The sequence below is a fragment of the Hemicordylus capensis genome, chromosome 4, assembly GCF_027244095.1.
Source record: "Hemicordylus capensis ecotype Gifberg chromosome 4, rHemCap1.1.pri, whole genome shotgun sequence".
In the NCBI taxonomy this organism is placed as follows: domain Eukaryota; kingdom Metazoa; phylum Chordata; class Lepidosauria; order Squamata; family Cordylidae; genus Hemicordylus; species Hemicordylus capensis.
Window position 1 is genome coordinate 274421879 of NC_069660.1, and position 72089 is coordinate 274493967.

General features: G+C 45.3%; 1 protein-coding gene across 2 annotated transcripts; it reads left to right on the forward strand.

Annotated features, from left to right (window-relative positions):
• The first annotated feature begins 12894 nt into the window (after positions 1–12894).
• LOC128325433 (uncharacterized) lies at positions 12895–23429 on the forward strand. 2 transcript variants are annotated; one of them, XM_053251170.1, is made up of 2 exons: positions 12895–14021; positions 23111–23429. In XM_053251170.1, exons 1-2 carry the CDS (start codon positions 13628–13630, stop codon positions 23200–23202), a joined length of 486 nt encoding a protein of 161 aa, XP_053107145.1. In that variant the 5' UTR covers positions 12895–13627; the 3' UTR covers positions 23203–23429. The 2 variants fall into 2 exon arrangements, with proteins under 2 accessions (XP_053107145.1, XP_053107144.1); XM_053251169.1 differs by lacking the exon at positions 23111–23429 and adding an exon at positions 17070–20457.
• The last annotated feature ends 48660 nt before the right edge of the window (positions 23430–72089 follow it).

Consider the following 72089-nt stretch of genomic DNA (forward strand, 5'->3'; position numbering starts at 1 on the left):
CAGTTACTCTCCCCCTGCTAAATAAAGAGAATCACCACATTAAAAGGTGCCTCTTTGCCAAGTTAGCAGGGGTAGATAGATAGAGAATAAATTCCAAAGCATTCTTTTGAATAGGAACATATTCTTATTTTAGAGGGGGGAAATATCTCTCACAGTATATACAGGGGGAAAAACATGTTAACGCTTAGTTGTATTCAATCTAGTAATCTTTTATGTTGTATTATTGAGAAATTTGTCCCAGTGGGGATCCGGTGGGGGGCGGGGTGGAGTCAGGAAAAAAAGGGATAGAAAGGAGAAGGGAAAGGAGAAAATGGAATTGTTTTTGAATATAGGTTAAGTTAAATCTACATAAGATGTCTTGTGTGTATGAGGGAAGCAGCTATAAAACATTTGGCAACAAGATTTTGAAGCATGTAAGCCTGCAATGCTTGTGAATGTTCCTGCAACCTCATTTCATTGCATTACTGCACCTACATTCCTGAATTGCTTTTTACTGTTGCTGCGGCTGATTGTTTCTCTAGCTTTCTGACCTGCACAAGGGTACTTTTTCCTTATCAGTCTTGGACTCTGTTGTTCACTGCACGCCCACTGCAGCATGGCTCAGATCCCACCACCTTTTTTCCCCCTTGGAGGTCTTATTTCTGCAATTACCTCCCCACCATACAGACCCCTGATTTTACTTCAGCAAAGCAGAAAGCTATATTGTTTCACTGTCCGGCTGCTGAAGGCCAAAAAACATTTAATCATTTGCCCTTCACCTTAAGTGGCACAGTGGGGAAATGCTTGACTAACAATCAGAACATTGCCGGTTCAAATCCCCTCTGATACTATATCGGGCAGCAGCAATATAGGAAGATGCTGAAAAGCATTATCTCCCACTGTGCGGGAGGAGGCAATGGGAAACCCCTCCTGTATTCTACCAAAGAAAACCACAGGGCTCTGTGGGTGCCAGGAGTCGAAATCGACTTGATGGCACACCTTACCTTTACCGTTACCAACTTGGAAGGGGATGCCAATTCTTATGCAGGGGTGCACCCAGGTACTGTTGAAGGGCTTTGGAGCCCTCCCCACCACCACCATGAGTTTTTAAAACAGTCTCCCCAGGTGCATGCCGCTGCTGCCGCACAGTGCTAAAAACTTCAATAATTCTAGCTGCCATGTGCACAGCTGGGGTGTTTGTGGGCGGGAGGTGAGCAGGCCTCCCCCTGTCCCCTTGGTGGCGGCAGGCAGAGCAAGAGCTGCTGCTGGGCCTGACCGTTCGGCCCAGTGTCCCTTGAGATCTGCGATGCGCTCCAGCAGTTGGTATCGAGTGTCACAAGCCCTGACATCACGACATCGCAAGCCCCAACATCATAGCCTCCTTTATGTTTTCTACAGTTTTCTGGCATTTATGGCAGCAGAGCAGTTTATGCTTGAAAATGGAGGTTGAATGAACTCCACAACAGAAGCAACTTCCAAGGCATGAACCATTTGTGTAACTGGGTTCGTACTTGCTAATAGATCCCCCCTGGATTTCCCTGGATTTTAGATGTAAATCCTTTAATTTCTTTAAATTATTCATTTAGAAGTAAATCCTTTAATGTTGCTTCCATACAGAGTTGGCAATTGTATAATTTTAACACAGTCAAGTTTCTGTCTGCCAGCAACTGCCTCTGAATTTTCTAAAACAAACCTCTCTCTCAACATGTTCTGCCAAATGCATTGTGTTCCGTTAGCTTTTTGAGTCCAGTTACATATTCAGATATAGTTCCCTTTGATTCTTCATTCTCTTATGGAATTGAAAATGTCCCGGAATAATGTTAGACTTTGAGATATAATGTTCTATTAAGTTTGCTGCGTGTCTTTTGTCTCCCTAACTTCTGAGCTCACACAAATCTTTTAAGAGGAAGTATGTACTGAAGCCACAGAGATCAAGAAACTGTGTGTATACAGCCTTCTTTCCAGGGTGAACACCCAGAGATTAGGGTGTTGGCCAATTAGCAGGACAATGTAGGAGGACAAGTGGGCAGGGCCTGTTCCCCACTCACAGATTCAGTGAGAGAAGTTGCCTGAATATCCCTACAGCCTGTTTGTTTTGATCCATGATCTCATTTGCCAAAAAAGGTGGCCTAATCTATAAACATATTGCTGCCAACCCAACTTTCTGGATCAAAACGCCTCAGATTTCCCCCTAAGATGCAACTCTAGCCACTTTTGTAGAGGAGAACCTTAACAACAGAATTCTTATTAATGATAATCCTGTTCAGGTGTTATCAAAACTGTGTGCCTAGGCAGCATGCAAATGGGAACGTGATGGCTAGCCACACTGCCATGCACCCACTAGTCATGACCCCTGCTGTCACTAGTATGACATTTGTCTGGGTACAGCTGCAGAGACAAGTACCTGGGCAGATCCGGGAGCGTGAACAAAGAAGCACACAAGTGTGCTCATTCACCTTGCGCCTGGGCGCTTACCAGATTAGACCCTGCAATGGGGTCGTGGTGTATCTCTGAAGTGTGCTTCCACACTTCCTGTGTTGTGACACCGCAATCCTTACGCTGACAGCAGGGTGCTGTTCACATTTCCAATGCCTTGTTTTGGATTTAATTGCTCCGATTTATTGATAAAATGTTGTATGTCCAGCGTAAAAAGGTTGCTGTTTGGGGGTGGGGGTTGCTAGTTTTTGCGAGACTACTCCCCCTGCTAGGCACTTTTCTATTTATGTTTTGAATGTGATGATTTGCCTGAACAGAAGCATTTTGCCACTGTTAATCTGGAAAGTGCTCTGGAAATGGTATACCCAGTTTCAGCAATGCCTGAACAGGGCTTGCAGAGATATTTGCTATTAGAATAACACTGAGTAGAAATGGAAAGAAACTGGTATTTTGAAGTATTCTGCACAGGAGGCCTAGATGTGCAGAAATACAATAATAATTGAAGTTTTTAAGCCCCCTTCTGACTTATGTTTGTCTGGCAACATGGCGGGGGGGATTGGAGAAGATGGGAACAAAAGTTCCATCTGTATCTGGCTGTAACTTATTCAGTAGATACACCAGAAGAGTATAAGATTGCAGTTCTTCTGCATTGTATCAGTGATTAGGCATTGGAAATATATAACAACATGCAGAATGTTTATGCAGATTCTGCCAGGAAGACCTTGGAAGAAGACTTGAGAGCTTTTAGAACTTATTGTGGGCCAAAGAAAAACCCAGTGTTTGAACGTTATCAATTCTGGCAGATGTTGAAACAGAGGGAATTGATAGTTTTGTTACCCAGTTAAGAAGTAAAGCATAAGATTATGAGTTTGGAGCCTCAGAAGACCTGACGATAAGAGATAAAATTGGTTTCACTATTCCTGATTGCAAACTGAAGGAAAAATGGTTAGGGCATTCAGATCTTACACTCTCTCAAGCAATAGATATTGGCAGAGCTCAAGCCCTACTCATGCATAAGCACTTGTGATGGCCACTGAGACTTCAATGCCCATGCATGTAGTAAGCCAGAAGGAAATATAAGCCCCTTTGTTGCAGAAGGCAAAGAAGCCTTTAGTAAAGCAAACAGCTTTAAGAGACAAATTTTCAATGCTGAATTATTCTTGCAACAGGTGTAGAGGCATGCATAAGCCTAGGGTTTGTCCATCTTTTGGAGTTACATGCTACAACTATGATGGGCAAAATCATTTTGAAAAATGTATACATGGAGACCTCAGCAAGAAAAATGTTTAAATTCCCTGTTTGTGGGGAAGGTACCATCATCCCAAACAGGGGCATAGCAAGGTTGGAGTGGGCCCAGAGATTTTAAAATGCACCCCCTCACTGAAGCTCAGCTCATGAAGTAAAGAAATCTGAACTAAATAATTTTTTTAAGGTTTTGTAAATTGTGGACGATGAAAGTCATTTAATGGTACTAGAGAAAGACATGCTGTTCTGGTAGCTGCAGGTCTTAACACTCACATCAATTTCGGAGGATGAATACAACTGAAGGAAGCCCGGGCAGGTGCGTGGCTGGGGGAGTCAGTCATGTGACTTGCCTCTGGGGGGGCCCCAAGGCAGTGGGCCCCCAGACAACTGACTCCCCTTGCCCTATTATAGTTACGGCCCTAACCCCAAACTACAGATGATTCAAATAGTTTGTTGCCATGGTTCACTGATGTTGACATAGGTGTGACTGTGTCATGTAAACTTGATACTGGAGCTGAGATGAATAATATACCTGAAAATACAGTCTCCTCTTTATTTAATTTAACATATTTTTATACTTTGCAAAACTCATGTCTCTGGGCGGTTTACAACAAAGCAAACAAAACTTTACCATCAAGTGTGCAGAGAGAACCCGTGGATGTGATCCTGGTGGCCTTTGGGGGAGCCAGGATGAAGCCTAGAGGCACAATTACAGCATGTTGCAAGGCTGGCTCTCATGACACTACTTTAACATTTTATGTCACAGGAGATGAACCACCTTTACTTGGCAGGTAAGCCTGCATTGCGCTTGAACTTGTAAGAAAAGTGCATGAAATGACTCCTATAGTGGCCACTAAGAATGACCTGTTGAAGACATACATCATGTCTTGATCCTAGAGATTTGAACAAGGCTATTAAAAGGCAACATTTTTCTATCCCAGCTATAGAAGATGTGCAGAAGAATTTGGCAGGAAAGAGTCTTTTTACAATTTTAGATTAAAAGGGTGCTTATTGGCAGGTCCAGCTTGATAAAGAGTCTTCTAAACTGTGTACATTCAATACTCCATGGGGTAGTTACCATTTTAATAGGTTACCCTTTGGAATTAAATCAGCAAGTGAAGTTTTCCAGCAGAAAAGCTATTAAGTGTTCTAGTGATACATTGGGGGTACACATTATAGCAGATGACATGATAAGAGCAGCTTCAACAAAGGCAGAACATGATGCAATTCTTAAACAAGTTTTGACAAGAGCACGCCAAAGAGGTATAAAGTTCAATCTAATTAAAGTTCAGTATTTGGTTGATGAAGTACATGGGACATGTTTTATCAAAAGATGTATGCCGCCTGATAATGACAAAGTACAAGCAATAAGACAAATGCCCCCACCTACTGGATAAGAAGGGTGTTTGTAGACTTTTGGGGGTGATACAATATATTTCTTGGTCTATTCCTAACGAATCAGCTCTGGCAGCACCACTTCAAATTTTTGATACTAAGGAACAATGATATGTTCAAGCAGATGAATCCAGAGATGGCTTAAGTGCATGTCTGTTTCAGAAATTCATCGTGTATGCCTCGAGGGCCATGACCATGGCTGAAAAGAATTATGCACAAATGGAGAAGGCACTCTTGGCTATTGTCTTTGCTATGAGAAAGTTTCATCAATATGTGTTCAGTGCACCAGTTCTTGTTCAATCAGACCATAAACCCTTGGACACCATATTTGCTAAACCCATTGGACAAGCTTCAGCTAGACTACAACGGATGCTGTTGCAGCTTCAAAAATATGACATACGTATTGTTTATACTAAGGACAAGGATATGTTTGTAGCAGACACGTTGTCAGGAGCAACTCATTGGATGATGATGATGTAGATCTAGATGAGTTTATGGGCTTAAAGAGACTGATCCTATTGGTGACAAATTACTCCATCAGTTGCAAGAATGTACTAATGTTGATCTGATTCTTCCAAGTCTGAATCAGGTTCAGCATTTCAATGGCTGGTCACATAACTGGAAACAAGTTAAGCCCGAACTCAGTGTATTGGCCCTTGAAAGAGCAAATTAGGATTGAAAATGATTTATTAATGATTGGCTCAAAGATTATTATTCCATAAGGTGCACAAGAGAAGACGTTGAATTTAATGCACCTTTCACATCAAGGGGTTCAGCGAACAAAATCTAAAGCATGCTCCCTCATCGTATGAACACCCACATTGAACAGTGGATGAGGAATTGCCCACACTGTCAGGCACTGCAGTTCAATAATTATAGGGAGCCTATGATACCTCATGAAATTCCTGATCTTCCTTGGCTAAAGGTGGCAGCAGCTATATTTGAGCAAAAGGGCCATTCCTTCCTTCAAATAACAGATTACTATTCAAAATATCCTGAAGTTCTCCATCTCCTGATAAATCAGCCTTTACAGTTGTAGCGCAGATGAAAGTCATATTTGCCCATCATGGTATCCCAAAGATATTTCAGATCATGTGCCTTTTCCAAGTGCAGTGATGAAACAGTTTGTTGAGGAGTGGAGCATCATCCTGACTCATTCGAGCCCTAATTATCCTCAATCAAATGGGCTGGCGGAGTGTATGGTTCAGACTGACAAGCATATGCTTAGGAAGGCAATGCAGGATGGTACAGATCCACATTTGGCTTTTTTTCCCCCTTTTTTTTTAGGAGTACACCAATCACGGGCCTTCTTTTGCACCTGCTCAGCTGTTGATGGGTGCAACTTCTACACAGCACATTACCGGCTACATCAAAAGCATTGGCCCCTACACTGACTACTGGAGTATCAATACGTTTACATCAACTTCATCAGCGGCAAAAGTTGTACCATGATAAAGGGACCACTCCCTTGCCACTGTTTCGGGTCAGTGAAAAGGTTTACAGACAAAGACAGGCTGGATACTGGCCACTGTCACAGCAGGGAGGGATGAGCTGCGGGCAGAAGCTAAGGGGTATACTCGTGGGTCAAATGGGCCGTAACCCGAAATTTGGCTTAAAATAAGCCAAATCTGGCAACATAGGGAACCTCTAATGGAACAATATTGAGGAGAAATAGGAGACATTTAAGAAAAGATCATGCTTTATCTACTGATGGGTCATGTGATGACACATTTGGTGTTTAATGACAATGCTTGTGAATACAGTTCAGACTCCTCTATCCTGGGAATGAAGTTGTTTGTATAAGCTGAATAAAGAAGGATTCTAAACTGACTTCATCTCCTGCTCCTTCGGGCCTAAGGTCAGGCCAAGAAAGTGACTGGTTGTGAGTATGCCTAACAACCTTACCTAAAGGAAGATACTACACCGAGGACTGTTTTCAAGTCCTCTATTAGCACCAATCCATTCCTGATGCTATTGCTGCAACTTCTGCTCCCGATATGAAGAAACAGACTGTAAATTCTAGTCCCATGTTTTACCTTCTGTTGCAACATATAATATGATACAATTCCACACGCAGAACAAATACTTTGCTTGTGATCTTATGTCATATTCTAATCTGTGGTTATGTGACATTCCAATCAAAGGGAAAATATAACGGCTCTAGAGTTTAGCCACTTAGTAATACTCATACTACACAGGATTTGATTAACCAACTCCATTATATCGGGTTTCTACTACCCAGCATTAACTTTGAGAAGCGGCAAGGGAAAGCAGCCCAGCCATTTATCAAAAGATAAACCTCCAGTTTGCCTACAGCGCATAATAAGTGGGTGGGTGTATTTACAGCTGATAGAAAAGAACAGAAACCTTGAAAGCAATTCATTGTGATCATTTCAGCAAACTACAGAATTTAAGTGGTTTATTGATTTGTTTAACAAATGTTAGGGTGGAGGAGAAAAATTACAAAGTCAAAATGAAATAAATGCACATTTTTTATTAATGGAATTCAGTTTTGTATGCTACATGCATGCAGATTAAATATCAGCCAAAAAAAAACCCCTTTGTTACAGTTTGTTCAATTTCTGAGCAAAGCTCTAAATCTTGCTCTGTTATAGTTCACCTCTCCTCCTGCCTGTCAATTCAATAACTATAGGTTACAGTTGATGGCACCACTCCCCAAGGATGGGCAAGTTTCAATGTGGCATTTCTTGACTTGCTGCATAAACTATGTTGTGGGCAATATTTAAAAAAAAAAAAAGATAATTCAAGACCTTTCTTGAGCCTGGGTGGAAGAATGCTAATGGTCATTGTTGGACTACTTATTCTGTGTAATTTCTTTGACTTATAATATATACCATGCCTTTATATATATATACCATCCCTATGTTTTCTTTCAGCAATTTTTTAACCTGTTTTTATATGAATGTTTATCTTTGCCCATTGTAAACATGTCTGCTATAAAGGATTTGAAATTATAGGCAGTTCAGATTTACAAATTGTGTTTTTCTTGTTTCACTCGGTTACATCTAGTCTTTTTGCCAGCAGTTGACATAAGCTCGATGGCACACTTTACCTTTACCATCATTTCTAACTGCGTCGGTGTCTACATGCCCAATTGAACACAAAGTCAATCATTTACTGATTTTTTAAAAGTCTTTTTAGAGCAGGCTCAAATCCTCACTCTGCCATAAGCTGAATGGGTGACCTTGGGCCAGCTACTCTCTCAATCGAACCTACCTTACAGGTTGTTGTGAGGATAATGTAGCAGAGAGGTATTTTTGTTGTCCTGAGTTCCTAGGAGGAATATACACATACAGTGCCTGACATCCTGAGCAGTGTTAGAAATATGTAACAGGAACAACATTTGCAGATGTACATCTCTGCCACAGAGCCCAGCATGTTGCTGAGCAGGCAAATGTGTGTGAAAGGGTAGGAGGTAGCAATTTTCACGACTCTCTCCTTACTCCAAAAGTACTTTTTGACTTCAGAAATATGTCCCTAAGGCAAAGAGAGAGGGAAGCAAAAAATCACTATCCCCTCCATGCTGAACTCCGCTGCAGACTCTATTTCTGCTCAGAATGCTGGCCTATAAATAAATTTATTTATAAATAAATAGCATTATTTATATAGTGTCATAAACTAACATAGCACTTTACAGTGTAACCTGCATCTCTTGCTTAAAGTCCCTGCCATGATGGTTACAATTTCAACAGGAGGTGAACAAAGTTGAGGAGAGGGAAGGAAGGAAGCAAAAGATGTGAACACAAAGATAATGTGAGATTCACATGAGCAAATGTAGGTAAGTTGGGGATGAGAAATGTACAGTAGTTTTGGATATTTTATAGAGCTTTATGAAATATTCGTCTTTCCAATTGAAACACTACGAAGTTCAGATAAAACTGATCCTCTCTTCTGTGAAAAGATACATTCTGGTGAGTTTACCACAGTATAATGGCTCAACAGGATACAATTCTGTGTTATATGCAACACTCAAGAATATCTGCAAAGATCAGGCAGTTAAAAAAGTCATTAACATCAGTTGGTCATATTTCTTCCAAAGCAGTACAATAAATGTGGGCCTGAAAGAACACTTGGACCAAGGAATAATTTAATTTGTCTGCCTTTTATTTGGAATAATTTCTCAGGAACTTGTGAAATGACTGTCTAGATAACAAACTTAGTCAGTTCTGCCATATAGCAGAAATTTGGACTTGGTGGTTCTGCAAATACTCTCTAGTCATATGGAAGCACAGTAGTAATAACTGTGGTCAAAACCAATGAAAACTGTTCAAAGAATTATAATTTTGTATATTGGAGGTTCCCATCTATAGATAGGAGTACTAAACTAATTTTGAATTGTAACATAGAGTAGAATGCATACAAGGCCAACTTGCCAGGTGTGAAATGCTGCAATAAAACACTAACAAGCAAAAAACATTTATGAAAAAAACCTGTTTGGAAATGAAAGCTGACAGGTTAAAAAATTATCTTGGGCGTGGCAGGGGGCAGGGAAGCATATTATAAAGATTTGTAAGATTTCCACTAAAGTCCATGGACTATTTTCAGAACAACTCGAAGTATACATCCTAAAATATTAAATGATCAGTCGCTTTTTCACACTATTTTAATCATAGTCTGTGATCCTTTCATGTTTAAAGTGGTACTATGCCACTTGCTTATCCTGGAATTCTAACAATCCCAAACTCTTCCATCTATTTACAACGTACAGTGGCCATTCTTCATCTTATGGAATTTACCTTTTAAAAGCTTCCATCTTCTGTCTGCTTTTTAAAAAACCAGTGGTTTGATAGTAGGGTAAAAAAAAAAAAAATCACATTTTTCTCCTAGATAAAGTGCAAAGATTGAAGAATAGAAGTATTTTATAATCATACTAGGCACATTAAGCCCATTACATTAACGGGCGCTAGGAGAGTTGTGTCGATACCTTAATTACACAGAGCCAACGTTTTCTGCAAGTGTTTCACTTATGGGCGAGAGACAGAATGGAGAAGAGAAGGCATCAGTATCGGTGTCAAATGTGCTGTCCCTGCTTACATCATCCGCCGACAACTCCAAGGAGCCCTCATCCTCACCAGGCCACCATCCTCTCCTTCCCTCCCTTCTGCCCCACACTCTTGCCTCTCTTCCCCTCCCTCCCACCCCACTCTCTTCCCCTCCCTCCCCCTCCCACCCCTCTCTCTCACCCTCCCCTCCCTCTCAGCCTCCTGCCCCAGTCCCTCCTGCCCTCCCCCCGCCCCACTCCCTCTTGCCCTTCCATTCCCCCTCCCCCTGCCCCACTCTCTCCTGCCCTTCCCCCTCCCCCCTGCCCCACTCCCACTTGCCCCCCTGCCCCACTCCCTCTTGCCCCCTCCCCTGCCCTTCCCCCTCTCCCTTGCCCCACTCCCTCCTGCCCCTCCCCCCTGCCCTACTCCCTCTTGCCCTTCCCCACCTGCCCCACTCCTTCATGCCCTCCCCCCTCCCCCTGCCCCTCTTGCCCTCCCCCCTCCCCCTGCCCCTCTTGCCCTTCCCCCTCCCCCCTGCCCCACTCCCTCTTGCCCTTCCCCTTCCCCCTCCATTTTGAAAGTTCTACTTGCCAGGCCGCCGCCACTCCTCGTCCCGTGCAGCGATCAGGAAAGTCCCGCTGCCTGGTTCTCTCCCACATAGTCATTAGGCCCGTTGCCTTAACGGGCGCTAGAAGAGTGCCGCCGCTGCGGGCGGGCGGATGTCCGGACGGCCGGGCCGAGAGTGCCACCAGGGCCGCGGGCAGCTGGGTGGCCGGGCCGAGAGTGCCGCCGTCGCTGTGGGCAGCCGGGAGGAGAGTTCTGCTGCCGCCGCCAAGAGTGCTGCCCGCCGCCGCCGCCTCTGTCCTCCCCACGGCCAGGCCGGACCCACCACCGCTGGCTCTGGCCTCCCCGCGGCCGGGCCAGACCCGCTGCCACTGGCTCTGGCCTCCCCGTGGCCATGCCGGACCCGCCGCCGCCGGCTCTGGCCTCCCCGCAGCCGGGCCGGACCCCCCGCCACCTGCTCTGGCCTCCCCGCGGTCGGGCCGGACCCGCCGCCTCCTCTGTCCTCCCCGCGGCCGGGCCGGACCCGCCGCCGCCGGCTCTGGCCTCCCCGCGGCCGGGCCAGACCCGCTGACACTGGCTCTGGCCTCCCCGCGGCCAGGCCGGACCCGCCGCCGCCGGCTCTGGCCTCCCCGCAGCCGGGCCGGACCCCCCCCCACCGGCTCTGTCCTCCCCGCGGCCGGGCCGGACCCGCTGCCGCCGGCTCTGGCCTCCCCGCAGCCGGGCCGGACCCCCCCCCCCACCGGCTCTGTCCTCCCCGCGGCTGGGCCGGACCTGCTGCCGCTGGCTCTGGCCTCCCCGCGGCCGGGCCGGACCCGCCGCCACCTCTGGCCTCCCCGCGGCCGGCTGACCAACCGACCAACATGGCCGCCTGGTGTCTGCATCCCTGTCTCCCTCAGCTCTTCTGTGCACGCGCACCACGCATGCCCAGAACAGCCGAGGGAGACACGGACGCAGACACCAACCATCGGCAGAGACATGGACGCAGACACCAGGGATCTTATTATATAGGATTACTCTTAATTAGTTCCAGCACATAAAAGTAGTATTTGGTGTTGTCTTTAGCAAGCAACAGATTTTAAAACAAACATCTGAAAATAACATCCATAGTATGACTGTGATTAAATGTACAGCTTCAATTAAATTATGTGGCAAATTAGATTTTGTTGCATCAGGTACATTTTCCAATATTCTTTTCTCAGGATTCTTCATTCCTGTCACCTTTTAATCCAGTTCCTAAGATCGGGCCTTTCATGGGAACCTTGAGACTTAATCCATGACATGTTTGATGGAGGCAAATGCATATACCATCATTATAATCTCATTGTTGTAATACATTCTGTTCTATAAACTTATGCTTGCCTTGTTCTGATGTCTGATGTATTCAGTGCATCCCCTTCATCAAACCTGCACATATCAAGATAATTCAGATTTTTCTTCTCTACTTTTATAAATAACCAGTTTGTTATATATGCGGAAATGTCTGCTGAATAGGCAGCATTAACTTATCAATAAACTATCAATACTGATAGTTTACCAGTTTACTTCCTATTTTTAAAAAAGAATTAAGTAATGCTTCCTTTCCAAGGATCAATTCAGATGATGATGATGATGATGATGATGATGATGATGATGAATAACTAGATATTTCCCCTAGTATAAACCCTAATCCCACAGCACTGGCTTAATATCTTGTTCACACATAATGGATGTGAAGATCACTTTTCTTACAGTAGACTAGGCTGCTAACCACTTCTTTTACTTTCTATAAAAGGGAGGGCAGCCACACACCAATCTTCTGTCTGTCCCCCACCCATTGTTTCCTCACTGTATTTTCTGCATTATTTAATTTTACTTATATCTCATTTAATTCATCTTAATACATCAATAAAATTGTTATCTCCCCATCTCCAAACTGAAAAAAGTCCCCATTGCTCTTATAATCTAATCATCTCATCTAATCTAATCTAATCTAATCTATCATGAGTGTGGGGTACGGGGTAGCTAAGTCTGACAGGGCAGGACCTCAAGCATTCTGCATGCCAAGGATGCTAGAGGAATAGTGTTGTAACTGCCAGATTTCTGAGACTGCCCATAGTGTGCACATATTGCCCCTCCTCTGGCCCGTTGCCTGGGGAGGGCGATTTGTCCCAGCCCCGGCAACAGGCAAGGAAGACGCCTGATTGGTTCTCGGGCCGGAGGGGCGGGGCTTGACGGCCGTTATCGGCGTCTCCCCGCCCTTCCTTTTCAGTTCGGCCCGAGTTTTTGACGAAAGAGGAGCTCTGTGCCCGAGCTCCTCTCAGTGGTTTGCTGGGGCCCCGTTCGGCCCTAATAGGCGGTCCGGACTCAGACCGTAGGGGAGTGGGGACCCGGGCGGTTGGGTTGGTGGTCGGTGGCTGCGGCCGCGGTGGCATTTTTCGGCCAATTCGGCCTGTGGGTAGGCTGGGTCGGGGGTTGACGGCGGCAGCAGCGGCGGCATTGTGGGTGCTGGGCCGAGTCTGCGGCCACGTGGGGCAGCAGTGGTGATCTAGCCTTCGGTGGGGGGGCGGTCCGGCCGGTATTTGGGCTGATTGGCCTGGAGGGGCCCCCGGTGGGGGGATTGTTCTAGGCTGCTGGTTGCTTGGGCTGCGAGCCCACTATATGGTGCTAGGGACTCCCTGGGAGGCTGTTGCCGGGCTGAAAGGCCCGGGTGATTGACAGCTCTTACAGGCCCGGGTGATTGACAGCTCTTAGGGCTTTTTCCCTCTGTCTCTGTTGGGCCTTCTGGGTGTGGCTGCCTGGGAGGAGTGTGGCCTAGCACTGTGGGGTGTAATCAGTGGGAATGCTGCTTGTTTTGGATTAGTCGATATATCTAATTAAAAATAGATAGATATAAAATAATTAAGTAAATACATAAATATATAAATAAATTTATTAATTTAATTAAAAAAAAAAAACCAAGCCAGTAGAGACAGAAGGAGTATTGAACAATTTCGTACGTAATAAAATCAAATAAGGGTAGAGTGGTCATGCCTCCCAGGAAGGCAAAAGGGAAAGCCGGGGGGAAGCCGATCAAGCCTCCTAAGCGTCCTGCACCCCAGTCTTCATCGTCGGATGAGGATGATGGGGAAATGACCCTCATTAAGGGGATGATACAGCGGCTGGAGGCTTTGGAGCGGGCCAAGGCGCTGCCATCAGATATGGGGGCAGGGCCTTCTGGTAAGGGGGGCAGAACTCGGACGAGGGGGTCCGCAAGGACTCAGTTAATTGATTCTTTATCTGTCAGACTGAAGGCCATGGAGGAGAGGCTAAGCGGCCTGAGTGATGTGCCAGTGGTAGTTTTGGACGAGGCAGCAGTTCCGGGGGCGTTGCAGCAGGAGGAGTCTTCGGCGGCGGTGGAGATGTCAGCTGTTGCTCAGCCGGGTGAGCCTGGATCTGTTGCACCACACGGCGGTACCGGCCAGTGGCCGTGGTTTCCCTGGCCGATGCCAGCCACTGGGGGTTGGGGCCCTGCCCCCTGGGGGGTCACACATACATACCCAGGTGGGTTGGTGGGTCCTTTGCCAGGGGTGGGGCCGAGTACGCAAGGGGTGGCTGGGCAGGTGTGGCAAGGGGTCGTGCCTGCTTCCAGTGGACCTGGGTTGCCACCCAAGCAGGGTGCAGGTTGGTATCCTAGGGGGGTTATGCCTACACCTCAGCATTCTCCGTATGGGGCAGTGGGGTTGCCTTTGGGGGATCACCTTTTACTGGCCACTAAGGAGAAGATTTTGAAAGGGGAATACGTTGACATATTCTCCTTGTTATTTAGGGAACCCGAGGTAAAGCATAAGGAGGGTGAGTCGTGTAAAGACCACGCTGTGACGAAGCGTAAGCCAGTTGAGAAATCCTGGAATAACTGGCTTTCGGGTTTTACGATTTATATGGGAGTGGTCATTCTGGCACAGCTGGCCAGAGCCCTGGCGTTAGTTAAGTATATGGACATTATCCGTCGGGCTGTGTCGGACTTTGCTGGCAATGCTTGGGTCCGATATGATGAGAATTTTAGGATGTGAGCCGCTTTGGATCCATCCCTGCCATGGGATGCGCCTCATTTGGAGCTGTGGGTTCTCATCATGTCGCCGACGCGGCCAGTGGACGGTGAGAGATTGGACAGTGGGCATCTGTTATCCAAGGCAGCGGCACTGTCTTTTCCCGCTGTTGCGGGCCAGCCGTGGGTTCAACCCCAGTCGGTTTGCTGGGAGTATAATCGCAGTGGCCGCTGTGGAAGACAGGCCTGTAAGTTTAGACACGTGTGTAGCATCTGTGGTGCCAAGCACCCGAGCTCTTCGTGCCCCAGGGCTCGTGGCTTCGGGGCAGGATCTAAGCCAAGGTTCGATGGGGGCAAGAAGGGGGGCCCTCCCACACCCCCTTCGGGTAAAGGGGCCCAGCCCAGTTAGACTGGACGTTTTGGAGCAGCTGTTAATAGGCTAACCTAATCGGGAGGCCGCTGCCTTGTTGAGTTCAGGGTTTAAAGAAGGTTTTAGGATTCCGACGTTATCTCATAGGGTGGCCTTTATGGCCGATAACCTTAAATCGGTTAAAGGGATGGAGATGGTAGTGGCCAGGAAGATAGGTAAGGAGGTGGCTGCCGGGAGGGTGGCTGGGCCTTTCGATCTTCCCCCCTTTGACAATTTGAGGGTTTCCCCGTTGGGAGTTGTCCCGAAGAAGGCTCCAGGCGAGTACCGCCTCATACATCACCTGTCCTTTTTGGGTATCGAGTTGGATACGGTGGTTGGGTGTTTGCGTCTCCCGTTGGAGAAGTTGGCGACGCTGCGGGGTCTTATTGGGGCCATGCAGGTGGCGCGGAAGGTTTCCCTTAAGGAGCTGCAGGTGGTGGTAGGTCATTTGAATTTCGCCTGCAGGGTGGTGGTACCCGGGAGGGCATTTTTGAGGCGCCTTTGTGACCTGATGTCCGGTTTGCGGGCTCCTCGCCATAGGGTAAGGCTTACGGAGGGGGTTAAGGCAGACTTGGCAGTATGGGGCACGTTTTTGGAGCAATTTAATGGTGTTTCATTCTGGAGGGCAGAGCAGCTAGTTGAGGCAGAGCTGCAGGTCCATTCGGACGCGGCTGGGGGAGCAGGGTTTGGCGTTTATTTTCGTGGGCGCTGGTGTTATGGGTGTTGGCCGGTTGGTTGGGAGAGGGCCGGTATCACTAGGGACCTTACCTTTTTGGAACTGTTCCCTGTTGTGGTGGCAGTGCACCTTTGGGCTGGGGAGTTCTCTAACTCCACAGTTCAGTTTTGGTGCGACAATCAGGCAGTAGTGCAGGTTGTCAATTCACAGACGTCACGGTCCCCTCGGGTCATGGGCTTGGTTAGAGCTTTTGTTTTGCAGTGTTTACGTGCCAACATTTTATTTGTGGCGCGACATGTTCCAGGGCTTCAGAATGACATCGCTGATGCCCTGTCTCGGTTTCAGTTGGACAGGTTTCGGGAACTGGCGCCGGAGGCTATGCGGGACCCGGAGGTCATGCCGGAAGCCCTGTGGAGGCTTGGCGCGTAGCTGCGCGGCAGGCCATCGATGCCTCCTTGGCGCCCAGTACCAGGGTTAGTTATCGGGCGAAGATAGGGGCATTCTCTACGTTTAGGAGACAAGAGGGCCTTGTGGAAGCATGGCCTGTGCCTGTGGAACATGTTATGCAGTTCCTGGTGTCTCTTTTTAGGGCAGGTAAGGCGGTCTCGACCATGGGAGGCTACGTCTCCGCTTTGGCCTTCGAGGCTCGAGTGCAGGGGGTGCAGGACACTACAGGTGATCCTAGGGTTAAATGCATGCTGGAGGGGTGGGCGCGGCAGCAGCCCAGGGGCCCGGATAAAAGGAGGCCACTAACCTTGGACGTGGTGGCTGCACTGATTCGCCATTTACCTGTCTGTTGCTCTTCCCCTTGGGAAGCTACGTTAATGAAGGCTGCCTCCTTGGTTTACTTTTCTGAGGCTTTTAGACCCAGTGAAGTTTTGCCACGGGGTAGGCATTTGCCTGTGGGGCGTTGCCTGCAGTTTGGGGATTTGTCGTTTGAGGGTAGGGGAGTCACGTTGCTACTCCGTAGCTCCAAGACTGATCAGAAGGGGAAGGGGCAGGTGATTAGGCTCCATGCTGCCTCGGACCCGTGAATGTGTCCAGTGATGGCCTTACGGCAGTATGTAGCAGGTGGTCCCAAGGCATCTGGGTGTTTATTTGTCCATGAGAGGGGGGATCCTTTAACCCAGTATCAGCTATGGGCTGTTCTGAGGAAGGCTATGGCCTGTGCTGGTGTGTCAGACTTGGGGTTTAGCCTGCACTCCTTTAGAATTGGGGCGGCTACTACAGCCAGTGGCCTGGGTTTGGAGGTGAGGGATGTGCAGAGGATTGGACGGTGGAAATCTGATGCTTTTTTACGCTATGTGCGCTAAAGCGGCACAGTTGCGGCTGTTTGTTACCTGTTTGTTCTTTTAACAGGTGCTGGCGGGGCAGCGGCTCCGCTGAGAGGTGCTGGCGGGGCGGCGGCTCCTGTGAGAGTACTCCTGTGTGGCCATTCCTTGGTGTTTGGGGCATACAAGAGGGCCAGCGCCTCACGTTTTGGGACCCAACTCGGTCTGGGACAGCAGTCCAGAGTGTCTTGGTTGGGTATGCGGGGGATGCTTTGGGGACAGTTACTCCCAACTCTGTTAGATTATGTTGATAGGTGTTCCTGTCCGGATATTTTGGTCGTGCATTTGGGTGAGAACGACTTGGGCAAGCGATCAGGTCTCTCCATCATTCAACAAGCCTCTTCTGATTTTGGGTCCTTGCGGGATAGATTTCCAGGGATGAGGATTGTGTGGGTCGAGTGGCTCCAGCACAGAGTTTGGCGTGGGGTGCACTCTCTAAGGGGGGTTGAACGAGCTCGACGTAAGGCGTCTAAGGCTATTGGCCGGCTTGTTCTTGAGGATGGGGGCTGGGTGTTGGCACAGCCTGGCCTGTCGGCTTCATTGCCGCACTTGTTTAGGCCTGACGGGGTCCACCTGTCTGTTCAGGGCTGCGATTTGTACCTATCCAATATTCAGAGGGGGCTTGGGGAAGTTGTTGGGGAGTGGTGGGGCAGGAAGGCCAAGCTAGGCTGACCTCCCTGTGTGGCAGGGACAGTGCGGGTTTTGGTGGGAAATAGTTGGGTTTAACTTCGGTGAGCACCCTTGGGACGAGTTAATTGGTGATTGGTCAGTCGCTCCCTTGTGGCTTGTGCGGCCCAGGGAGGACGACTTGCCATGAACTGGCTTCAGGACTTTGCAGATCCTTGGGCTGCGCGGTCCGGGGTGTGCAAAGCCTAGAAGGTTCCAGACCCTCGATTGGGGGTTGGTTGAAAGGAGACGGATCAGGACAGTGCCTGATGGTCTCCTGAGCCAGGGTGTGTCGCCCAAGCATGGTCAGGGGAGGACTCGGGGTCCAAACCTGGCCAATGCTAGGCCCCGCACTGTCTGGGTGGTTGAACATCACTGTCAAGTTCGCTTGCTCACAGTTGATTCTTGTAATAAAGTTATGACCAATTCACCCAACAAATTGTGTCGGTGTCGTCTTTGCCTGGGGTCTGGGGACAATGCCCCTCCTCTGGCCCTGGGGAGGGCAATTTGTCCCAGCCCCGGCAACAGGCAAGGAAGACGCCTGATTGGTTCTCGGGCCGGAGGGGCGGGGCTTGACGGCCGTTATCGGCGTCTCCCCGCCCTTCCTTTTCAGTTCAGCCCGAGTTTTTTCCCACCCTCCCACCCTGGTAGCAGAGCAGGCCTAGTGGCTGGTCGCCCTGTTGGGGGCCGAGTAGGAATTTTTTGCTTCCAACAGATTGGCATTGGTTGGGTTTTATTCCACCCAGTAGTTGGGCTCAAAATTGCTAGTGTTGTGCTACTATACATGAATTCCTGCCTATCCACTGGATACCAATCACAGGAATGAACAGAGCATACAAAGTCATTCCTGTTTTCCCCATTGAAGCCAAAGGCCCCTGCCTAATATAAACAAACCATAAGACACGACCCTTAGATCAGTCTGGAGACAAGTGTCATGGCCCCATGGAATCACTACGAAGAGAAGGAAAAATCACATCCTAGTTCCTGGTCAAAGACAAGAGTGGTCCTATTTAGCAATTAGTATGAAAGGTATTTAAAGTTAGAAAAGTTCTCAACTTACAATGAAAGACAATCATATTTGTATAATTGTATACAATTTGTCATACAATGTCTTGATGAAAATGTTAGCTGTTTATTCTCAAACAGAGAATACATGTTCAGCTGGCTGCTGTAAATAAAGATTTCTATAGCACTAAAATGGCAAGTGTGGATAAAAATAAACAAATAAGCAAGTATGGATAAAAATAAACAAAGCAACATCTTCGCCAAGAACTTGTATAAGTAGTACTCATATGACATTCTCAAAGAACTAAAAAAAGAAGTGTCAAAAGAAGAGGCAATTATCTCAACAATGAAGTCCCAATATTGAATCTAGACAAAAATATTACTGGTATATAAAAGATTGAGAAAGAAAGCTACAGGCCTATGTTGAGCAATAGCTTAATAGCTTCTAAAGTAATTAAAAGTAAAGTTGTGCCATTGAGTTGGTGTCAACTCCTGATGACTACAGAACCCTGTGGTTTTCTTTGGTAGAATACAGGAGGGGTTTACCATTGCCATCTCCCACGCAGTGTGAGATGATACCTTTCAGCATCTTCCTATATCGCTGCTGCCTGATATTGGTGTTTCTCATGGTCTGTGAAACATACCAGCGGGGATTTGAACCAGCAACCTCTTGCTCCCTAGTTACTTCCCTGCTGCACCATTAGGTAGCTTACCACATACCAAAAGCCTATGTGTGCCTATAGCTACTATCAGTGCTCCTCACTGTCTGAAGGCAGCCACAAGTAGAGCACCCTTTCTGTTTCTTTCCTTGTCCCCTGGTCTCTCAAGGAAAGACCTGCTACTGCCACTCCAACTCCAAGCTGTTTCGCTGGCTGACATCCAGAGCAATGAACTGCATGCAGAATGTGCAATGTTGCACTAGCGCAAAACAGTAGATTAGGGATGCTAATTAACCAGGGATGCTCATTTTCAGCCCTCCTGCAGCTGTTGGCCTACAACTCCCATAATCACTGGCTATGGGCCACTGTGGCTGGGGATTGTGGGAGTTATAGTCCAAAAACAGCTGGAGGGCCAAAGATGAGCAGCCTTGCCCTAAACACAGATAGTGCTATAGTGCTCTTGTGCAAAAGCTCCCACTGAAGAAGTAACGCATGTCACAGTTACACAACTGCAAGCCAGCTTGCAGTTCATTTCATTAGTTTGAAATGCAAGCCCCAGAGTTCCCGTAATGCAACATCCTCTTGCATGCAACTTGTTGCTCTGGATGTCAGCCACTGGTGTTTGTTTTGTTTTTAATTGGACTTTCAAAAAAAGCATCTGAAGAAGGAAAGATCTGTCATAGTGAGATTAAGCAGAAGTGACTGCTATTTCCATTCCTGTAGTGCAACAGTTGTTACAGTCCAGGCCTGATTTATATACTAAATATGCTCATTAGCTAGCATACAAAATTAGGTCTGGCTCATAGTGTCACCAAGTGACCAAGTTCTTTTATATGGTGACCATGTATGATCTGGGCGCATGGAAGAAAGGAGATCAAACCAATCCTCAAAGATTCAATGGGCTTTATTGAGTATAAAAGACTAACAACATAATCTAGCAAAGCAGAAAGCAGAACACTCTATCAATATCAGCAACAGTATTTAAACAGAACATCCTAACCACAACCAATGTTCCTAACTACCATATGTGTGTGCAATTAAATCTTCCTAAAGCCTAATACAATTCAGATACAGGCAGAAAAGAGTGGGGGGAGGAAGGCTGGGGGCTGGCATGGTTTGGGGAAGATCAGGAGTTAGTGGGGGGGATGAGGAGAAAGGGGCAGGAGAGGGGGAAGGGATGAGGGGATTCCAGGCTTGTAGGAGCAGCATATTTACCAGGACCCGAGACTTGAGAGTGGAGATCTTTTCAGCTTGAAGGAGCGAGGCGCTTGGCGGGAGACAGGAGCGTTGCAGTGCTCAAATCACGGCTGAGAGTCAGAGCACCATGGCTGGGGGAAAGTCTTGACTTCTCACGGCACAGTAGAAGTCACAGACAGCTCCTGTCCATGAACAGAGTTCCTGCTTTGCCCCACAGCTTAGCAGCAAACTCTGGGATCTTTGTGTGAGCAAGATTGCCCGTAGGCATAAGTCTGCTTGTAGGAGACAGTTCCTGTTCATGGACAGAGTTCCTGCCTCTAGCCCCGCGGCTTAGCAGCAAACTCTGGCATTGCTGTGAGCAAATCTTGCTGTAGGCGTAAGATAGCTAAACTGCCATGTCCAGAGACTCCTTATAGTGGTTCCATCCTTTGATGTCCATTTGAGTCTTCTGGATCACAAAAGGCGTTTATTCCTGCTATCCTCTGAATATTGTCTTTTAATTACCAAAAATCTCTCAGGATATTTGGTCAGTTCAGAGAGAGATCTCAATCTCATCTTCTGTAAACTGCTATCTTGAGAAGGGGACATAGTCCAAAGCAAATCTGCATCTCAGAGCTGCAAATTGCATCTTCCCCCAAAAGGTGTTAAAAGTCAGGAGTTAGTGAGAGAATTAGTTGTGAGACAGTAATTACATTATTTCTTGTGTACCTCTATATAGTGTGTAATTATACATGTGTGAGAGGTTCAATACATTTGGCTAGCGCAGAAGCATCAGTGAGGTACGAATTAAAGTCTACAGGCGGATCTCTGTATCCATTTAGCTATGTTGAATCTCTATGGAGAGCAATTGAGTTAATCACTGACAAGGCTTAACACTGGCTTCTTGCAACAGGAAGGGGGATCAGCCTGAGTCACATTTTTAGCATATGAGTAGCTCAGGCCTGGCTTTTGTGTTTCCTTGCATATCCATTTTTACAATACAATGCTGGATTGCCTCCTCCCTTCACAGAGCAGGGAGAGTTCAGGAGTTAATTCATTTCTTAATATAAAATGAAATCAGACACAGGCCTATATTTCACATACTTCTGAGTTGGTACCTCTGGTTCTGATATGTTTATGGACCGTTCATAACACAGTGTTCTGATTTCTTCTTCTTCTTCCAGTTAAGACACAGCCAGCAGACAAACTATCTGTGTCTCATTTTGAGACTAATGTTTGAACCACATCTCAATTATAAATCTAAGGAGACCTGCTGGGTCAGGCCAAGGCCCATCCAGTCCAGTCCTGCCTCATGCAGCGGCCAACCAGGTGCATTCAGGAAGCCTGCAAGCAATGAAAAAAGGGAAACCAACCCCCTCCCTTGGTGCTCCCTAGCAGCTGGTGTTCAGGGGCTTATGTCCTCTGATCCTAATGGAAGAATATAACCTCCAAGACTAGTTGCTGTTGATAGTTCTATCCTCCATGAATTTGTCTAATCCCTTTTTTAAACCATCTAGATTGGTGGCCATCACCACATCCAGTGGCAGCAAATTCAATAGTTTAACTACATATTGAGGTCATTCACACAAGCAAAAACTGTGTTCTACCCAGATTTGGAAGCTGTGTGTGCTGTTTGTGTGTTTTTGGTTGTATGGGTGCAAACAAATAGGTAGGAGGAGGGAGAAGTGATTATGTGGAAGCAAGGTAGGAGGAAAAGCTATCCAGGTCTGCATTTGGATGGGAGAGCGGGGGAGGGGCGATTGGAACTACAGGTCCATTGGACCCATGGTTCCATGTTACATGAGAATGAGGCCAAAGTCTGCACAAATCATTTCTACATTGTACCTTGTAAAGACAACCAAAATATTGTCACAGAAAAAAAGGTTACAGGTATGCTACGATATATTTTGATACTATTATTTACTCTGAAAGATTAAAGCAAAACATCAAAGTAGTTCTGGTACAAATGACAGAAGAACAGCATATCATACATCTAGCCAGATCACAGAAGTAATGCTAGACTAGAGAAAAAGAGAAAAAGGGACATTTTCTAGGGTAGATTTCTTAAATTACATAATTTGGGGTACATCTCTTTGTGAACCCAATTGTTCAAAGTTGTATATACAGACTACTTTGAATTTCCATACCATCTTCACCCTGAAAGAAGTAAACCAATAATCTCCATTGTAGTGCACAGAATCTTTCATTACTGCCTGGTTAGAAACTTTTCTTTCACAAGTAACATACATCTATTCCTTATTTTCAAAGGTCTGCAGCTAGTGCTGGTCTGAAGATGCTCCTCCTCCCAAATTTTCACTGTCCAAATTGTAGGTACTGAACACGGGCGGATATTGTTGGTCTTGGTGCAGGGGGAAGGGGACAAAGTTCCTACGAACTACCCAGATAAAGAAACGAGGCTGGCCATTTCTGTAAGCCCATGCATTTGTGCTGTCTGTCTGTCATAAGTTGTTTGATGTTACCATCTATTTTATGTCTGATGCATACTACCATCTTAAACTTAATGTGATGTAATAAATGTTACAACTTTTACTTTTATGTTTAGTTTGTGTCCTGCTTTCTAGACAGAGGGCAACAACTGGAGAAGACTTGGGTCCCTATGCAACTGAACTTTGGCCAGGTTGGTGCTGCAAATAAATAATTTCATACATTTTGTTAGGGGAGTTTAAATATTCCCACAGGATTTTCCTACAACTCATCTTCACCATGACTGGCTTCCCTGTTAAGGAATATTGTCAGGTATCATTCACCAACAACACGAGACAACTGAAATCTGTGCATAACAACTTTTGTTTCATGTTAAATGTTGGCTTAATTGTGCTTGTATGTAAACCAAAATAAATTTGTTTCGGCATTTCCCCCCAGTAGATTGTTTCTTTCAGTAGTGGGACTAAATATCTTCATTGATTTTAAATGTCTAAACATTTGCCATAAGGAAAAATGAGAAGTGTTGGCAAGGGCTGCTCAGGGATAGGAGAACTAGACATAAAAGATTCAAAACAACGTAAGAACAGATGGTGAATAAATTATCAGGAAAACCATCCAAATTGTGTGAACTGTTGGAAAGCGATAATGCCTAAGGCAGATGTGAGGTCTCCAGCCATATAACAGATGAAGGTGCTATATATCTAAAATGTCTGATGGGGCAAGACATGTGCTGTTGCACTGATAATGGATAGCCAACTTCAGCCTGGGGACCATACGTGGAACAGACAGTGTTTGTGACACTCCTTGATAGCCTATGAGATTTTAGATAGGGAATATTCAGCCTGTTCTGAATGAAGAAGCACTCCCTCAGAAAGATCAGGTGAGCAGCCTGGAACTGCTTCTGGGTGGCAAGGTGGCAGCTTTGTTAGAAGTGGCTTCGCATAAACTTGTATACCACCTGCAGCCCTTCCTGAAGTTAGTGAATCTGGCCACTATCACAGGTGCCTTGGCCACATAGCAGTTAGATTGTTGCACCACTTGAGCCTTATGCAGTCAGTTCACTCCACACTTCTACAAGTGCATGAGCAAACTCTGCCGATACACCAACTTCTTATCTCCACATCCCACACTGTACCAGAGTGCAGCACATGTTTGGGAAGACAAATGCTGTACTTTCTCCCCTTGATGCGGAAATCAAGGGTGCAACACTGCCGCTCTTGCCTTAGGTAAGCCCCCTGAGCCCCTCCCTCAATTTTGCAACTCTTTCATGACCTCCTGCTCCAAATTTCACAATAATCTCCTCTCCTCCTTTATTGCCACCCATGTAAATAAGGTGGAAATGGGCCAGGAAAATGAGCATCAGCCCTAACTGAACACAGTGACTACTCTGCTGCTCTACATGGAACCGGCAATTGGCAAATTTGTGCTGGGCCTCATTCATGTGTAGGATCTTTCTCTGGTTTTGCTCATTGGCTCCCCATCTGCTACCACCTTTGAAGCCCAGAAAAGTGTGGGTTCAGAGCCAATAAGGACCACCACTCCCCAAATTGTTCTGCCCACCTTTGTTCTTCAGATGAAAAGCAAAAATAAAAATTGGACCATCATGCTTTTTATTCCAAGTAATTTCTCTCCCAGGTCAGTTATTCTACACTTGGTGGTTTCTGTCAATCTTATATGAGTTTAAATATTGCCATTTTCTGTTATTTTATCATGTCATGCTTTCAGTGTTGTGGACTGCTTTGATGGCTATTGTACCAAAAAGCAGCATACAAATACCACAATAATAATAATTTTAAAATTTTTAAGGCCCACACTCCTGCTGCCTACTTCTTCCTTGCATCAGTAGACTATTGATAAAACCCACATGGAGGCACAGGAAGAGGGGTGCTGTATCCAACAATTCCATTTTTAAAATCCTACAGCCACCTAATGGTGCAGCAGGGAAGTAACTGCCTAGGGAGCAAGAGGTTGCTGGTTCGAATCCCTGCTAGTATGTTTCCCTTTGTAAAGAATTTGTATTAACATATTGCTGGTGCAGGCTTTGTCAGTTCTAACATGTTGTAATGGAAGCCTCAGTTTAGACTGGGTGTTTAAAGAACACCCTTGGCTGAAAGCTATGTTATTAATGCCAAGTCACTGTTACATTCAAGCCAAAATTTACAAACAGCAATCAACTGGACATTTCCCCCCCAAATGCAAGCCTGCACATTTCACTTCCATGCATAGAAGCTAAGTTCCCACTTTTGAATAAATAGAGGAGATTTTCTCTTCCCTACCCCCCTCCTCTCAATTTCAGATTTTGCCTGCATTATATAGGTCAGGGCCAGCTGTAGTTCATATTCTTGTTTTTCAGACTGCTAGGGCTCTTGGTTTCTTTCTCTCTGTCCATAAGTTTTTGCCATGAAACATGAAGGAGAGGAGAGCTGGTCTTGTGGTAGCAAGCATGACTTGTCCCCATAGCTAAGCAGGGTCTGCCCTGGCCACATATGAATGGGAAACTTGATGTGTTAGCACTGCAAGATATTCCCCTCAGGGGATGAAGCCCTTCTGGGAAGAGCAGAAGGTTTCAAGTTCCCTCTCTGGCTTTTCCAAGATAGGGCTGAGAGAGATTCCTGCCTGCAACCTTGGAGAAGCCGCTGCCAGTCTGTGAAGACAATACTGAGCTAGATAGACCAATGGTCTGACTCAGTATATGGCAGTTTCCTATATTTCCTATGAAGGAATAACTGCTCCTCCTCCTCGAGGCAATAGCAGAAAAAATAGTGGAATGTGAAAGCAGAAAACCCTAGAACAATTAAAGACAAAACCTACTTGCCATTGTGACTGGGGCTGAGTCACAGTGGCAAGTAGATTTTTTGGATATGAACAGTAGTGGCATAAGCCTTCTGTGTGCCTGAAGCAGACTGACGAGCCTACTCAAATAGGAGTGTTGTATCCAACAATTCAATTTTTAAAATTCTACAGCCACCTAATGGCGCAGCGGGGAAAGTAACTGCCTAGGGAGCAAGAGGTTGCTGGTTCGAATCCCTGCTGGTGTGTTTCCCAGACTATGGGAAACATCTATATCGGGCAGCAGCAATATAGGAAGATGCTGAAAGGCATCATCTCACACTGTGCAAGAGATGGCAATGGTAAACCCCTCCTGTATTCTACCAAAGACAACCACAGGGCTCTGTGGGCACTAGGAGTCGAAATCGACTTGATGGCACACCTTACCTTTACCTTTATAGTGTAATATTCTTCTACTACTGTTACTACCACTACTGTGGTTGTGGTGGTGGTTGTTAGGGGGCCAAAAAGTAAGGTCTCACTTCAGCTCATATAATAGTCTAAAATGACCAGATTCTTGCATTAGTATTGCTAGTCCTATTCACTCTTAGTAGCTCTCAATTGGCAGCATTTAAACAAATACACTTAAACTGGCTTGCTGTTTATTTTCCTCTTGTTTGTTGCTCAGTGTGACATTTCACTACAAGCCTGACAGATATAACAAGTCATGTAGAGCTGAATGTTTCATCATTCAGGAGACAGCCAAGTCAACCATTAACATTTGCACACATCAGACACCTTCATTTACATACAAAACTTCCAGACTGTCAGCTCTGAAAACTGAGTACCAGACTCCATCATCTCCAAATAATTACAGGAACTGGAAATGAACTACTTCTGCATTACTTCTGCTTCCCACCCACCCCCCACCCCCAAATTCTATTTTATTGTTGCTTTAGCCACGTGTGGCTTCCAAGTGACCTCTGAATGTAGAGAGAAGCATACAGTGTGCTCACAGAAAAGATGTTGCCATGGTAACTCTGAAGAACAGGGCCCTGGCATTTAGCGACTTACAAATTTAGAGACAGGATAATTAAATATACCCAGAAGCAAGCTAATGTAAACTATAAATAACAATAACTTTTTAACCGTTCACCTTGTGTTGATAATTTGGATGCTGCAATTTCTCCCTTATTTACATGGATTAACTTCCAATTGGCTTTCACTAAGAAAAAATAATAAATAATCAGTCTTGTGGCACACTTTCCTCAGATTAATCCCCATCAAACATAGTGAAACATTCTTCTGAATAAGCATGCATATGACTGTACAGTTAAATGTTAGAAGAACAACTAAAAAAATTATTCGTTCCATGGCAGTCTTAATCAACCATTCACACAAGATCTTGTGTCTCTCTTTCTCACTTTGGTAGCAGTGATAACAGAAAAACAATTGTCTACAGCTAATATAGGGCAAAAAACCCAACACTACAATCATTTACTGGCATCATTTCTCTGATGTCTGCTAGTGCTCGCACAAGTAGTGGAGAAGCACATTTTCTGTGTGTAACTGAATTACTAGCTATATTCCATATTGTCTTGGGGAATGATCCTTTAGCTAGGATTCAGAAATATACATTTGAATTTATTTTTTTCATTGACTGTGCTTCCTGAACAGCTTTCTACATGCTTTTCTGAGAGTTCATTTTATGACCTTACTAACAAAAAGCTGCATGAGGCTGAAAGGTAGAAAGGCATGTACACCTCTAGCAGAACAGATCCAAAACAGCAGGGCTTCAATTCCAAATGTTTTCAAGGTTCCGGTTATATGACCGTCCAACTCAGATCATACACTAACACATCAATAGATGATAATTTGAAGTTGGATCCTTTCCCATTACTGATCTTCCAGTCTAATACAAAATGCATTTTAGTTGCAGCAGAAGGGATTGATCTTCATGTTTTATACAGGAGTCATTCTTGGCAATGTCACATGGAAGATTTACAAACCCTATAAACATTAGAAGCATAGCTATGCATTTGTTGGATCTTTTAAACATCACAAAAGCTCTGCCACAATTTCTAGTTACACTCATCTTTTAGCCACGAATAAGCATTTCATGATTTCGCAGCTCAGATTTACAGTAAGTATGCTAAGAGGGAAAATATCACATTCCCACAAGGCAAATGGTGTAGCAAGGTACATAACAGAAAGCTGTGCTTAAAGTAAGATTAGCTGATCTTATGACAGAGATATCTCATAGCAAGCCCCCTTAGACAGTACACTAGAATAGGGGCTCTGAAGTCTGGGTCCACAGATGCTATTGTACTGCAATAGCATCTGGGGACTCCTGTCAAATGGACATCATGACTAGGGATGATAGTAGTTGTGATCCAACATCATCTGGGGACCCAAGTTTGGGAATGCCTGCACTAGAACATCTGGCTCCCAGCACAGGATTATTTGTGATGGCACCATGAAGGGGCAAATGATGGGAAGTATGGCACCTCCCTCCACCTTTCCATGAGAACAAGCATCTGTGTGCACAAACCAGGGGCGTAAGAAGGTTGGTCATGGCATTTGAATGCCATCCACCTCTGGGAGAGGGACAGGCAGAATGCATGCCCTGGTGCAGGCGACTATGCCCCATGCATCAACACCAGAACCATGACCCTGAGTTGGTGAACAGTTCGTTCACTCGCTGTGTGCTTTGAGGGCTTCTGCTGCTATAAGCAAATGGAACAAATATATTGACTAGTCTCAGGTTTTCCACAAAGTAGAGCAAAGGAAGCTGAAACATGGTTTGCTAGGGTAAGCATCTCTTGGTATTCCAAGGGGGAAAATCTAATCATCTATTTTTATTCTGAGATCAAAAGTCAGTGAAGAAATTAAGAGATTGCAGAAGGTAGGCAGTCAAATGGAAGTTTAGCTACTAAATTGCCCACTTGTTGGATGAATGGCATACAAAGCACTGAATTATAGTAGGCTTTTTAGTTCTAACAAGATCCAAGGCTGCTATATGATGTTCAGAGAAAAGACATTCTTCATATACTATGTAGGTAGGTAGTGATTTCAAAACTGGGAATAGCATCTGTCTTGATAATTTACTACTACGATGGCAAATGAAGTAGTAGTAGTTTACTGCTTATACAGTAATCTACAAACCTTACAATTTGGAAGATTTATCTGTCCGATTTTTAAAAGTAGAAAAATATTTCTATTTTATTTATTTACAACTGAGATGTAGGGCAGTAAGATGGTGGGTTCAGAATGGGAGGACTAAGGCCCACAACATCACAGAAACCTACAGGGTCACAAGAAGTGGAAGAAAATGATAGCCTTGCTGAGTCAACCAAGGTCCATCTTATCCAGCTCACAGTGGCTAATCATAGGTGTGTGCACAAACAAAAAATCGTGGTTCAGCTCAAGTTTGAATAGGATTTTAACTGAACTGTGTGCTGCCAAATCAGTTTGGACAAACCGACTGGCTGGTCCAGTCTCTTTGACTGAACCAGTTTGGCGGTTCAGGCAGCTAATACTTGTAAAGGGGAATCTGGTCAAGATTCCCCTTTCCAACTAAAGAGGTGGGGCCAGGGTGTACTAGGAGTGCTAAGGGGCAGCGAGAGGTAGTAAGCTTATTACTACCTCTCGTGGCTGGTGCCACCGTCCCCCTCCCCAGCATGGCCCCAAGCACACAATGCCTTCTTAGATGCCTAAGAAGGCATCGTGCATGCTTGGCATCACCACACCAGTGGGGGCAAATGGTACCTCCGGCAGCTGTGCCAGCAGGGTAAAAACCTTACTATCTCTCTTGCTGCTCCTGTCCAGCTGCCCCGTTTGCTGCAGAAATGGTTCACATGAACCAGACTTGGTTTTGTTCAATCACAGACCAAAACATCCCCGATTCAGTCCACGATTGAGCCACCAAACCAGCCCAGTTTGAGGCAAACCGGTCCGGCAGCAAATGGTTCGTGCACACCCTTAGCTATTCAGATGCCCCTGCAAAAAATAATTCACAAGCAGGACAATAAGGAGGCTAAGATACTGTCTTCTGAACAGGCAAGTTCCATTTAGCTTGATATAGCTAACAGCCATTGACAGCCTTTCTCAACCCCTTTTGAAAACGTTATTTAAGGCTGCAAGTAGAGAACACAACATAAGACACCATGGGGTAGTGGTGGTGGTTTTGAACCAGTGCTCCTAGCAGCAAGGATCCAGAGTGCTGGGAGTGCTGCAATCCCAGCACTCTGGCTGGCCAACTAGCTTCTAGGCTGTAATGAAAGCCAAGGAGCTCACATTGGACAGGTTCGCTGCAGAGCCAAATAGCAGCCCTAGGGGTCTCTGATCTGAGCTGGGACTGTGGTGGCGGGAAATCCAATAAAAATTTAAAATGGCAAAAAGTTTAAGAGATATCAAATAACAACAGCATTGTGACGTGTCGATAACTGGCACAGGGAGAAAGAAAATAAAATAATGCAGGGACTGTGGTGGCGGGAAACAGTCAACCATGCTGTGATCCCAGTAGTAACCTCCTACACCACACACACACACACACACACACACACACACACCAGTACAACAACATCTTTAACCTGTCAGCCTGGAACAGTCCCCTGCTGAGGCCTGACAGTTGGAGAGCCAGGTTCAGACCTCTGGTTCAAGGTTTTTTGTCTTGGGTTTTTTTTTGTTTTTTGTTTTTTTAAGTCTGAAAGCAGTCAAGGGAGAATTGGATTAGGGATTTCCTTTTCCTTTCCTGCATGCCAATCAAAGTTGTGCTTCTCGCCAAAGTTGCTACTTTCCCAGCTGGTGAAAACAAAGACCTCCATGCTCTGCTTATGTCACAAATGGTAGCTGATGGGGAGAAACTTCAGTCATGGAAGTCTCATGAAGTCATGGAGGCTTCATTCATTAAAACCCCTGTGCCCAGCAGCCCCAATCTAATTCAAGCCCCCTTGAATAGGTTGCTTTCATAGGTATGAGACTGTTTTATAAGGAGTTAAAATATTAGTTCTAGCTGAGTATTATCTGCACTGAATAGCAGTGGGTCAAGGATTAAAACCTGAGGGCCTTCTGCATGTGCTTTATCACCAAGTTATGGCCTCCCCAAACAGGCTTCTGGCAACATAAGAACAGCCCTGCTGGATCGGGCCCAAGGCCCATCTAGTCCAGCATCCTGTTTCACACAGTGGCCCACCAGATGCTGCTGGAAGCCACAGGCAGGAGTTGAGGGCATGCCGTCTCTCCTGCTGTTACTCCCCTGCAACTGGTACTCAGAGGCATCCTGCCTCTGAGGCTGGAGGTGGTCTATAGGCCTCCGACTAATAGCCATTGATAGACCTCTCCTCCATGAAGTTATCCAAACCCCTCTTAAAGTCATCCAAGTTGTTGGCTGTCACCACATCTTGTGGCAGAGAGTTCCACAAATTGATTATGTGTTGTGTGAAAAAGTACCTCCGTTTGCTGGTCCTAAATTTCCTTGCAGTCAGTTTCATGGGATGACCCCTGGTTCTAGTGTTATGTGAGAGGGAGAAGAATTTCTTTCTATCCACTTTCCCCACACCATGCATGGTTTTATAGACCGCTATCATGTCTCCCTGCAGTTGTCTTTTTTCTAAACGAAATAGCCCCAGTTGTTGTAAGCTTGCCTCATAAGAAAGGTGCTCTAGGCCCCTGATCATCTTGGTTACCCTCTTCTTCACCTTTTCCAGTTCTACCATGTCCTTTTTTAGATGTGGTGCCTAGAATTGAGTGGCTGCACCATAGTTTTGTATAAGGGTATTATAATATGAGCCGTTTTGTTTTCAGTCCCTTTCCTAATGATCCCTAGCATGGAACTGGCCTTTTACATAGCTGACGCACATTGAGTCAACACTTTCAATGAGCTGTCCACCACAACCCCAAGATCCCTCTCCTGGTCAGTCATCAACATATACTTGAAATTGATGTTTTTTTGTCCCAATGTGAATCACTTTACACTTGCCAACATTGAACCACCTTTGCCATTTTGTCGCCCACTCACCCAGCCTGGAGAGATCCTTTTGGAGCTTCTCACAATCTGTTTCAGATTTTACCTCCTGAAAAACTTTGGTATCATCTGCAAATTTGGCCACCTCGCTGCTTACCCCTACTTCTAGATCATTTATGAATAAATTAAAAAGCACTTGTCCCAGTACAGATCCCTGAGGGACCACACCTCTTACTTCCCTCCATTGTGAAAACTCTCCATTTATCCCTACCCTAGTATAAGTTTTAATAACATTTTTTATTAAAGAAAGCTGTCAACATATTACAATTTTTTTGGCAAAATTGTGTGTGTGTTAAATAAATATGGGCTTTTTCATAATCTTATTAAAACACAGCAGAACCAAAATTTCTTTAATTTTCAGCCAACGGATTACAATTTGCCATCACCAAATGACTTCCTGTCAAGTAACTTCTAATTCATTCATTCATTCATTCATTCAGTTTATATACCACCTTTCCTAAAGTGGCTCAGGGTGCTTTACATTAAAATCAAGAACATGTAACAATTACAATAAAAAACCATTTAAAAGCATATTAAAATTAAAATTAAAACTAGATATTATTAAAAGACAGGCTAAAAATATGGGTCTTTAAGGCTCTCGTGAAGTGCTGCAAGAAAGATAATCCTCTCAAGAAGGAAGATAACCCACAGGGTTCCACAACCTAGGGACGACAACTGAGAAGTCCTGATTGTAATATACAGTAGAACACATCATCTTTATTACGGTCATTGACCAGCATAAGTAAAAGAATACAGTTTTTAAAACAATATAGAAGCTGTAAAGTTAAAGGTGGTGGTATAAAAGGCTACTACAAACTACAATAAAACTGCTATACAAGACTGTAAAACTGCTGTAAAGCTATTATTAAAACTGCTTTAAAATTATTGTAAAACACTACTAGAATACTGCTATTGTATTGTAATTGTAAAATACTATTATAAAATACTACTGCAACTACAGAAAAACGGCTATAAAACTATCATACAATCTTTGTAAAACTATGATTGAAAAGCAGTTTATAAATATCCATTGTATTTGTATTATTAAAACTGCTATAAAACTGTTAAAGTAGTCTAGAGCTAAAATTACTGATGTAAAGCAACTATAAATTTAAGGTTGCAGCAAAAGTGGAGGTGCAGTAAAAAGTTGTAATTGGGGATTTGGGGCAACAGTGTAGGAATGGGCTACAATGGGCTTGTTTATTTCCTGGCAGATTTTATTGCCTGGTGAATTTTACATGCTGCAGCACAGAACTTGGCTATGTTGAGAGTCATGAGAAGATTAGAGTCAGAGAGTAGTAAGCGAATGTAGAATTAGAATTGGCCAGAGCGGCATGGCAGCCTGGTGAGTGGGAGAGATGATAAGAATAAGAACAGCCCTGCTGGATCAGGCCCAAGGCCCATCTAGTCCAGCATCCTGTTTCACGCAGTGGTCCACCAGATGACACTGGAAACCTACAGCAGGAGTTGAGGGCATGCCCTATCTCTTGCTGTTACTCCCCTGCAACTGGTACTCAGAGGCATCCTGCCTTTGAGGTTGGAGGTGGCCTATAGCCCTCCGACTAGTAGCTGTTGATAGACCTCTCCTCCATGAAGTTATCCAAGAATGAACAGTGAACGTTCAAGTCAAGAACGTTGACTTGCCTAGTGCCTGGTGCACAGATGTGGAATATTCCCTGAGGAGTATTTTTATATCTTCCTTCTATCACAGCTGCAGCAAGCCAGGGTGAAAGCCCTTCTGTGGTTTGGGGCTTTGAGCTACATTAGATATGTGGCAGGTGTTACCAGGTATCTTACATTTTCAGCAATAGGAAGGTTTGGGGGCTTGTCTAAGTCTGTTTAGTGCTCTATATCCAAAACATGTTGTTTGAGGAGGATTTTGGCCTCTCCATAACCGAGGGATAGTAGGTGAGGCGGGAAGATTCTGAGTGATCATATTTTCACCAGCAGGATTCATTTCCATGTGGATTGGTATCTATCCTCCAGAGTTAAGGGGGCTAGGCTAGGGAAAAAGATAGTCCTCACCAGAGATTGAGTAGGGCCAGCCAAACCCTAGCCTACACTTTCACCTGGCCTGCCTCCACGCTGAACCCTGCATTGGAGATGCAACATGGTACCTGAAGTACTGCTCTTAGGAATTTGGACTGGACAAGCTCCAGGGAGGTAGAGTTGGGGAAGGGGCCAGTTGAGCACCATAGAGAAGCTGTGCCAGGGACTTTGCTCCATATAATTTGAGGGTTGCGGGTATATAGTGGCTTTGTTTTGTGTGGAAGAATGTTAAAATGGTAGTGGCACTCCTATGTGCATTTTGGGCAACATAGCTGCTGTCTGTGTTTAGGGAGGAGGAATTCTCTAGATAACTTTACACCCTCTCGCCCTTGAATTATAGGCAGGGGCATTTGCCTCAGAGTTGAGGGATGAGGAACATATATCCAATCCACTCCTTCCTCTATCAGCGGGAGCAAAAAGCCTGAGCTCCTCTATGGGAGCTCATCAGACCGACAAGCATCCCTGCTGATCGTCTCATCTTCGGCAGCCCCTGCCATAAATAAAGCCCTACATTTAGGACACTCCTTCCCCCTCCCCGCTTGCTGCTTCTTCCCTGGCCAGGCAAGTGAACTGGCCACTCAATCCCTGATTTCCAAAGGAGAGTTATTCTCCAGCTCCACCCTCTTCATGAGCCTTTCTGCACCCATTTTCAGCTGTGAAACTGATAGCCTTGCTATTCCCTTTCCACCATTCAGCTGCCTCTTGGGCTGCACCTGCCCATCCCCCAGCAGCTGCTGCACATCTCTCTGAGCCCTTCCTAACTCCTGAAGGGTAATTACTGGGGTTATCCTGATGTCGGGAGCCCCCTGTTTCTCCTGGCATCCTGCTTTTTGACAGGGTAAACAGCCTTGTCTCACAGAGGAGGGTAGGAAATCCTGACAGCTCCCATGGGCCTTCCTGATGCCAGAAAAATGAAAGACCACTTAAAGCATGATACTTGCTCAATTTTATTCCCGTTTACGTACCATGAGCGTGACCTTGGTCTCCTGTTCTGGCAAAGGCCACAACTTTGGTTTTATGATAGTTTATTTCCTGATGGTCCTCTTTACAGAATTGGGCCAGGGCCCTCAGTGCTCTTCTAAGACATATAGGAGTCCTAGAGATAATTGCTGCATCATCTGCATAGAGCAGGATGGAAATGTGTTTTCTCGCTAGCTTGGGGTGTGTGTGTGATAGTATAAGTTGTCTAAATTGCCCGCCATGTTGTTTATGTAGAAATTAAACAGGAGTGGAGCAAGTATGCAGCCTTGTTTGATGTACTTTTGGGTTGGAAAGGCACTTGATAGATGTCTTTGAGGGTTACATCTGACTTCAGAGATGTGTCATCATGGAGGGTGCAAATGAGGTGTAGTAGGTGCCAGTCAATTGAGGTAGTTTCCAGTTTCTCCCACAGTTTAGTTTGAGAGATGGAGTCAAATGCAGACTTGAGATCTGTGAAGTCTGCGTATAATGAGACTGTGGTGCATGCAGAATATTTTTCAATTAGATGTTGCAATACTAGTGCTTCTCTGAATGCAGTTTGTTCTTCGGTTTTCTTGTTCCAATCAGTCCCTTAGTTTCCAGTATACGTGTCTTGAGTAAAGCTTGCCGACTGTAATGAGCAGGCTGATGGGCCTATAGTTCACTGGATTACCCCTCTTTTCTTTTTTATAAATGGTAACAATGACTGCTAGCCCCAAGTCCATGCGGATGTAACCGTGTTTGTCTATGTATGTGAACAGAGAGGCCAGGATAGGAGCCCACCAAGCTGACATTGTTGATTAGCTCAGAGGGGATTTGATCATCACCAGGAACCTTCCCAGATCTTAGTTGCAAGATCAGATCCAAGACCTCAGCAGCAGTCGCCAGCTGCCAATCAAACAGGTCCTCTATATCTTGACAGGGATGTCCGTGGCCTGCTGTCTCCTCTCTGTATAATTCTCTGAAATGCCTTTCCCAGACCTTTGGTGGAATGCAGCTATCCAGATGTATCCAGCCACTACTGGGATGATCCGGTGTGATGTGACAAAAGACGGCCAAATAGTTGGTTCTGACTACTTGGATGAGTCGTGTTTATCATGCCATCTCTTTTCCTGTGTTTAATTTGTTGTTTTTATTGCCTCTTCTGTAGCAGAAGGTCCTGCACAGTCATTTGGATTGTGTTGGCTTTGTAGGCATTGTAGTTGGCAATGAGTGTTTTGTTATATTTTGCTCCAATTCATTCAGAGTCAAACCAACGTTTGGAACACTACATATGTTGTTTGGGGAGAGAGGTACTTTCATGGGTTAAATGCTTTTGCAGTTCCTGCACTAAGAGGTTGTAGATCTCTACGATAGTGCTCGAGGGGTCTGCTGTGAGTAGGGAGAGATGGAGAAAATGATCTGAAGTGAGCTGTTCAGTTATTGCTTTGTCCAGTTAGGGGAACCATTTGGTGTAGCAGGCTCTACACACTGGGAGGATTTGCAGTTCATATAGAGCCTCGGCATGGGGCTGCTGGACAAAGGGTTTTAGGCTTAGGGTGACTGGAAAGGGGTCACAATTGAACTGAGGGATAACCTCAAGGTGATCTGCAAAGTGGAGCAGGTTGCCAGAGATGATTAGATAGTTGATGACACTCATTTTGGTCCCAGCCCAGAAGATAAACTCAGCAGAATGATCCATTTCAAGGAAGACATTTGGAAATGTAGAGAATAAGTCTATTAGCTATTTGAGCCAGGCAGAGTCCTGCATAATTTGGCTTCTTATCCTTTGATTAGCACATGAAGGGGAGTGTGTCTGCTTCAGTAATGGGTACACAACTCTGGTAGCAAGAGTACAGAGTGTTGTCATCGGGGGCCTAATCTGGCATTGAGGTAACCACCTATCAGTATATATAAATTTAGGAAGATAGAAGAAAAGGTCAATTAGCTTTCCCGCTCAGATCACAGGGTTGCTTTTTAACTGTAGAGGGGGTAGATAGATGTTGATAACCAATACAGTGCAATGTCTGAAATGGATTAATTTCTTATATATAAAGGAAGTACAATGCTTCTTTGCTTGGTGCACCATTGTCATGCTAAACTTACTGATCTCGGTTTGCCTAAGTAATAACTTAGATCAGTTTGCTTACTGATCTCGGTTTACTAAGTAATAACTCCTCTATGTTTCACTTTAGAGCAGGGGTCTGACACTGTGACCCTTCTGCAGATATTGGCCTACAGCTTCCATCATCCCTGGCTACTGGCCAATGTGACTGGGGATGATGGGAGATGCAGTTCAACAACTAGAGAGCTGCAGTTTGGCCTGTTTTAGAACATGCAACAACCTATTTATCTCCCAGGTACTCTATTTACCGCTATTCTCAGCAGAAGCTAGAGCAGAGTTGTAGATGAGAGCTTGAGCAATCATTGGCTCTTGAATGCCCTAAGTGGAGGCATAAAGGGAATGGGGTTGCTTAGTATCAGAACTGAGCCTAGGGATGAGTAATCAGAGCCAGAGGGGCAAGTCAAGAGTCAGAACCAAGACATCAAGCTGAGTGTCAGAGCAGGCAAGCAGAACCAGAAGATGAAGCAGCTTGTTGCCCTGCTAATGCCCCAATAATCCTCTGCATGGGGCAATCACGTCACCTCATGAAAGGGCCACCCCTGACTGCACCCCAAACCAACAAGAACTTGGTTAGGGGTGCAGTCAGGGGTGGCCCTTTCATGACTCTTAAATGATATACATCATAATCGATACTTCACAACTCTGTGTATAAAAACAAGCATGAGAGAAGGTTTAACTACTACTACGACAACAAATACCGCTTCTCAACAAAAGTTTCCAAAGCAGTTTACAGAGGGAGAGAGAAGATGGCTCCTGTCCCCAAAGGACTCACAATCTAAAAAGAAACATATTAAGTATTTATTTACTTATTTAACATATTTTTATACCGCCCAAAACTTACATCGTCTGGGCAGTTTACAAGCCAGTGGTTGTAAACCCAAATTTACAAGTATTTTACAACCAGAGCCCAGAAGAGTAATATTTAGCTGATATCTGTTGTGTGTGATAAGCATACTAATCATATCCTTTTAAGTCTACTCTTTCTTTAATTGTCTAATATATAGTACTGTGGACCAATTGGGGTTGTTTTTTTTTAAGGGTTATATAGATTCTGGCCCTTTTGGTGAGATTTCTATGAATTTAAAATATCACTATCATTTATATTCTACAGAGCAAGTTGTAAATGGAAAGAAATGCAAAAGGTTACAAAGGTCTGATTTTAATTTCCACCATGAATCTATATATTGATCATGTTCTAAATAAAACATTTTGTTTTAATAATCTTAAAGGAGAAGCGTGGCATTTTCCTCATAGTCTGCTGCCTGTGAATATTTCCAACTAAACAGCATAGCTCGAGCATAAACAAGGAATAAACCTTTGAGGCATGTGAAATTGTAGATTAATAATGAATGAATACCAAATGATGAACAGAACCTTTTGCTGCTCATCTTTGGAATGCTATAGCGAGATAAAAGTAAGTAGAAACCAGGGAGGCTTTATTCAGTGTACAGATACATTGCTTCACACACACACTCTCTCTCTCTCTCTTCAAAACACTATAGTGACAAACTTAGAGCAATATAGGAGGAAAATGATGAAAATTTAATGCATTTATGAATACCCTATATTCTACGAAAATATGTTCCTAAAATCTTGGGTTTAACTGCACACAGTGAGGAAGTTCAGAGTTATGAATAGGTGGAATTTATTGCTTTACAAAACGACTGCCACTGTAAAATGGTTTGCTATATGTGGCACAGAAATTAAAACTTGCACTAGAAAATGTGTGTTTCTGTTATTGAATGTGTATGCTCAAATTAATTGTCTGCATTCATTAGTGCCGGACACTTGTGTAGGGACAATGGAGTGGGGTGGGTGAAATCAGCCTGAGCTGTGAGGCCTAGAGGGCTGCCAAGGTGCCCCCTTGCACCCCCTGGGCACCCCCTTGCCATCCTGCTCCATTGCCCTTTCCCCTCAGGCCCTCACAGCACTTTCAACCAATTCCCAGCCACCTCCCTTCCCCCTGTGTCGGCCATGAGTGGGGGACACAGTGGTCTGTCCCGGGACCACCCCTGGGGCCAGATCATGCTGCAAAGCTTTCAGAGTCAAAGCAGACCTTTCCATAGCATCCCTGGCTGCTGCACTTCTGCTAGTCACAACACATATGACACAATCCAGAAGACCAGAAGCAAAATAAAAATTCTACCCATATAATCCCATTCATGGATTACCAAACCCTTGGTCATTCTGTGTACACAGTTAGCCATGTGAAACAGGCTTCTGTATATACATTGTTTTCTCTGGAGAAGGAATCTTTTATGCAAGAGTCTTGTGCAATGAGCTTGAAAATAGCTTTTCTGCTTATAGGGAAGAAGATCTCTAGACCATGCCATTCCAATTAACTTCAGATCCATTTACACTACAAACTTAGCAGAAAACACTGATAATGAACTGAATGGCATAGAGAGCCTGCTTTATGGAGAGCCTGTGTTATGGTTGCCCTAGGCTAAGAAAACCTAGGTTCAAATCCCCACTCATCTATGAAATTTACTGGGTAACCTTGGGCCAGTCAAGCTCAGAAAGAGTAACCTTCAGAGACCTTCAGGGACAAGGTAGAGGCATCCTACTCCCAGGCTGATGGCTCCTCTGTTGTCAAGGAGAATGAAGATTCTCAAGGAAAATCTTGGGGAAGGAGAACATCATTCTGAGGAAGAGGGAAACAGAAGGGACCCCTTCCATGAATGATGAGCCCATAATCACTCTCACAGAGGATACTCCTCAAGGGGTGTGGGCCTCCTAGTAGTGGGCACTTCGGTCATTATGGGTATAGGGAAATGGGTCTGTGACCTGTGTGTAGAGCGGATGGAAACTTGCCTGCCTGGTGCAAAGGTTGCAGATGTCACGCGATAGGCAGTTAGGCAGTGCTGGGGAGGAGTCAGATGTCATGGTGCACGTCAGCACCAATGAAGTTGGGAAATGTAGTTGGGAGATCCTGGGAGCCAAATTTAGGTGGCTAGGTAGTAGATTGAAGTACAGCACCCCCAAAGTAGCATCCTCAAAAATGCTAGCTGTTCCATGCGCAGGGCCAGCTAGACAGGCGGAGCTGAGGGGTCTCAATGCATGGATGAAACAGGGTGCCAGGAGGAGCGGTTTAGGCACTGGAACACATTTTGGGATAAGAAGGGCCTGTACAAAAGGGATAGGCTCCACTTGAACCAAGATGGAACCAGACTTCTGGAGCTTAAAATAAAAAGGGTCACACTTCAGCTTTTAAGATGATGCCTGGGGGATAGCCAGCAGGAGTTGGGCAGTATCCGGTTCAACATAAGCCATCCCTTAAGGTACAAGGGTGTACATGCTTCAGATAAAACAGAAAGGAACAGAACAAAACCAAATAAAAAGCAGACAGAAGGATATGCCAGCCGGTCAAATAGGTCAAATGGCCAAAAGAAAGATAGCACACACCAGGTAAGAGATTCAACGTTTAGGTGCGTATATTTCAATGCCAGATGCCTCCAAGCCAAGATGGGCAAGCTGGAGTGCTGGGTTGCTAATGAAAACATAAACAAGGTGGCATAACGGAAACATGCTGGAACAGGGAGAATCAGCAGGACACTGTTATTCCTGGATATAAACTCTATAGAAAGGACAGGGAGGGGGTGACTTGGGGATGGAGTAGCACTGTATATTAAAGAAGGAACAGAATCTAATCAGCTAGAAAACCTACATGGACTGGAGTCCTCCATATAAACTCTGTGGGTGACAATACAAGGCCTGAAAGGAAATGTACTATCACCCTCCTGATCAATATGCTGACAGTGACTAGGAGTTCCAGAAGGAAATCAGGGAGACATCGAAGAGAGACAGAACTGTAATAATGGGTGGCTTCAATTACCCACACATAGACTGGGTAAATTCACAGTCAGGTAATGACAAAGAGGCCAAATTTCTAGACATGCTGAATGACTGTGCCTTAGAACAGCTGGTTATGGAACCAACCAGAGAGAAGGCGACCTTGGACTTAATCCTGAGTGGGACCTGGTGCAAGATATCAGTGTCATGGAACCTTTAGGGAACAGTGACCATAGTGTGATCAAATTCAGCATAAATGCGAGGAGAGAATCACCAAGGAAGTCTAACATAGACACTTTGAATTTCAGAAGAGGAAACTTCTCTAAAATGAGGAGTTTGCTGAAAATAAAGCTGAAAGGGTAAATCAGGAGAGTCTCTTCACTCCAGAATGCATGGAGTTTATTTAAAATCACAATAACAACAGCCCAGTTAGAATGTATACCAAGAAGGAGGAAAGGTGCAACCATGTCCGGGAATATGCCAGCATATCACAGAGGATTCTAAGCCATGTTTTATGATGTACATTCTGAAGCAGAACCAATGATGTGCCCTGAAACATATCCAACACTTCCTTGCAGGTGCTCATTACAGGAGAATGGTGATGGCAATTAAAATGTCTTCCACATAACTTTCACTTTCATGTGAAGCTTATCTTTAAAGTTGAATAACCCTTGATAATCTTCCAAAAGACCCAAGGATTCTCTAGAACAGTTTGAAATGTCACAAGTGTACAGGACTGAAGTGCTAATACCATCATTTCTGCCCACAAAATGCATATAGTATTGTATTTATTACATCTATATACCTCCTTCCTTCCATTATGGGACTCAAAGTAGGTATATGACAATCATCCACTCCAGCACTGAACACAGACCTGCTGTGCTTCAACAAGGTGTATCTTCATGTCCTGGGGCTTATACTTTCTCATTACTCCAGTGAAATCGTGGTTAAACCATACTGCAAAAGCATCATGCCTAGTTTATTCATGCAAGTATGCAGTATGTGCAGGGAGAAGACAGGTAGTGCTTCAAAGACTGTTCTACAATATTGATTTCTTATGGCATCAGGAGATAGATTGATGTCCAATGCAAATTAGTATTTGGCATAGTCTTGATCCTTGGCTGAAGTTTCAAATCTATATCCATAGCAACAGAGGGGCAGATATCTTCAGGAACACAGCAATCATTATACATTTCCTTTTGCAGCCCAATCAGACATTTTTTCTTTGTTTTTTTTTCTTTGCAACAGTTTTATTCACATGCATAGTTTCCATGGCAAAGAATAATGCATTTTCATTCTATTGTTTTATACTTATGACTAAAAAAACCACTTAAAATAGCAAACAAAATTTGTATACACACAGCACTATTTGATGGTGATATAATGCATTCCTTTTGAAATCCATTGCTTTTCACTAAATTGACAGATAAAAGCATTTGAAATGCTTGTACATATTAAACATATGCAAGGTTTTTTGTTTTAACAAAATCAAATTGTCCACTCATTAGATGCATGAACTAAAGCAGACTTTTTAGACACATGTATTGTGTTTCTGAATACATTCCAACGACATCAGCCCACAGAAAATCACTGATAGAATACTTCAATTACACTCAAAACTCATCAAACAACAACAAAAGCTTATCATTGTTATAGAAAGAATCACAATCAAAGAACTTCTATCACAGAAAAATTCAATTCACAACTAAACTTAATGAATCCCTATCCTTAATGAACCAATCTGACAGACAGTCGCAACATAATAATTTGTCTATCACCATATCCAAATTCAGCATTGGATAAATGTGCTATTTGCATATGATGAAATATCTTGCAAATCAGTTACAGATCCACAAGCTTAAGCAAATGTCAGATCTACAGTCCCCCCCCCCCCCGCCCCTTCCTGGCACCTTTCTATTTCATAGGCTTCTTTCAAAATGCCGAAGACAATCATGGGTATTAATTTCCCTTAAAAGATGTGGACCTATTTGAGATTATAAAGCTACAAGACCCTATTATAGTCTCTACTATAATTTGGTAAATTAGTATGCTACAGCTCCAAGAGGAACATAAGCCGTTAGTACATGCAGTGCTTCCCCAGGGATGCAGCACCATAATGCCCCTTCAGAAATGAATCAATTCCAGGGAAGCATTGTTTCCTGCGTGTTTCCAGGCTACTCCTTTGCAGGGGCTGGGGGAAGCTTCCCATAAAAGAAGCAGGAAATGCCTGACATGTTTCAGCAACTGGTCATTATAATTTAATGGGACATTATTAAAATACTAAAACACCATGCTTAAGGCCTTCACATGAATTATCCCCCGGTTTGGAGTGGTAGCATCTGTGGCATATTTTCACTTAACCTTCGCCTTCCTCCAGTGGGAAAATGGGCAAAGGGTATGCTGTGTTAGCACTAGGGCTGAAGATATACAGAAGACTAGGAGATTTGTCTGAATAAGGCAGAGCAGTGCTTACTGTTTTGGGGTGAATTAATCTACCACTATACGTTTCTGTTGGACTAGGGAATTCCATGAACTAGGTCTCTAGAATTCCCACTTGCATAAAGCGCACTGAGTGACTTTGGGCACTCTGCATCTGTCAGTCTGACCTACCTTGCAGGATTATTTTGATCAAATAACAGGGAGATACTCATGTCTTAAGCTCCATGGGAGAAAGGTAGAATAAAAATGAGCAATAACTTGTTTCTCATTAGCTGACCTCATTTCGTACAAGAATGCATGAGGAGTTGAGCAGATTTTCTCCCCAATAAAGAAATCTGTATCATTCAAAAGCTCAGAGAGTCCTTGTAGCGTATTACAGCCTTTGTCTCAGAGCAAGATCACATGAGGGAAGGAAATGTTGAATCATCCCTGCCTGGCTAGGCTTCTTCTAAAACTATTCTGTATTACTGGTAGGTTCAAAATAATGCCGCCGCCACCGCTCTTATCAACAGGGCTAAGTTGAACCTCCCTTGGCTTGGGGTGGAATCCCCGGGAAAACTCTCTTTATTTTGCTATTTGATAAGTACAAAAGTCTTCCATGTGCAAGCCTACACTTGGTGAGAATACCAATAGCTTCTGACCATTTGAGGAAATGTTTGCACCAGAGAAACCCCCCCTTCACCCCACCTTTTCTGAGTTAAAAACCAATGCAGAGAAGCTTGTAAAAAGAAAAGAACAAAAAAAAAACCCTTCAGTTTTATTCAATTACTACAGACTGCTTCCGTCTGAGGCTTTCTCAGTTTTAAATACAGTTAAGAACAGTTAGTAGGATTACAAAAAGAGGTTGAGGCTATTCATATGATGGGAGAAAATTGGGCTAGTGGAGGCTAGCCTGATTTTCTCCCATCTTGAGAACCACCAGGCTCAGCAGTGAGCCCAGTGGTTCTAAAGTGGGTAACCTGCTTAACTGCCCCTGCCTTAATCCCAGGTTAGTGGAGCGAGCTGTGCCTCTGTGCTGTGGCAACTCACGAGTAGACCCCTGACTGGGAGGTTGAAAAGCAGCCTCCTGGCTTGGGGGTCTCTCCAGCATGCACTGCGTGCTCATGCAGGACATGCTGGAGCTTCCAGGGTGTGTGCGGCCCCCAATCCCCCCCCCAGCCCCCACGGCTCCATAACAGAGCCGGCAATCATGTGGGCGGCCAGTTTGGCTGCCCAGAACAGACTGCCTGCTCGTGTTCAGGGAGAGCAGGCTAAGCCCACTGTCCCTGCTAACCCTCCCCAGGCGGCTCCCACTGATCATGGGAACTGCCTCATTGTCTTAATGCACGCTTAAATATTTATAGAGGCTTTTGCAATGCCCAAGGTAAGGTGGGTGTAGGCTAGTGTTTCTTATGTTCATTACGTTACAGGTAAACAATAATACAACAGTAGCAGGAATATGCAAAAGCACACACAAAAGAAATAGAACATCCCTAACGTAACATCTGACTAAACAAACTTTTCCCTAGATTAAAATTCCTTTTTCCTTGAACTCACCAAACTCCTTGTGGGACTTCAAGCCTCCTGTAATCCTGTCTTCCCAGCATTTACAGTTATCCTCCTGCAGCCAACCTCCATGACCGCATGTCCTCCTGTGCATCTCCAGCCAAGCTTCTTCTAACCAAGAACTCCCTTTTTCTTGGCAACAGCTCTCTAGGTTCCACCCACCTGGTGTGCTAATAGGCTGAGCCCTGCAATTCACCAGCCTGTCAGTCAAGACAGGGTTCACTTCTGATTAAGTTTTTAGAGGGAGGGAAGCCTGGTCACTACAGTCCTATATAACAATATCATTTAAACTTTGTTGTATCTTTTCCCATTATTTACCCAAATAGGAGATGACTCTGAATTTAAGATGACCTCCTTAAAAACATAGATTAGATACAAGTTATACTTGTATTTATTAGGTGTGTGCACAAACATGAAAGTCAGGAATGAGTCCGACGTCTGATCTGACCCTGCAAATGTCAGTTCAGCGTCCTTTGTATCTTTCCGAATGTGGACAATGGTTCGACAATCACTGACTCCTCTCCAGCACTAAAAAGAGGGGATTTTAGACAGACAGGTGGGCAGATAGAGGGCAGGAGGTTTTTTTTTCCCTGGCCATGGCTTTAACTAAAAAAAAAAAATTAAGCAGACTTGTCACCACTTGAAGCTCAAGAAAGTTCCAATTTTTTCAGAAGGGGGTCGGAAAAGCTCGATCCGAACTTGGCCATGCAAGTTCGAGTTCTGACTCTTTCCAAACCCCTCTGATTTCACTCGCTACAAACCCCCAATCCACCTATGCACAGGCCTAGTATTTACCCAAAAGGAAGAGGACTTTTAATTTAAGATGACCCCCTGATTTCTAACATCAAAGAACTCGGGGGAAAATCTAGTTGGATTCAGGTAAATACGGTATCTTCTGTGCATTCAACTTGAGAAAGACCCAAATTAACATAAGTTTGTATAAACAAGTTTGGAATCATGCATACACATAACATTTTTGGCCCAGATTTATTTCCATAGAGCATCCATTTACAGCATACTGTACACGTCTTATAGGAAACCTGGGAAGAGGTGGGGGTCAACACAAGGGTCCCACAGAGGCAATCTTTTAACTACCACTGACTACAGCAGTCACAAAGATCCACTGACTACAGCAGACACAAAGATCCAAATCTGCTTGCTGAACAGTTTTGCAAGCATAGATCTGAGAACAATTCAAGCCTAACTTATCCAAAGTACATGCGCAGGTTTAATTAAAGCATCAGCTTCAGGAGCTGATGGTTGGGGATTTCAGGATTTCCTCACAGGCTAAACAAAGAGTACAAGAGGCAGACCTCAGTAGAACTCTGTGAAATGCTATTGCCATCTCAGGCCAATGGCCCACCCCTAGTCATCAGGAAGGTGCTGAGCAGCAGGGCTGCACAAGCATCCCATTATTTCACCAAAAGGGATTGAGCTTTTGTGCATGTTTCAAATGATTGACTCATCTGATTCACCCATTTGCAATATAGGGTGCACCTTGTCACACACCTTGTCCTGACACCTGTGGTTTTGCGTATCTGTGTTTGAGCAATGGAGACCCAACCCCAGTATACATGGTAAAACAAAGGGTTGATCCACAAATCTGTGGTTCCTAGTTGGCTGGAAATGACCTCCAAAGTCATTTCTGCCCACTATTTTGCTTAAAGGAGCCATTTTGTGGCTCTTCTGTTTAAAAAAAAAATCTGCGATTTTTTTTGTGGGAAATTGGTCGAATTGTGGGGGTTGGGGGGCATTGCTGTACAGCTGGAGACCTGGAAAGCATGGTACATTGCTTTTTTGCTCCTATTTATGCCCTTTCTTGGTTTGTTTGTGTGTGTTTTGCCTTCCAAGAACCTACCCACCCACCCCGTTCCCATTCACTCAATGACTCGTTATCCATGGTTTTGTTATCTGTGGCTGTAGGGCAGAATGGAACTCCTGTGGATAACAATGTCCACCAGTAGACTGAACCAAAAATTTGATTGCAAGTTGTTCCGTCAGCTGCTTCCAAAAGGCTCAAAGGTGCTCACCCACCTCTGCTACAACCTGCCTCTTCCCCAAAAGTCAAGTACTTACTTTTAGTGCTGTGGAAGAGGGAGGTGGCAGTGGACGGCACTCTCATGGCTGCATGGTGTATCCCTTTCTTCAGGGGACTAGAACGAACAGTCCCAGAATTCCCATGGAGAAACTGACACTACTTGATTTATTTCTATTGGGGAGCAAGTCCATTCCAAAAATGAAACTATTCTTGTATCGTGGTGGGAACAGATCTCTGCTGGGGCCCTAAAAAGCACCCACCACTTCTGCCACCATCTCTAGACCCAAACGTTAAGTACTTGGCATTTGGAAAACAGGGAGTTTATGGAAACTTCCTGAATTAAGGTGGACACAGAACTACTCAGAGCAGGTTGTACAAGCCAGTCAGTCCTGCTCAGGGACATTGGGCCACCTGACCAAGTGCCCTAGGTCATTTCTTCAGCACCACCATCCTCCATGTTGCCCAATATTGGTGGATGCATTCATGATTAATGGCTTCAAAAATTAGCAGAGCACACAGGATTCCTTTAGAAAGAATGAAAATATTTAATCATCAAAATGAGGGAGGGCTGTCCAGGCCTTGGACCCAGATACTTTAAACACCCCAATCCTGCCTGCAAACATTTGAATATTCACTTTTTAAAAAATAATAATCTGGTAACAGCTTTACTGAGTAGGGATAGAAAGCAAGCAAAGCTCCAAATCAGAATAAAGATCCCTAGGAGATAATTGTCTTAGTAGCCAGAGCTGAATGCTTCTCTCAAGATGAAATCTGCACAGTATTGGCTGACATTCTGTGCAGTGTTAGAACTGTGTAATAGGAGTTGCACCAGTGGAGAGCTTTGCATCACATATCCACTCAGCATGTGGCCTAGCAGGGAATAGACATGTAAAGCAGGAGAAAAGTTATTTTCACTTCTCTCTCCTCCCTACAAAAGAGCTTGACTTCAGGGATATGTCCATGAGTGCTGCAGCTGCACAGCCCTCAAGGACATATTCCTGAATTCAAAAGGTCATTTTGGAGGGTGGAAAGAACAGTGAAAATTGTTCCTTTCTCTGTGCGTTTCCCTCCCTAGACCACCTGTGGAGCAGAACTGCAATGCAGAGTCTTCCACTGACACAGCTCCTGTTAAGCAGTTCTGACACTGCACAGTATGTCAGCCATTATACCATACCTTTTTCTCCAGCAAACTGCCATAATTGGTATCAGTCTGAGAGCCAGTGTGGTTAGTGTTTAAAGGGTCATCTGTGGAGACCCAGGTCCAAATTCTCACTTAGCCATGAAACTGGGTGACCCTGGGCCAGTTATCTAAATCACAGGATTGTTGCAATGCTACAATAGGGAAAGGGCCAGGTAGGCCATCCTGAGTTCCTTGGAAGAAAGGTAGACTAAATATGCAATTAATATTAATAAGCAATTAATAGCTTTCAGCTGTCTAGAACAGTAAATATTATAATTCTTCATTCACATGTAGGTTACCATTTCCTATTATGTATGAAGATTCTTGGGTAAGTACTTTCCCATCTTTAAATCCAAGCCCAGTTGACAGAACACAATACTAGTTATCTAAGGAGAATCATTTTGCATCATACAGTCATAAGCCTTTAACATTAGCGTAGTGACTTGGGTGGTGGCCCATGGCTAGATTTTTTGGTGGCTTCCTCTGCCACTGCTAGCCTTTGCCCACCTGCCCATTGACCTGCCTCCCTCCACAGCAACCCATCCACCACCCTCCCTGTTGTTGACATCAAGGAGCAAGAGCATGGGCTAATGGCAACACTGCCCAGTGCATGTCACCGGGCAATATCATTAGCTCATGTGTCAGCTTTTTGCCACTGGCAGCAAGGGCGGGAGGGGCAAAGGTGGGCAGGCAGCTGCAGAGGCAGGCACTGCATAGCTCCCCCAGCCCAAGGTGGCCCGTGTCCACTGCACATGGTCATCCAGTGGAAGATCTGCCCCTGTTAATGGCAACTTGGCTGGCCTATCACTCCAACTTCTCGTTTTGAAGAATACATCCAAATATAGCTATTTCTTGGTAGTCATTCTGCTTACTGTTATTTCTCAGATGTTGTCCTTAATATTTTAACTGTGTCATTTTTATAATCTTGTTTTTAAATTTTGCTGTAAACTGCCTTGGGAATGTTTTAATGAAAGGTGTATATACATTTAACATACACACACACACACACACATACATACATACATACATAAATACTTGTCCTCTAGATATCAAAGCTTAAAACTCCCTAAAATTCAGAACTCCCTAAAACTTACTTTTATAAAGATAGTAACAATCTGTCTTTATGCTCTGACTGCTGAGTCATTTTAAGTCCTCATGAACTAACTGCAGAGTCATTTTTATTTTAGTCTTGTCATCTAATATTATGGAATCATTGTGATGAGATTCTGGTTACAGGAACTCAAAGCTTCTGGTTTGCAAAGAAAATGCATCTTGCAGAGCAGGCAGATTCTACAAGATGTTGACTCACAAGGCTTGCCTCCATCTCATTAATTATTTACTGTTATTGGTCCGTTCAGACACTCAGCTTTAGTAAATGGGCTTTTCTTCAGCCTTGGCAGTGAACAAAAAAGTGATCTTAGCAACCATGCTGGTTATAGTCAGTCCCTTTGAATGAGAAACCCTTCTCCTCTCAAGGGAAATCATAGCTACAGCAAAAAGTAGTTCAGATGATGTTCTTTGTATAACTGTTTCCTCTAGAGTAGTGTTCTATCACTACAGCTCTATTACTGCCATCACTTCTATTATTATATGGCTAGAGACCATCTGAGCAATTGCTGAATTTTATACTTACAAAAAAAAATTGGGGAGAGGGATTTTTTTGTTGTTGTTTTTTTGTCCTCCGTGCAAATGAAAATCTGTCTTGCAGTTAGGACAGGCTAATCAAATTCATAGAAACTTCTGCAGTCCGTTTAGGACTGTTACAGACTGCAGACCTTTGGCAGTGTCTCCAACTTTCCCAAGACTGCCGGCCTGCCTGCCTTGAGGATTGCTATTTAGATTAGAATGTCCATCCTCCAGTTCCTCACATTCTGGCTTTTCCTTAATGAAAATAATTAGAGGTCTGCCTTCAGAATTCACCGTCTGGACTTTTTGGAGTTCCAGGAATCTGATATTTTCCTAAGATAGTTTTATACAGTGGCATAGCAATGCTGGTGATGGCCCCAGTCCAAAGATTTTGGCAGGGTCGCTGTTGCACTCACTCAATCCCTGATAACCTGCCACTGTGGCCCTACTGCCACTGACTTCCACAGCCCTGTTCACCTTTGCTGGCCACAGTGTAGTATAATGACATCACAGCCTAGTGTCTAGGCCCTGGGGCTGTGATATCATCACACTGCACTGCACCATGGCTGGCATAGGGCAGCAAGTCAGCCACAGTGACTGTGGTGGATGAGGCTGCAGAGAGGTGGGAGGGGAGGGGAGGATGGGCAAGGACCCAAGGCAGCAGGCAGCGAATGGCAGGTTGGGGGAAGCCTGCTGTGGAGCAAGGAAATAGCAGGACCTCAGAAGCTTCCTCACCACCACCAGGGGGTCCTGGGTGGCTCCCTCCCCCAGTGGCCTGCTTTCTTAAAACACAGGGCCTGTTCAGACATAGTGTGAACCCTCCTGTAGACGAAGCTGCAGTTAATCTGAGCAGCCGAGAATCATGCTGTAGACGAGTGATCGGCCACGGTTTGGTAAACTCAGCCTTCTGGGCAGAGGGACCCCTCCCCCTTCCTGGTGCACTGAGGCTACATCCCAGCAAGCTCTGTACCACTTGTGTCACCAGACTGTGGGCAAGGCATCAGGACATCAGTAAAGCAGCAGCCATTGGCCACAATATTTGAGGGGGTGTGCTCAGTGCAATCATGCCTTTTCAGCATCTACTGTATCACCCGCTCTCAGCAGGGAAGAGACATTTTAACCCTTTCCTCACACCACTTGCACCATTGCCTTTGCAAGAGCTATACAGTCTTGTACAAGCACAATTTTTTATACCAGGGGATGGTGAGGGGCACTTGCAGATAGCAATGGGGTCTTGGGGGAGAGAATGATAACAGCAACCAAGGAATTGGAATGAGCGGGTGGTGGGTTGCATTGTTTGCAGTGGAATTTCTATTGCGATGTGGCTTTGATCCTGCGATGTTGTCAGGGTCCCTCCCTGACACCCCTCTCAATTCTAGGGAGGTGATTTGATTTTATTGTTCTATGGCAGTTTAGTCCTCAGGTTCTGGGAACTCATTCAGTTTTTACTTTCCCTCGCTGCCACCATATAAATTCTTTTACCCGGCTCTTGTTACTCAACACCTTTGGCTGCGTAGCCTTGTGAGTGCAGGATAGGCGTTTATGTTCAGGATATAAAATGAAACAAAACTTGAGGTATAAAATGAAAACAAGAATAAGTTTATAATTTACTAATTAGAATAAAGATCTTTGCAAAGCAGGACACACAAGCTTCTTTACCAAGTTACTAGATATACCAGCTGTTCTGGATAAAATGTAACATATAGAGAGGTGAGATAACTGAGACAGAGGTAATTAAACTTGGGTTTGTAAACTTAGTGAATTCCTCCAATATTTTCTGTTACTAGGAGCTGCCCAGAACACTGCTGGTTCTCCAGCCTCCACACATTCACCCTTCAAGTTCTACACAACCCTCCCACCCAACAATCTTTCCTGTTCAGAACTCACTAACCAATCTCTCAACCCTCAGCCCACCACACCTCCTACTCCCACACAACTAAATTCAACTCTCTCTCTCTTCTCTCTGTCTCAACTGCCTTTATTTTAAATCCCACCCCCCACCCCGAACCTTCTGTGCCTGGTTACTAGGATAACCCACACACACTCTCACCAGCTCCTATATACGTTCCACCATAGATGTAAATTCACATAGAGGTGGGGAAACCAGACCAAGGAACATGCTAACAAATCCCTGGGGAGGATCCCAGTTGCTGGACCGAGGCTAATTATATGTTATTCCAGGAAGGGATCTTACTGGCTTCCTAGGAGGGAAGGCAAAGGAACCTGGGGTTTGGTCCACTGTGGCAAAGGACGCCTTTGGGTTCACAGACCTGGGACAAGCAGTCCAAGAAGCCTCAACACACTCTTGCCCCTGTGCCAGCTTGCCAGCCAGGTTGTAGCTCTCTCATGAGAGGGCCAGAGGTGCCATGTGCTTCAACTCTCATTTTGACTGCACTGTTATGAGGCAGGCTTTCCAACTATAGGGAGACCCCTTGATGTGGGGCTCCCAGTATCTCTGGTTAATAATATAACTCATACTTTGTACCTTCCCTTCTCTACTCAACCCTTCCAGATTTCCAAGAAGTCTGGTCCACTTAATTTGTCCAAATGGTTTTGGGTGGACAGAGCTAGGAAAGAACAGGGATGGTTAGAGTGATCCCTGGCTAGCTAAGTGAGCATGGGAGTTTAAAAAAAAAAAGCATGGATATGTGTTATGGGGAGACCAGACTATCAGAGGGAGGGCTTACACTCTTGGTTTGTGGTAGTCACCAGGAACAGGAAAGATGTCGCTGAGTGATCCTTCCCCAGGGCTTGCATGGAACTAGCAACCAGGCTGAGCAGCAACATCCCTCTGGCCCACTTGTATGTCTTCATAGACATTCACTCTCATGAGAGAGTGATCCTTGGGAGAAGGGCATAAGCAGCTATGTCACATTCTGTTGTCACACAGAACCTTTGAGCTTGATCCCTTTGTCCTGTTGAATGGCCCTCCTCGTGAGGTATGGCTGAGACTGCATGCTTTCACCCCTGGGGAAGGGACTGGTCTCCTTGCCCTACAAACTGGTACCAAAAAAAGAGAACAGGACCACTGAAAAAAACAAGGGCTTTCTTTTAACTCCAACTTGGGGTTATCCTGTTCATGATAGATTTTCCTGTGCTGAAACACATAATACTGCACCAGTCTGAGGTACTTCCAAACTGGCTGAACATCTAGATACATTTGCAGATGTATAGGCATTCCTCCATACAGTTGGCGGGAGCAGTACTGTCCATGGGAACTTTAAAAATACAATGTTCAGGCATGCAAGGCAACCAATGTCCTGCGGCCCAACCAGACAACACACACAACACCTTTAAAAGGATGCCTCGCTGAGCAGCCACACTGGATCAGGTGTTTTGTGAATGAAAGGGTCCCTTGCGCACATGCCTCGTCTTCTTCCCCAGATGGAAAGGGTCACAACCTTTTCTCTGGTAATTCTAAGTAAAGATTCTGCATGCTGGGCAACGCGCCAATATGTGCATTGCAGGTTCCTCAAGAAATCCAATCTTCAATCCCTCTTGGTGCCAAGTGCACAGGAAACCAACCACCCCCTTCCTCGGATCAAGTCAGGCTTTGCCTGTCAAAATCATTGGAGCCCTTGCTTTCAAATTTCAGCACAGAAGAAGTGCCACAGAAAACCTGACTTGCTAGCTTCCCATCACCTCCCCGTACACGTCCCACTGTTGATGAGTAGGTGCAGTGGATAGAGATGGACACCAGATTTGTGGGGCAATGTGTTGTCTCTTTAATTGACTGGACCACAGAAAGGTTGCCGCAGCTGGAGTTTCTGCAGGTATATTCCAGATGTAGCATTGATGATAAGCCTGCTGTGGATGGGGTCAGCACATTGGTATTTCATATAAGCGCCATGGTATCACTCCCCCAATGGCCAGTTGTGGGATAACAACCTAGTTCAATGTATTGTGTTACCAGGGCTTCATAGGTTCATGCAAAAATTACTGCAGTCCTGAATCGCTGGAGACCTCTCTTGCTGTTTCCATCTTGTCATCCCATCCTTCTAGTGCAGAGGAGAGGTAGCAAGCATGAATTGTCCTCTTTGCTAAGCAGGGTCTGCCCTGGTTTGCATCTGAAGGAGGCATATGTGAGCACTGTAAGTTATTCCCCTCAGGGGATAGGGCTGCCCTGGGAAGAGCACTGCATGCTTGCATGTAGAAGGTCCCAAGTTCCCTCCCTGGAATCTCCAAAATAGGCCTGAGAGGGACTCCTGCCTGCAACCTTGGAGAAGCTGCTGCCAGTCTGTGTAAACAGTACTGAGCTAGATAGACCTGATTCAATACAAGGCAGTTCCTAGGGAACCCAAAAGACACAGGGGAAAGCAGGCTTTATCCAATGTGGTTCTTTCCCTTTAAAGGAATAAACTCTGGGGACACAGCCTCCCTGTTGCCAAGCATCAGCAGGAGGATTACGGAGGGCTGAGGATGGGGCACCAGCTCTGAGACACAGCCAGCAACAAACGCGGCCAGCATAGAACTAACCCATTTGGGGGCTACTCTGAACTGCCCTCTCTATGGTTTTGGGAGGAGCTAGAGCACAAAACCCAGATTACAGCAGTGGCAGAATTCAGATGGAACAATGCCCCTTTGGAACCTGAGGTTTCAGCAGCAAAACTCTCTACAAACCAAAAGGTTCAAATTCAGGTTTGGGAGTGAGAACAGAGCCATGGAAGTGTGATGAAACTTTGGTTTCATGCAGTCGGACGACCACAAACTCAAACCTCTGGCATGTTTACCTGTGGTTTGGTGTTATGTCTGTACGTTACTACAGTCACTCAATTATAGATCCACCCCTGATTTTACAGATGGTGGGACATCCTGGCCAAGTTACACGTCTTTGATTGTAACTTAGAAACACCTAACACAAGTAATTCTTCCTTCACATGATTATGCAGGCCAGCTAGCTTTGCTGGAACCTTTTGATTCGACTGAGTAATACCTTCACATGTTCTATGTCCACAGAACAGAAACCTTTTAACTCTTTGTGAAGTGGGGAGGGGCTGTATATGCATTCCCATTCAAGCCCCACTCATGCCCAGTTGTTGTTCTGATTTCTTAATTGCTGCTGCACAGTTGAAGCCTGGTCTTCCTTTTAGTAAGCAGACCCAAGTTGCTTATTTCATAAACATGCCCAACAATTTTTTTAAAATTAGTTAGGATAGTGATGTCGGCATTGCAGCCTGGCCATTTTGCACTCGATACAACACACCAGCCACAGTATGCACAATACTAATAACACTTGAAATGCGAGAATGGGACTTACTGTCTGTGAAGATGCAGAAGGCCATGGCTCACTATTGACCAACCTGTTATAATTCTTGACACATAATGTTTGACTTCTATTATAATTCTTGCCTCAGTAGTTTATAGGCAGCAGTACACAGTTTGCCTTAATTAAAAAAATAGAGCACCCTCAGACTCTCATTCCTAGTAGTAAAACTTACATGATCAAAGAGAGACATAATTTGTTTAAATAGATGTTAGAAGAAAAGAAGACTGGAAATCAAGATATGCCAAAGCTTCTTATATTACTGGTCCTGATTTCCCCCGCCCCCGCCACTAATGGACCAATTTGGATAACACTGCCCTACTTACACAATTAGGAGTGTGCTGAACATCTTCCATGGACATTGTGACACTCACCCAGCATGCCTCTTTAACATGTGGGGGGAGCTGTTCATTTGAATGGCCTCTCTACACACATTAAAGGATCATTTGGATGAACAGCCCCCCCACCACACACACACACACACACACACACACACTATAATAAATGGATGTGCCAGGGGCGCTGGAATATCCATGGAGGATGTCATAATGAGCGTGTTCCCTTCTTAATTGCATGGGCAGAGATCGCATCATCTGAACTGCCCCACTATCTTTAAAGACTCTGGAATCTAAAAAATAAACTTCTGACCTTTAATTTAATTTAAACCACCCTGAGCCATTTTTGGAAGGGCGGTATAGAAATCAAATAAATACATATACATACATACATAAATACATACATACATACAATTTTCAGAATAGATAGTGTAGTTTTGGTTCTTTGAATTTCTCACAATTGCTGTAACAGGAAACTCAAGGGGGAATCATTATCTAGAAATGAAGTCCTAATGCTGAAGAAGTCTTGGGCCCTAGGTATTTAAGAGAACATCTTCTTCGTCATGAACCCCACCGCCCATTGAGATCATCAGGAGAGGTCCATCTGCATTTGCCTCCGGCTCATCTGGTGGCTACTCAGGGACGGGCCTTCTCCATTGCTGCCCCAAGGCTTTGGAATGCACTCCCTAGTGAAATAAGAGCCTCCCCATCTCTGACAACTTTTAAACAGCCTTTAAAGACACATCTGTTCACCCAGGCTTTTAACTGATATTGTTTTGATTGTTTTAATGTTGTTTTTAGAATATTGTTTTAAAAATTTAAATTGTGTTTTAAATTTCTTGCTTTTAATTTTTTTTAAATTAATATTTTACTTTTTTAATCTTGTTGTAAACCGCCCAGAGACATAAGTTTTGGGCGGTATTAAAATATGCTAAATAAATAAATAAAAGCATCAATGGAGTATGCAAAAGCCATACCAATGATCAAACAGTGTGTGGTCATATATGGAACACCAAATATATACAAATCAGTTTTAGGGAACCAGACTTCTGTCACCAAGCCGTCCAGCTATCTTGGTACGATTACCGTCCCAAAATATTGCAAAGCATTCTCCTTAGCCTGCTTCAATACATTACTCACTGCTGCGCATGAAAGGAGATTCAAGAAGATCCTGTATGCTGAGCGTCAATGCCCATGCAAATCAGATAGTATTGAAACAATGGTTCATGTATTGTTATATTGTAATTTTTACAAAGACATGCGGGCTCATTATTTGCTGCCATTTTTAAAAGCCTTTCCAGGACAATCAGATAACTTTTATGTAAATTACCTTTGAGCGGATTTGAATGATATGATATCTCTAAATGTCACCAAGTTCTGCTTAATAGCGAATAAAGTCCGACAGAAGATGTGTTTTACCAGAATAGATATAGAATGAAATGACAGTGGGTTTTATTCTGCAGCAAATGTTATTTTGTTCACAATGTTTGTTGAATGGTATGTAAGTATTGATTAAATTTTGCCTTGTTTTTATTCTGATCACTGATCAGAAGCATCATTCATTCATTCATTCAGAAAACCTTTTAGCCAACTAAACTATCTTCCAACCTATTATAATAGCTATGTTCTTCCCTAAAATGCCAATGATGTTTTTGCTAGTTCTTTCGGACTGAGAGCAAACATTTGGTGAAAATTGCCCACAATGGGCATGATCCAGCCAAAGTCAAGCACTTTAAAGACCGTAAACTTCAGTGGGAGAGTTAGATTACAGTTGAAGCCATTTAAATTTGCTTAACTCTGGCTGTATCCACACTATAAAGAGATCAACAAATCTATTGTAAAAACAGAATTGGAAAAACATGGTTAGAATTGTGGCTGGTGTATGTTAGTGTCATTCCAGTGACCAACATGAATTGAAGATATCTTGAATTGCATATTCCTGAGGTCAGAATACCAATAAACCTGTTGCATTAGCTAGCTATTTCCCCCAATCCTTACAGTCAGTAGTGACCCATACCGATGGAGCAGGGGCCCAATAAACAAGCCACAGGTGCAACTCATTCCTACTCACCTCTCCTCACCCTGACTGTCTTGTTCTGCCTCACCTCCCCACCCCTTGTTAACCCCAGGTGCATAGCTGCTCATTTACTTGGTTCCCCAACCTGGGCAGATAAGCAGCCTGTGTGTCTGGGGTTAACATGGAGGTGAGGGAAGTGAGGCAAAACTAGGCAGTCCGAGTGGGGACAGATGGGTGGGAATGAGTTGCACCCATGGCTTGTATACCATCCCTGTGCTTTGTCTGTACAGGCCATTACTGCCTGCAGTACATCTTTGAATGCTACATTTAGACATGAGTCAGATGTACTGCTCATTCAGGTGTTAGGTTTAGGCCTCAAGCTCACATGCTATCCCTCTGCCTTTCATATGAAAGGGGACAAATTGTAATTTTTCATTTTGTCCAAACTTGAGTGAGATCGTTGTTTGGTATCTTGGATTGTTACCAACTTCCATATTTACCCAAATAGAATATGACCCTGAATTTAAGATGACCCCCTTTAAAAATATGGGTTAAATATAGAAGCTATTCTCATGACCAGCAAAAACAGGGCTTGAGGACTGAAGGCAGGGTTATCACTCCTGTGTGAAACCTTGGCAAGCCCTCAAACCTGGTGCTGTCAAAGCAGTGTCACCCAGTTCCCAGCGCCACCTCTAAAACCAGGTTTAGCAAGCAGTGGAGGTTGCCTACCCCCTCCCAGTGCCCGTGTGGAGCCACGGGACTCTGCTTCAGGCTCCCTCTACTCCTCTTCACAGAGCTACCATACAGCTTGGATACCAGAGTGTCCTGCAAAGCAAGCAGAACACTCAGTGGCGGGGGGAGCCTGCCTAGCAACAGCACTGAGCACTTGCTCAAACCTTCTTCAAGTGGCAGGCACCTTGCAGATGAGCTCAAGGGAAAGTAGGAACATAGGAAGCTATCTTCCACTGAGTCAAATCCATTCAGCTCAGTACTGTCTGCATAGACTGGCAGTGGCTTCCTGAGGCTTGCAGGCAGGATTCCCACTCAGCCCAACCTGGAGGCAGGGAGACCCTTCTGCATGCAAGCATGCAGGTGCCCTTCCTAGAGCAGCCCCATCCCCTAAGGGGAATAGTTGACAGAGACACATATGTAGTCACCAAATGCAAACCAGGATGGACCCTGCTTTGCAAAGGGGACAATCCATGCTTCCCAACACAAGATCAGCTCTGCCCCATGGATTAGGGACCACTGGCCCCCTAAAAGGCAGAGGGCCCAAGCCCCATCCAATTGCTTGGCAAACCCGGCAGCTGCAGAAGCAGCCGCTGCCAATTTGACATGCACACTGGGTGGGTCACAACCTATTTATTCATCTATACCTGCATTTAGTCCTTCATTCATTGAACACAGTTTTATACCACCCCAAACAACTACCCTTGCCTGCAGTGCAGCTACCTGCTGGTTCCTTCTTCCCTCTGCTGCCTCAGAGGTGATGCCTCCCCTGCCCCCAAGGCAAGGGCAACAGCCCCCTTGCCCTTTCCAGGTGGAAACTGCACAGGTGCTGCTGCTCTCCCCTTCCTGGTGCCTTGGGGAGGAAGGCGAGGAGGTTGTGCATGCCTGTCTACTATGTGGTCAGAAGAAGCCTACAGCAGGGCGGCAGCATCAAGGGAGAGAGCAGCTGCCATGAGGAGAACGGCTTCCATTGGAGGGGACCCACCAGTGCTCCCTTCCCAGAGGCAGCAGGGCCAGTGCACACAGCAAAGAGTGTTCCTTGCCAGTGGGTGACATTTTGGCACAAAAAGGCACAGGAGCTCAAGGCAGCAGCCATGCAGATGTTTGGCCTTGGGAGTGCTCCCTGCACACTCTCGGAAGCACTGGAATCTGCATGAGCATCTCCCTTGAGGAAAGATGCTGGGGCCGCCCCCAAGTGACCCCTCTCCCACTGCACAGGGTGAGCTGCGGAGACACTTCCTACTGAACAGGGTGAGCTGCGGAGACACTGCCACTTGCTGCTTGGCTGCAACCTCCTGGAATACAGCCCCCCTTGTTTGTGCTAGCCTGCCCAATTGCCACCCTTGCCTTAGAGGAGAGAGGAGGTGGGGTGGCTGGACAGTGAAGCCGGGGGGGGGGCTTCGGCTGGGGGATAGGCATGACTGCAGGGTGCTGCAGGATGGCATGGCAGGGTGAGCTTACCCCCGGACCATGGGGCCCTAGCCTCTGGCCTCCAGGGGGCTTTGAAAGGCCCAGGGGGGCTCCCGCTGCTGCAGGGGATCCCTGGCCACAGCAAGGCTGAACCGCCAATCTTTGCAAGTATTCTAGCCACCATGTGCATGGACTGGGTTGGGGGTGAGCCCAAGCAGGCCCCGTGTCGGCAGTGACAGGTAGAGCGGGAGCGGCCGCTGGGCTGACTGTCCACTCAAGGGTCACTGAGGTGGATGGTCAGCCCAGCGGCCACTCCCACTCTGTCCACTGCTGCCATGGGGGGGAGCCGCCACGCACACGGCAACTAGAATATTTGCAAAAGTTTGGCCTTGTGGCAGCAGCGGAGGAGCTTGTGGTGGAGGGGCTCGCAGAGGGGGACCCTCACAGCGGGGGCAATCCGGGCACCCAAATTACCTGGGTACACCACTGCACCTGCCCACGCACCCTCTGCACCACCATCACAATGCAGAGGGTAGCAGTGGCAATGAGGGTGGGCAGGTGGCGGGAGACACTTTGCCACTCGCCCGCCCACCCCGCTGGCACTGCAAGAGTGGCAGCATCAGGGCAGGTGGGTGATGGGAACACCCTCCCCCACATGCCGACCCTCCTACACCCATTCATCTGGTAACATGAATGGCCTCTATGCATGTGCAGATGCCCAAAATGGGTTGCAGATTGACTGGCCTGTTATTTGGGAGGCTGGGAGGGGGTGGCAGTGGCAGAGTGATGGGAAGGCAGAGTCGCCACTTGCCTATGGCGGCAGTGAAGGTGGCAAGGGAGGAGTCCCCCCTTTTACCTTCTACCTTCTGGGATGTTGGGGGGCACTGCTGCAGAGGCCACAGCCACAGCTACCAGGAGTGAGGGGGTGAGTGGAATGTTCCCCCTTCTACCTTCAGCTGGCCCTCAGGCCAGCTCATGAATTGGGGTTTCAAGCCAGGCTTGGCCTGACCCGACCTCGGACTGGCTTCCCTCTGCATTCAAGCACAAGCCTTCAAGCTGAGCCAGCTCCTACTCAAGCCTGCTGCAGCACAAGAAGGGGGTGGTGGCACCAGTAGCAATGAGGGCAGGTGCACACTCCCTGTTGCCTGCCTCCCCTACCCTCCACTGTGGCCAGGATGGCAACCGGACGGGGGGGGGACACATCATCGCCCTTGCCACCAGCTTAGTGCCCTGGGTAGCCATTTGCCCATCTTTAATGGGTATGGTAGCCCAGCCCTGCATGCCTACTGAATGAGCAGACATGGAGATGAAAGGAGTGTGCCTTGTGCCTGGGCTACTAGTGAGCAATCCAGCAACTGCCTTCACAGGCCATTGCATCAGATGTGGGGACCATTGCATCTGCCGTGTCTCTCCAGGTTCTGGGGTGTGTGTTTGGGGGTGTGTGTTTATGTTGGCTCTTCCTTTGGGGTGGGCTGGCAGCTGCAGCTGCTCTCTTCTCTCCTTCCATCCCTGCCTTGTGAACAGGAGTTTTTGGGCATCGGGACAAAGTTCAGTGCCTTTGCCAGTGCTGGGGTTGCCAGGAAAGGGTTAATTGCAGCTCCCTGATTGGTAGCCTGCAAAGTGGGACTGCAGCTTAGGGTCCTCTGAGTGGCTCCTTGGGTCACGTGATCACCCCTGGCCACTCAGGGGGTTGCTACCGCCAGGGCCAGAGCTGGAGGACCAACATTGCAAACTGTGGCTGCCTGCCTTGAAGGAAACCCTGTAATGTTGATCGTCAGTCTCTCATGTTCCCTGCCAAGACTTCACCATATGCTCGTGTGTTTGCTGTGAGGTTTGAAATCAGGTTACAGCTGCATGCAGGAAGTTACTCTGTTTTCTGCTCATGTGAATAGCTTCATAGGTTATACTATTTACCCAAAAAGAAGAGGACCCCCTAATTTCTAACATCAAAGATCATGGGGGGGGGGAACTAATTGTGGATTCAAGTAAATACAGTATGGTTTGTACAAACTACAGTTTCACAAAGTCAGATGAGAAGATAAACTGCGGTTTGTATAAACCATCAAAAGGAAGCTTTTCGTGTCTTATCCTTGCACATGGAGGAAGAAAGCCCAAGCCTCATGCCTATACACCAGGTGTATAGAATGCTAAACCATATTTTAGTATTACATCTGAATTGGGCCTTAGTTTTGCTTTAAATCAAACATATAGTAATTCCCTCATACTTTCCTTAGAATACTTTTCCAGAGCCTCATAATTTGTTTTGTAGTTGCTCTCCCTGCACCCCCCCCCCTTTTTTTTTAATTCAGAGTTTCTTTTAAGTCTCCTTGGCTGTTCAAGGTTAGAACATGTCTGTACTGCTCATAATGAACATTGCTCCTGCCTCCTTGTAAAACAACTTCATAATTATTAATGGTCCATAAACTGTGACTGTGGATGTGTGTTAATAAGCTCATAAATGATTGTTTTTAGAATAATGCCAACAACAAAAATGTATATGAGATTCTGCAAGCCAGTTTTCAAAGCAGTCTCCAGGTGATAATCTTATTGATGGGGAAAAGTCATGCTGCAACTTACTAGAAAATAATTGAGAATGAGGCTCTAAAGCCCGATTTCTATATTATTACATAACAGCAGCCATGCTGGATCAGGCCCAAGGCCCATCTAGTCCAGCAACACACACTGGTAGAACTGTCCTCCATGAATTTGTCTAAGCCCTTTTAAAGCCATCCAAGCTGGTGGCCATCACCACATCCCATGGGAAGGAATTCCATAGATTAGTTATGCACTGTGTGAAAAAGTACTTCCTCTTGTTGGTCCTAAATTTCCTGACCTTCAGTTTCATGGAATGCCCCCTGGTTCTAGTGTTGTAAGAGAGGGAGGAAATGTTCTCTGTCCACTCTCTCTACTCTATGCATAATTTTACACACCTCGATCATGTCTCCCCTTAGTTTCCGCTTTTCCAAAGTAAAGAACCCCAGCTGCTGTAGCCTAGCCTCATAAGGAAGATGCTCCAGTCCCCTGATAATCGTGGTTGCCCTCTTCTGCACCTTTTCCAGTTCTACAATGTCCTTCTTAAGATACGGTGACCAAAGTTGTACACAAGGGTCCAGAGCTCTTTTCCCTCTAACAGAGATTTCCAAATGTTGTTGACTACAACTACCAGCATCCCCAGCTGCAGTGACCTTTGGCTGGGGATCATGAGAGTTGTAATCATCAATATCTGGGAATCCCTGTTAGAGGGAACACTGGGCCAGAGTGCAAGATTTTGCCTGCACACTGCCTAGGATCTTGTCCACTTTCTCAGGCTTCATTAACTGAAAATTGGACCAGATGGTTGCTGAGGCTCATCTCCTGGAACTGCCAAAATCCTGGAGTCCAAATCAGCATGGATGTGAGTGACTTTATCTGTGAAGTGACAATCAAACTGGTCACAGTGGGCTGCTGATGGCTCTTCTCTTGTCACATGGAGCAGTGATCTTGCCACATGAAACAGCTCCACTGACCTACACAGGGCAGACGCAATGGAGGCAGAGAGAAAATGTTTCTTCACCACCACCGAGTAGTCCCTAAAAGGGTCATATCCGTAATGGGTCTTCCTCCAGCATTGCTATAGCAGTCATATGAGTTGTTTCATTGCTCTAAGTTCTGAGGAGAACCAAGGAGTGGAATGCGTTCCATCAAGCCAGAGAGAGCATTTATGAGTGACCATGTTAATAGCCCAGACTGTCTTCACATACCAGAGATTCACCAGGGCCTCGATTCACCAGGGCCTCGACAAAGTCACCAGTTCTGGACACTAGAAACTTACCAAGGGCTGTCTAGAAACTGAGTGGATCCATAACCTTCAGGGGCAAACCATTCTAATTGGACCACCACCCCTGCAGAGGTTGGTTGAAGCAGTCAAACTAAACCCCACTAGATGATGATCTGTCCATGATAAAGGAGTTCTATCAAACTACCCCACCTGCAGATCTTTCAGTTCTTGGTTGGCAAAAACTAGATCCAGTGTATGTCCCACCATGGAAGGAGAGCTGGTCTTGTGGTAGTAAGCAAGAATTGTCCCCTTTGCTAAGCAGGGTCCACCTTGGTTTGCATTTTAATGGGATACTACATGTATGAGCACTGTAAGTTATTCCCCTTATGGTTTGAGGCTGCTCTGGGAAGAGCACCAGCATGCTTGCATGCAGAATGTTCCAAGTTCCCTCTATGGTATTTCCAAGATAGGCCTGAGAGAGACTCCTGCCTGCAACCTTGGAGAAGTCGCTGCCAGTCTGTGTAAACAATACTGAGCCAGATGGACCAATGGTCTGATTCAGTAGAAGGCAGCTTCCTATGTATGTGTGTAGGACCCAATATTAGTTGAGATAATCCATGGTTGTCATGGTGGCCATGAAGTCCTGAGCTGCTCTTACTAGGGGGCAGGGGGCTCAGCTTGGACACTGAAGTACCCCAAGACAATAAGCCTATGGGAACCCAATGCCACCTATGACACCACCCTCGCCAGCTCAGACAGAGAGACTGAGGTGCAGCGGAGTGGTTGGTACACCAACAGAATCTCTATCTTATCTTGTAGGCCAACCTTCAGGGGCAAACACTCGAAATTCTGATATTGCCTAAGATGGCATCTGGAGAGGGAAATGGACTCACAATAGATGACTTCAGTTCCTCCTCCCTGACCCTCAAGGTGGAGCTGCTGTAGGATCATGGAACCTGGAGGGCAGAATTGGGAGAGACCAATTCTATGGAGCTCACCCAACCAGGTCTCAGTCACACATACCAGGTCAGCATGCTCATCCACAATTAAATCATGGATTACAGATGTTGTTGCATTTACTGACCTGGCATTCAACAGCAGAAACCTAATCCTTGAGTTCCCAGAACTCCCTGGCGCTACAGGATCAGGAGAAGAACCAGAAAAAGGAATAGACCTCAGTTGCCTAGACGGTTTCCCCCTGTAACAGCCTACCCATCTCCCTCTGCCAGCCAGCCAAGAAACCCACAGACTACCCCAGTCCCCTGCTCCCCAGGCACATGCTAAACACCAGCTCCCAAAGGTGGGCAGAGTTCTGAAGGTTTCCTCAAGGCCATGCAAATCTCAGGTGACAGGCTGTTTTTTCAGGCTGAGAGCGCAGGCTGAGAGCCCTTGCGTTCTCACCAAGAGGCTTGTGCGTCTGCCTCCAGGTGGCCCCTTGTACCTGTAGAAGGGGAGGGGGCAAAGCAAACAATTCAGGGCTCCAACCACAGCTGCTCCTTCGCACTCTTCAACCTCTTCAGACTGAGGTTTGGGAATCATCTGATTGAGTGATCCACCCCACACACAAAAATACCATTCCTTCCATATAGAAAACCAGCATTAAGGAGAAGGGCTTTTTCAATCAAGTGAGCCACACCACAGTCTGACATGGTACCGCCCAAACACACATTTACTACCACTGAGAATTCGATTTATAGCTCTACAAAGCAGCAATATATTTTTCATACACACACACACACACACACACACAATTTAAGCAACAATTGTCTCAGAAAAAAGTGGTCCTAATCGTTTCTTTGAATCTTAGCCTGGCCTGAACAATATAAGGCCCAGGGGCTGGATCCAGACCACGGGGACCTTTTTTGCTGGCCCCCAGGAAGGAATATTCTGCAGCAACAGCAGGAGCCATGAAGAGCTTTAGGACTGCATGCCTAAGTTTGCAGCCTGAAAGCAACAGTGATTTAGGAAGAGGAGAAGACCTGACATTTGTATGGGGCCTGGTACGTACTCCAGGTGCCTCACTAACTGAGAGGGAAAGGGCCTATCTTATGGTCACTATCCTTGGTTAAAACTGTGGGTCCCTTGACAGCGAATAGACAACTAATAATCATTTTCATTAATATTTTGAATAATTAATTTTAATGTAATAATGCTCTGGAATTTGACCTTGGCTCCTGCATGCCAAGCTGTGGTTGGTTCCGGCCCACCATGACTTTTGAGTTGTGCACCCCTGCAGCTTTTCACAAAGTGCCTCAAGGATCACATTTGCCTGCCCCCCTCCATATTTACAACGCAAGAATACAGTATTCCAGTCACTAGTAAGATAAGCTTGTGCTTCTCTGAACATAGCATGAGTCTAATTGCAATCGCAAAAAAATCTGACATGACAGGCTTGCTGAAGAATGTGAAAGCAACAGAGATCCCAATAGTCAAACCATATATTTTACTGCAAATGTTTCTGAGCAAACTGTCTGCAAGTAAAACTGACACTCAAGCTACCAGAAACGGTGTATGCTGTAATTATCTCTCCTCTCAGACTCTTACTGTAAAAAGTTGCAGCTTCAGTGGTGCAAGCTATAGATTTCAAGAGAAATTAATACTCAAGGACTGGGCTCGCGGGTGAACTCGGTGCTCCCAAGGCAGCTAGCCCACCTAAAACAAGGAAATGTGAGTGCTCCATTAACCCTGTTTTGTGGTTCTTGTGTCACCGTGGCACGTAGCGGCACATGAGTAGACCCCCAACTGGGAGGTTGCAAGCAGCCTTCCGGCCTCAGCGGTCTCTCCAGGATGCCCTGCGCGCTCACGCGGGACATCCTGGAACTTCCGGGGGCCAGGCAGCCCCCAATCCCTGCCACCCCTGCTGGCTCTGTGACGGAGCTGGCAATCATGTGGGCGGCCGATCTGGCCACCCAGGACTCTGGGCAGGATCGTCTGCAGGGAGATCAGTCTAAGTCTGCTTTCCCCACAGACCTGACAGATATTTTTTTCTCACAGATCATGAGAAGAACTTCAACACCTCCACAATTTTCTCCAAAGCAATTGTGAGCATGTTTCCTTGAACTCAGTAGGATGCATCTTTGAGTAAATAAAACTTACAAAAGAAATTCCTTTCATCACATGTCTACAGCTGCATCAGTTGAATATACCATAGATATTCAGTTACACCAGGGATTCCCAACCTTATATCATCCTTGCAACTGTGACTAGGGGTGATGGGAGTTGTAGTCCAGAAGATTCTACTGAGCAAAGCCCTGGAAAATGGTGTGTGCACATAACAGAAGAATGGCCTGATCTAAAGTTAAATGGGAAAAGGTAAGAAATCCACAGAGCATTCCTTTCCACCCCTACCAACGCATCATTTCCGTCACTTACTAAGGCCAGCAAATTCTGGAACTGGACTGGAGCCTCTCCAACACCTGCTAAATAGTCATCATGCAGCTCCAAGATAATTGCTTTCAGTTACTAAGCCAAATTTGACACTTTAGTTCTGTTAAACATTCAGAAGAAATGTTTGATATGGGATTAAAACCATTTTAGGCTACAATCCTAAACACATAAGAGAGTAAGTCCCGTTGCTCTCAATGGGAAGTACTTTTGAATAGACCCCTGTTAACTGAGCAAAGTGGCACCTTTTAAAGTGGTGATTCTCTTATATTTATCAGGGAGAGAGCAACTGTCCCTATCAGTGTTCCCTCTAAGGCGCTCACACATTTTTTGATGTCTGCTCAGTTAATTTTAGATCCTGCTCAGGCTGAATCAGGAAGGCCCCACTGAATGCGTGTGCAAACACACTGCTTTGATACTGCCACCCAGAACAAGACTCATTCCATGCACAGATGAAAAAAAATTAGAGAGAACACTGGTCCTTATCCAACCTATCCCTCCAGTATTTTGCTGATGCCTACCTACTGGCCGCATTCGCATGTAACACTGAGTTCTGTGCACCCCCTCTCCCGCTCTTCCATGCAAATTCTGACATATAGAAGAACATTCTCTCTGCAGTCAGTGAGGCTGCAGAGAGGTGGGGGAGCTGGCTGTTTGGGCTTCTTTCTTTACTGAAGGACAGTCCACACAGCCAATCACCCTGGAGTTGACTCACCTCGGAGCTTCCTCTCTCAACTCCATTTCCAGAGGCAGCAGCCTGCAGTTCCAAATTCGGACATATTGCAGGCTGCCTGGAACCTTGGGTTGTGGTGATGAAACTCACTACAGCCTGAGGGTTCAGACTGTAGTTCCAAATCAGAACCCTCGGTTTCATTGCCGCATGTAACCTGGGTTGCCCGCATTCTGACGTAACATCTGCAGAACCTCAGGCCCATTCAACTGTAGTTCCATGTTATGTGTGAATGTGGCCTATGTTTCTTTATAGATTGTGAACCATTTAGGGACAGGCGACCATCATATTTTTATTATCTATTTTTCTATGTAGACCACTTTGAGCAGTTTGTTGAAAAGCAGTATATAAATAGTCACAGCAGTAGTCGTAGACATTGATTACATTCATTTTCAACATTATGTATGCATGTAGATGTGATTGACAAACTACACTCCTATAATATCACTAAGGTCAATGGGACAAAAACCTAATCAAGATTAAGACAACAGAAGACACCAAGATGCTGCCTATGTAAAAATCATTCTCCAATGATTAATAAATGATTAATCAATTTAATCATTATTGGAGAATGATTTATTATTATTATATATGGACCTCCAGCATAGAATTTTATCCCTGCTGGGGTTGAGATAACTGTTGGAGGTGCAACTCCATAGGCATCAGTTCTCAACACCAATAACCCCAGTTGACCACTAAGGACATTAGGCATAGAGCTAGAGAGTACAGGACTGCCCCCTTGTTCTCTGCTCTAAGTCTCTTGTGATTGGTAATCACAAGAGACTTGTGATTACCAATCACAATACTCTTAGGACACTCCCATCCTCTTTGTTCCCTCTGTTCCTTCTACCATGAGGTAGCTAGGACAGGCTGCAGGCTTTCTATCCAAGTGTGTTACTTTTTCAAATAGAACTTTACTTGCTTTAGACCTTAAGCAATTGCCTCCAGTTCACCTCTGTGAGCTCTCTTCTCATCAAACTAGGTTTCTCTGCTAAATTGATTGATTCAAGTTCTCCCTTCCTATATGGACATCTCCAAAATACTAACGCTGTATGCAGCAGCTTCACTTCATGTCTATTGGTCCCTTCACTTTCCCACTTTCCCTTCCTGCAGCTGGATATACTCTTGTTACCTCTGACAGTAGCAGACCATACCAACAAGCTGGAGGGGCTGCAGCTGCTCAGTACCGGCAGCCACTCTCTCACTCCCTTCTAGCCCTGCCACAGCTGTAACTGAGCCATGTGGCCTGGTCACTTGTCCATTAGGAGAATAAAATCCCCAGCCAGATGAGTGAACAGGGTTAATGCTTTTCTCCCCTATGAAAAGAATGACCAGCCCGCATGGCTCAATTACAGCCAGGGTGGGAGCATGGGAGTGGCTGCTGGTACCGGAACAGGGTCGGATCATTTTCTGCCTCGCCAGCTTGTTAGTATGAGCTGCTACTGATCTCAGAGCTGCTTAGAAAGACAGATAACAATGCTAGGCAAAGCTCTGACCACTCTGCACATGAGGCTGAAAAGTCTACTCCAGCTCAATTCCTGAACCTTGGTTTGGAATCTGGGAAGAGTGTCTCAGAAACAGTTTCTGCAAATGTGGATGTTCAGGTATAAGAAAGGGTTGGACATGTTTCCTTAAGGGGTGTGAGAAACACAGACTAAAACCCTGATTTTAGACATGGTCCAAGCCTCCTCTCCCACAACATTCTTACAGAACCTTTGGCCGACAAACGATTCTTACAAAATTTACTAGCAATTGGCAGTCTTGCCTGACTGCCAGAAAGAAAAATGGTTGTGCAAGCATTTTCCTGCCATTGAAACAATAATCTTGCCAGTAAATTCTCCTTTTCATTTCTATTATTAATGCCCTATGTATTCTTCAAGAACAGAAGCCAAGTAAACAAGTTAATTTGAACAATATCAACCCAATAGTGGCTTTCTTGTTGAGATATTAATTTCTTTAGGAAACTTTATTTAAAACTCAAAAGAGATTTTTTTTTTGTTTGGGCCATTATAGCAATTTGATATAATTCAGGCCAGATAACATCTAGAAGGTTAAACAAACACTACAGGAAGAGAAGCTATGTGGTAAAGCTTATGTTCTCCATGACATAGTTTCAGAGAATTCAACAGAAAGCCCACATCTTGCCCACACCTTGTTATGCAAGGACCAGATATTTGTTTCCTATTTTTCTGCACACAACAACAAACCTTCAAAGTAGCCTACACCACATTCTTCATCATCAACAATGTGGAAGTCATCCTTGCCTCTTTGAAATCCTGAAAGCCCCCTCCCAGCTGCAGTTCCTATGGGAAAGGAGGGAATATTAACCCATCCTTTGGCTTTCCCTTCTATTTTGAAAAAGATATACCCAATTAACACAGTAGGAGTATATCTCTGCCATAAGTAATCAAGAGTTTTCTAGCCAGATTCTTTTTTCCTTTGTTACCTCTGCTGTGGCCATCTTCCTTGGTCCTCCCTGCTCTCAGCTGCTAATAAGAGGTGCACCAGTGAGAATAAAGGAAGTTAATTCTCTGTCTAGCAGTCCCCTTGTTCAAGCAACTGCTCCTGCTAAAGGAAAATACATGACAGCTGAGGCCCTTCACTGAAGCACAGGAACACAGCAAGCTGCCTTATACCAAGTCAGATCATTGGTCCATCTACTGAGTATTACCTACAGTGACTAGCAGCTGCTTATCCAAGGTTTCAGGCAGGAGTCTTTCCCAGCCCTACCTAGAGATGACAGGGATTGAACCTGGGACCTTCTGTGTTCAAACAAATGCTCTTCCACTGAGTTACGGCCCTATCCCCTAACGGAAATATTTTATAGCAGACAGTGATCACATGTAATCACCCAACCAAATGAAAACCAATCCTGCTTAGCAAAGGGGGCCATTCATGCTTGCTACTGGGAGGCTGGCTCTCAACCCTAAGGCTGGCTCTGCACCCAAGAGCTATACTAATGGTAAGTATTATTTAATAATAAGGCAAAAATCTACAATTTGAGTTGGGCTGCTTTTTCCTCCCTAACTACCCTTGCTAACTGGGCAAACAGGCACTTTGGGTGGCTCTCTTACATTTAGTAGGATGAGAGCAACTGTCCCAGTTCATCCCATAACATCATCTCACAACTAGTAGCAGTTGCTGGTGTTCCATTTAGCAATAGCAATAGCACTTACATTTATATACCGCTCTATAGCCGGAGCTCTCTAAGCGGTTTACAATGATTTAGCATATTGCCCCCAACATTCTGGGTACTCATTTTACCGACCTCGGAAGGATGGAAGGCTGAGTCAACCTTGAGCCCCTGGTCAGGATTGAACTTGTAACCTTCTGGTTACAGGGCGGCAGTTTTACCACTGCGCCACCAGGGGCTCTTTAGTATTTCTTTTAAATTGTGAACGCTTTAGAGGGTAAGGAACCATTTTCTCATTCTTTTTCTAAACTGCTTGGGCCAGCCATAATTCCACAGGCATATGCTTTTTCTGGTGATTTCTGACTGTGCCTATTTGGCAAAAGGATGGCAAATTTGTTTTTCTGCATCCTATAAGTGGTGCAGCAGGGAAATGCTTGACTAACAAGCAGAAGGTTGCTGGTTCAAATCCCCGCTGGTATATTTCCCAGACTATGGGAAACCTCGTTATATACTGACTCAATATCCATAGTTTCATGTATTCAAGGCTGTAATTGACACCCAGTTTCATTATCCGTGAATATTAAAGGGTTTAAAAATAGGAACATAGGAAGCTGCCATATACTGAGTCAGACCATTGGTCCCTCTAGCTCAGCATTGTCTACACAGACTGCAGTGGCTTCTCCAAGGTTGCAGGCAGGGATCTCTCTCAGCCCCATCTTGGAGATGCCAGGGAGGGAACTTGGAACCTTCTGCTCTTCCCAGAGCAGCTCCATCCCCTAAGGGGAATCTCCAACAGTGCTCATACATCAAGTCTCCCATTCATATGCAACCAGGGAAGACCCTGTGTAGCTAAGGGGACAAGTTATGCTTGCTACCACAAGACCTGCTCTCCCATGTATCTGCGGTTCCTAAAGGGCCTTAAGGGACCACAGAGGTCATTTCTGGCAACCATTTTGTCAGGTGGAGTCATTTTGTGGCTCACATCTTTTTTTAAAAAAAGCACTTTGTCAGAGGAAATGGGGAATTTGGGTCTGGGGGCACCTTCCTGGACAACTGGACACCTGTGAAGCACAGTAGGTGACCTTTTGACATTTTTGCCCCCTTTCCAGCTTCCAGGAACCTAACTCCCCAATCCCATAGTCAGTGCCTCAGTATCTGCAGTTTTGGCATCTGTGGTCCCCCCGCACAGAACAGAATCCCCTTGGATACTAAGGTTTGCCTGTACTGGTTACAGTGGAGCTGGGTAGCTGCTGGTGGAAGTTGTAGTGCCTCTGCTTCATTACCTGAGTCAGAGGATAAGGGTAGGGAGTCAGATAAGGGTAAGGAAGTCAGCAGGCAAAGGGATCCTGATGTCGGAGGCCCCCTGAATCCCACCTCATCTTGCAATTCTTTTGTGAAACCCAGGCATCACAGAGTCAGGCTCAGGGTTCATAACCTGTGAGTTCTCAGTGTCAGACCTGGCTTGGAGTTCATGATAGGGATGTGCGAGCCAGCTCAAGGTCAAATTTGAACTGGCCCAGCTCAAGGGCTCGCCCTTGAGCCAGATGGAGCCCAGTTTGGCTCAAAGTCGAACCAAACTTGCTAGGCCCGGCCATGTCCAGTTTGGTGTTTTGCTTTTGTGTTTGTATTTTAAAAATCCAAATGGTAGACTTACCACCATTGCCAGGCTCTGGGGGTGCTGTTGCAGCTGTAGGGGGTCTCCTGATGTCCCCCTCCCCCAGTCATTTTCAGCCTATTAAGGGCCATTTTTGGCCCACTTTGGACCATTTCAGACCATACTGAGCTAGATGGACCTATGGTCTAACTCAATAT

Excerpts from the sequence above, each read along its gene's own strand:
- LOC128325433 (XM_053251169.1), top strand. The coding sequence starts at position 13,628 with ATGCCTCCCAGGAAGGCAAAAGGGAAAGCCGGGGGGAAGCCGATCAAG. Across the intron at positions 14,022-17,069 it reads GTCAGCTGTTGCTCAGCCGG|GTGCTGGCGGGGCAGCGGCT; the intron begins GTGAGCCTGGAT and ends TTCTTTTAACAG.